Consider the following 56,325-nt stretch of genomic DNA (forward strand, 5'->3'; position numbering starts at 1 on the left):
TTTTGGGTGTTTGGGATACTTATGTATATATATGTAAATATTCTCCGGTTAGCCTTGGCTTCGCAGGCTGAGTCAGGAGCTAGATATGCTGTATTATTGGCCTTCTTTTCCTCTTTCGCTCTATCATATCTATAACCACTAGGTTTCTTAGCACACAAGGAATTCCGTTTCTTGAGCGTTGCGTTTTTTTTATTTTACGAATTTTGTTTTACCCATTTTTCAAGGCTCCTAATATATTTTATCCTTTGTTATGTATTATTATATATTTTATTTTAAAGGTCGTAGCACCTCGTCACCTCTGTTTTACATCTTAGGTGTAAAGCTCTGTGTGGTAGGGTATTACACGCGTCGCTGACAAATTTTCTTCTCACGCGTACGCGTGGGTGACGCTTGCGCGTGGCCTTGAGTTCAGCAAATTCTCATTTCTTCATGAATTCTCCACTTTGCATGCTTTTCTCTTCACCTCTTCCATCTAATCCTTGCCTTATAAGCCTGAAATCACTCAACAAACATATCAAGGCATCGAATGGAATTAAAGTGAATTAAAATTAGCAATTTTAAGGCCTAAAAAACATGTTTTTACTCTTAAACATAAATTTAGAAAAAATTACAAAATATGCTATTTCATTGAATAAATATGAGATAAGTTGATAAAATCTCCTAAATTCAACACAAAATTAGAGTTTATCAATTACAAACACCAATTTCAAAACCAAGACAAACGAATCAAACCGGTTCTACGTCAAGATAAACAAAGCTACAATTCTAAACTTCAAGCAAGCGCTAAGACCAAACAAAAACTATTGACAAAGACTCAAACTTAATCTTAAAACTGTTTTAGGTTTTTCTTCTTAATTTATCGCATTTCACTCATAAGCTTTTTTAAATAATCTCTCATCGAATCATAAGCTTTTTTATTTACTAGAAAGACTAAAAAAAATACTGAATATCTCAAATTGAAATAAAAATAAAAATAAATGACACTCATCGTGCAGCGTATGATTTTTTAATTTTCTCCTTACTTTCCTTGAAAGCTCATCTTCTTATATCAAATTTTAATTTATGATGCTCAACTATCCGTTGCTTGTTAATCCATTCTCATAATTGTCATGATGATTTTTTTATTGACAGCAACAATCTCTTTCATATTATTCTCATATCTTATTTTGATGGTTGATACTTTCTAAAGATAACCAAATGAGCATTAAAAGCATTAACGGTCTTGAAATTTTACAGCACATTTAATTAAATCACAAATTAAATTTAATGGCCACAATCAATTAATTAAATATTTGACATTACAATAAATAATAAAACAATTCCGCTAGAAAATCAACAGGAGTCTAATCAATAATACGCCAACAAGTATTTTTTAACTATAATTTATACTAATTAATTGTCATTAATTAATGATTATTTAAATTTCATTTTTTTAAAAATATAAAATTAATTATTATTAATTACCTCTTCTTATTCTAATTCACCTTTTACCATTTATTACGCAAATTCTAATTGTTCTTTCCAAAAAAAATTTCAAAACTCCAAAAATATACCAAAACATAAGATGAATCATTCAAATCTTAAGAAAAAAATATACAAAATATAGGAAAAAGAATCATCCAAAACTAATAAAAAGAATCATTCAAATCCTAAGAAAAAACATATAGAACATAGGAAAAAGAATCATTCAAAACTAATAAAAAGAATCATCCGAAATTAAAAAAAAAAGAAACATAAAAACTACTTAAAAGAATTATTCAAAACCAAATATATAGGAGGAGAAGAAAAAGAGTCGCAGGGTGGCCGGCGACGACGTCTTGGACAGCATTGCGTGGACGGTGGGACTCACAGTGGCGCGTTGCGAGGAGAAAGCCATAGAGGTCGAGCATCGCGAGTGGAAGAGTCGCCATAGATCGAAGTAGTTGATCGCTCATCGCGAATGGGGATCTGGCGGTGGCTGCGTCGGGATGGATAGAGCCGTAGGGTGCAAATTCTGCACTGTCTGGTGCAACGGATGGAAGCCGCGATGGTGTTTAGCGGTGCAGATGTGTCGGAATTATAATCCATAGCAATGGAGGCGGCTATGTCCAACGAAAAAGGACAATGGCGGGATGCGGAAAGACGCTGTGCAGCGTGACGAAAGACGCAGCGAGGTTGGTAGGGGACGCCGAAAACTGTGTGGAGACGATAACTTTGTGGAGGGAGAGATTTGACTGTTTCCAAGTGAATAGAAAGAAATTAGATTTTTTATGGATTGTTTTTATTATATACTATAAATGTGATTATCATTAATAAATGTAGATAGAATTTTTTAAAATTTTGAATTTTAATTTTTAAATTTTTATTTATTTATAAAATTTAAAGTATAATAGAGTTAATTTATGTTGACTTGTAGGGGAGATGTCCTATACTTTTTCATAATAAAATCTTTTTTTAAACTCAACAAGATTCAACCCAGATAAAAGGAAAAATTGAAGGAAAAAAGTTGATTCACGACTTATAAAATAGAACACCCTATCCATAGCACAGCATGTTATTAGGACCACCATATCCACGCCAATTAGTCAAATTAATATAATTCAAAGAGGGATTATATCTAATTCAGTTAACTATTTTGTGACACACAATTAGTTTTTGAAGTAACATACGACGACGACAAATAATGTTATCACATTTTGGATTATGATTTATTTTGTCATTTTGATTACACAAACAGTGGTTGTTTATTAAAAAAAAATAGTTAAAGAAAAACTATAGACATATATTAAAAGAAATGTTTTGACATTTTAGATTATGATTTTTTTTTTTTAGTTTTTCACAGTATCCCCCAATCAACAAGTCAAAAACTAATTCGTCGTAAATTTATGATTTATTCTATGCAAATTTATTTTTGTCTTTGATGAGCCAAAATTTGAATCTATTATTCACATTGTTCACTATCTCCATTGTTTACCTAACAAAATTGTTTTTTTTTTTTACATTTAAATTAACACCAATTAATTTTCTATTTTCTTTTCAATAAAAATGTTGTCCTCTAACATTTTCAGCATATTATTATTTGTACGAGGAGTGCTACATATACAAGTCATTTGGTTTACAAGTCATTTGGTTTACAAGTCATATAAGTTGGGAGAAATTTAACAAAAAGCACGCTTACCCAAATATGATTTCTATGACGTGCTTCGCGTTTCTCCTTCTCCTCCTCCTCTTCCTTCTTTTTCTCCTTCTTCTTCTCCTTCTTCTTCTCCTTCCTCCATGAAAACGAGTTTCTTACCAAATTTGATCTCCTTCGTGCGTTCTCTCTTTACCTTTTCATTCGTTGTTTTATCTGCATTTATCACTAGTATTCTTACTTCGTTTTTTTTTTCGATTTTCATGGTTTCTGAAATCAAGCTTTGAAATCGTTTTGAAGATAATGGAACTTCAGAAACACACCCAAACGATTACAGAAATGCACCCAAACAATTACAGAAATATACTCAAACGGTTACAGGAATTCACCCAAACGATTATAGAAATACACCCAAAGGATTACAGAAATACACCCAAAGGATTACGAAAATACACCCAAATGATTTAAGAAATACACCTAAAATTCGTTGAAATACACCTTATGCATAATTCAAAACTCTTTCTCTTTCTCCTCCTCATCTTCTACTACTTCTTCTTCTTCAAAAACGATTTCAGAGCTTGATGTCAAAAAAAATGGAAATCGAGAATAACAAAGAAAGAAAATAGAGAAAAAAGCACGTAAATAAAGAAGGAGAAAGAGAATGCAAGAAACGAAAGAAAAGAAGAAGAAGAAGAGGAAGAAGAACGTGCAGTAAGAAGAAGAAGAAGAAGAAGGTGTAGAAGATGAGGAGGAAGAAGATGAAAAATGTGCAGTCAAGAAGAACGAGGAGAAACACTTCAAAAACGAAGAGGAAGAAGAAGAAGATCAGAAGCACGAAAAAAAAAAGAAGAATGAGAAGAAAAAGAGAAGGCATGAAAAAAGAAAAAGAAGAAAAAATAAATGACTTGTATGACTTGTAGGTGGAGAATTTCTCAATTTGTATTTACTAAATCAACACATACATACTCTTTATTTCAAACTCACAAGTGCTCATTTACAAAACAAAATTAGTACATACACTTCAGTTTTTTTTTATCTCTCTTTCTTTTTCCCATTCAATCATAATCTTCAGGCACAGGCATGTCCTCCTCTTCTGGGGCATCCAGGACCCACTCACCATCGTCCCTTTTCACCATCCCTTTATTCTTCTCAACCCACCATAACCCAGGCACGCGGTACTCATCCTTCAAGAACTCACAAGACTTGTTCACAAGAGCCAAGCTTCTCTTCACTCTCAACTTAAACTCACCATGCTTCCCATTCCACCCCGCCACCACATGCAGCATTGCCTGCAGGTTATGCCAGTCGCTAGGGTTCTTCGAGTCCTTCAGATTCGGCGATTTTCGCGTATCGATCTCGAGCTCCACGCCAGTATATTCGTACCCTAGCAGCCTCCCTGGGTAATGAGGAATTACGTCAATCACGTTTCTCACGTGAAGAACCCTCAAGTTATTGAAACTCTTCACTCTCTCGTTGAATGCCTTGTTCCCAATTTGGGGTGAACCAAAGACGAAAGCGGCGACGGGGACGTCGGTGATGCCGTTTTCAACGAGGTCGAAAGCGCTCACGATGGATAAGGATGCACCTAGGCTGTGCCCTACCAGGACCACGCTAGGGTTCTCGTCTTTGTAGAGTTTCAACAAGGCTTTCACTTTGGTTAAGACTTGTGTCCTTGCGCTTAGTTTTGTGAATGGAGATTTTGGATCTTCGGAGGTGTAGATTGTTAGCCAACCCTTCATTACTTTGGGGACGTCGTCGTCTTCCTCGCTGTCGCTACTGCTACTGCCGTCTCCGTCTTTGGCTTTGTCCAAGTTTCTGCATTAATTAATTTGCCAGACTTTCTTCGGTTATTGATTAGATTGATCGAATTGATACACATGGGAATAAAATTAAATAAAATAAATTAAAGTTATGTTCAATTATTTATGTGCTTGCAAGTTGCAACTGGGATGTTTCATATATATTTTTCAATTTTGCTAGATAGACGGTGAAAAATGGGTTATGTCCTAAACTCAATAAACATAAACAAACCTTATTAATTTAAAATTAAAATTTTTTTAATTTATTATTTACGTTTTTCATAAAAAAAACGTTATTTTCCTATATTTTCTCATATATTTTTTTATCAGAAATAATAAGAAACAAATTTTATTTTATATTTTTAATTATTATTAAAATAGTTAAATAATATTAAATATAATAAATATATAATTATAAATATGATAAACATAAAATTATAAATATTAAATTAAATAATTAAAATAAATTTTAATTATTGTTTCATATTGATCAAATGAAACTGTGAATACAGTTTGGTATCTATCAGATCTTTAGTCTAAATTTGTCAATATCTAAATTCTTTTGTAGAATTTAATCTATTCAACAAATTTTTTTTATTTAGAATAGGACACCTAATTCAAAGGATATATATAATAAGCCAGTAATAGTATGATATGTGCGTTTGTTTTACAAAATTGTTATTTACATATTAAAATTGGTATCACATTTTTTACATTTAAAAACAAAAAAAATATATGATAAATAAAAAATGAGCGAGTTTGAAAATAATAAGGCTAATATAAAAATAATACTATTATTTTTAGTGTAAAATAACATTATTCTTTACATATTTTAAATATATATTTTATATTTTAATACGCATTTTATATAAATAATAAATAATAACTTAGTTGAGGACATACATTGTATTTATACCAAAACGATTAAGACACCAAAGAAAATGCCAAAACTATTACTACAAATATTTCCATGGAAGTATGGAACTAAAGCCGCCCTGCATATTCAATACCGAATTGCAGAACAGAATATTTTTGCTTACCTAAAAGAGTCTTTATCAGAAATTCCTTTCCTCTTATAACCCAAAAATAAAATAGAAAACCGAAAAGAAAAGAAAAATTATTTTATTAGAAATAAACTTCTTAGTGTGTATTTGCCTATTTAAATTTGCCTTTGTTAAAAGGGAGTTTGAATTAAATTAATTTTATAAAATTAATTTTGAATAAAAATAAATTTATATCAATATAATTTATATTTGATAATTCTATACTGAAATTAATTTTAAAAAATAAATATTATTTAGATAATATCAATTAAAATTATTTTTAGATAAATAATTATTAAAAAAGATATGATATTAAATTATAATATTATTTTTTTAAATATATTTAATTTTTTATAACTTTTTAGTATGTTTTTTATATAGTATTATTTTTAGTATTTTTTGTACTTTTCTTAATATGCTATAAATTATTATTATTATTATTATTATTATTATTATTTATGGTTAATTTTTTTAATTTATTTTATCTAATGGAGTTAATAAATTATATTATAAAAAATAATAATAATATAATATTCAAAAACTATAATTATAAAATTATACAATATTAAAATAAAAAAATAACAAAAAATAAAAATAATAAATAATAAAAAAGAGCTTATATAAGAAAATAATAAGAATTTTATCAATAAAATAATAATATATATAAAGAATAAAATTGATAGAAAAAAAATAAAAATTTAAAATAAAGATAAAAATTCAGTCAATTTTATATAAAATTGATAACAGATAACTATTAAATAAAAATTTAGTTAATCAATCAATTCATCTAAGGACAACTATTAAATAAAAATTTAGTTAAATCAATCAACTCATCTAAGAATTCTCAATTATCACTACTGCACTTGAGTTTTGAGTTTTCACCTAAAGTCAATGACTAAATGCTAGTTAATAATCGCATAAGCTTAAGAATTATTGTTTGAAGAGTGCTAGGCCAGTAATTTTTGTGATTTGTAGCCATCAAATAATTATTAATGATAATTTTAATGATATTTAAGATTTTATCCAACGATTTATTTTTTTTTACTAGTTACATACCGCCTAAAATTTAATAAAATTGCTAGTCTTAAGCTTATCCTAATTATTTTCTGTAAACGGCACGTTCACAGGGAAAAATAGCCATGAAGTTTTCAAACCCACCCTTATTCATGCAAGTTCTTTTCCATCAAATGACTTTTTGCATCATCATATTTAAAAAAAAAAAAATCAAAGTCAAACGATCCTTCCGTTTCTTTATTTAACTTTTTCTTTAAACAAAAAATACCCAATTATAAATTACTATTGCAATTTTAAGCATTTATGACCATTTCAAGCCCAATCCACATATATATGCAAAAATATAATAAATACCTTAAACTCTTAGCATTCAACAAGCCGGTTGCAGATTCAGGAGCAGCTCCAAACACATCAATCCACTCAAAGTCCCGGGTGGTGCCGCGCCACACAACATAGATCTCACGCCGGTTCAACTTCTTGCTGACCTCATCAGTCGTCACAGCTATGTACCCGATCCAGTTGGACTCGCGGTCCCACGCCTCACGTGAAAGGGAGTGCAGAAGAAGCGCTTCGGGGACGGACACGCGCGCGGTGCCGTACAGAAAGCACGCGACAGTGTAACTTTCGAGATCATCAAACATGACTTTCTTGAAGAAAGAGGGCTTCCCGTAACGGCTGGAGCCGCAGTAGGGGGAGTTTTTGTCGTTGTTGAAGGCGTCATAGGTGGCTTGGATGAAGTCGCCGCAGCGGAGGATGAGGTTGAGGAGGTGAGGGTGGAGGGGGTCAAGGAGATTCTCCCAGTTGTTGCTTCCCAAGAGTTGGTGCCATGTGGGGGTTGTTGTGGAATCTGCCATTGGTAGTGAGAGGAGGGAGGGTGAGAGTGAGAGTGTGCAGTAGTTTTTGTTTGGGTGGGGAGTGGGAGAATGTGTGGTGGGAAGAGAAAGGGACGAATGTCATGTTTATGTGGGGTAACACTTTGATTTCAGTCAGATATGGTGGCTTGTTAAATAATTTAAAGTGGTGCTTTCTTAAAGTAGCTTTTCTTTTTTTTTACTTTTAGATTTTCAAGAGTAATGAGGATAATAACACAAAGAGAAAGGATCGTTTGTAACATAAGTGGTTATGAATCTTCCGATTAAAAAATCAAAATAGTACTCGATAAGGATTAGATTTTACGTGTCAATTCATACCTATTTAGGAGTTACGGTTTCAAGTCGTATTTCTAATTTTATAAAAAATAAATTAGATTTAATGTTTTATCCTTTAACAAATTTTAACCATATTATATATATATATATTAAAATTAATTATTAATACAAAATATATATTAAAAATAAATTAAACTATATATATTTATCTACAAATATATAATAACTAATTTGAATAGTTAATTTTAATATACAAATAATATCTTTAAACAAATTTATATACATTTTAAAAATTTGTTTGTCTTAATAAAATTTATTTGAAGATGATCTCTCTATTATATTAAATATTTATTAGAAAAGTATTAAATTGGTTCTTTACATTTTGGCGTAATTTTGTTTTGATCTTTAAGGTTTAAAGTGTTTTATTTAAATATAAAAAAGTTTCATTTAGCTTTAATATAGTCCCATCGTGAAGTCAAAGTTAAATAATTAACAAAATATCTTACATGACAGCAGTACAAGAATAAAATCAATAATTTGGAGAATAAGTACAAGCTCCAAAGGTACATAATCAATCATAGATGCATTAATACATTTATTTATCATTCTTCTTAGTTCTATAGAAAATATTTCATTTAAATTGTAAAAAAAATGATAAATAAATATATTGATGCATTTACAGTTGATTTTGTGCCTATAGAGCTTGTACTTATCCCCAAATTATCGACCTTGTTCTTGTAATGATGTCATGTAGGATATTTCGTTAATTATTTAACTTTAACGGCACGGTGGGACTACATTGAAACTAAATGAAATTTTTTTATATTCAAATAGAACATTTTAAACCTTAAAGATTAAAACAGAATTACGCCCAAATATAAGAGATCAATTTAGTATTAATAAAAACTTAATTGATCTCTAATAAATTTTGGATGAATAATGTTTGGTCTTTAATAAAATTTTATTGTTTAAAAAGTATGTTAAAATTATTTTGTCAACAAATTGATTCCTTTATTATTATTTTTAATATTTTTTAATATATATTAACTAATACATCTCTAATAAATTTTATTATAACACAATTAAATCTAAAATTATAATTAAATGATAAATTAATCTCCTTTATAAATAAATCAATCTGTCTCAAAAGAAATTTTTTAAGTAAGAAAAATTTAATGGTGAAGATTTTCCTAACCTTCTCTATTGAATAAAAAACAAAACAAAAAATATTTTAAAATTATTAGTGCAGTAATTCAATAAATTAGGAGATTATTTTTTTATTTTGTGTTGTATCGACAGGATAGTAATAAAAATAAGAGAAGATGAAAATGCGGTTATATATCCTGATTTAGAGTCCGTTTGGGAAGTAGCAGAAGCTACTTTTTTTGACTTTTGGATTATGAAAAGTCATAATCTGCGTGTTTGGCACCATCTTAAAAAAAGCTTTTAACTTTTCGAAAAGTTAATTTACAGCTTTTTGAAGAAGTAGAAATATATGACTTCTTGGCTTTTTGATAAGTCATTCTACCACTTTTTTTTTAAATTAATTTCAAAACAAAAAAAAATCTACTCTGTGAAAAACATTGACTCTTCACCACTATTTTCATTCAAGGTCTGCTAGAAGTATTGGTCTTCCACCATCATTCCACCATCATTCTCATGCAATGTTCCAAACCTCACCATCATTTTCACGTAATGATTCATCTGATGAAAGTATTGATCCTCTACCACCATTTTCATTTTCAGACAATATTGAATCTGAAGAACAACCTACTGCATATATTCCTTCTAAGTATTTTTTTTATCATTTTATCACTCTATTTTTTATTATTAAATTTGTATTTAACTGTGGTATGAAATTTTAGTTTTAATTTTATTTTTTTCACATGTGATTTTATAGCTTGCTATTATTTTCATAGTTAATTATAGCAAGTTCTTGATCTCAATAAAGGAGAAGGGAGTTCTAATAGGAGTAAAATAAAAAACAACAACAAAATATACATTGACACATTTTATAGTTATTTTTTATTTTCACCTACCATATCATACACAATATTAGTGATTAGATTAGGTAAAATCAACATTCAATATTGAAAAATATTTGTATTATCGTTATTTTAATATTCATCCTCTTTTGTAAAAAAAAAAATTATTTTTTGAGTTATTTATCCAAACACTACAACTTCAAAATAAGTACTTTTATAACTAAAAATTCAAATACAAAATAACTTATTTATAAGCTACTATTAATAAAAGTCATTATGCTTTAAGCTCTTTTTCCAAAATAACTTATTTAAGTTATTTACCCAAACTGGACCTTAGTCTTTAAGTATAATAAATTACAACCCTAATTCATCTAAAATTTTAATTTAAAAAGTCCTAGCTAATAATTCATTTAGAATCTTAATTTTTACTATAATCAATCAAATTATAGACACCAACTCTAACAAATTACAACCCTAATTCATCTAGAATTCTAGAGCTTAAACCAAGTTCAGCTCACGTCAAGTCTAGCCAAATAAATTTTTAAATGCTAATCCAACTTAAAAAGAAGAAACTACATAAACTCCACCTTAGCTCATACTTCTAAATCACCACCAAGCTTCACTCAACTACGCCTAATTAAATCATTAAGTGCTAACCTATGAAATACAGACACTTTGCTGAATTATTGTATCCTCGTGTCAGACACATTTCGGATACGAGACTCATCGACACTCGTCTAACACACATGTCTACTGTGTCCAACCGTGTCTTAATAGAAAATAAAAAATTCTTCTCCGGACATGCTTGGACATACCTAAATATCATCGCTTGTCAGCGTGTCCAACCTTATACTTAACATGTATTTTTGGAATAAATTTAGAAATAGTATATATTATTTATTAAAATAAAAAATATTTTAAATACTTTATATAATTAATGTCTTATCAGACCGGTCATGCTTTATGGTAAAAGGTGTTGGACAGCTCAAAGAGAGCACGAATATAAATTAAGTGTGACAATAAGATGAAGATGTTGAGATGAATGAGTGGTCATACACGATTGGATAGAATAAGTAATGAAAATATAAGAGAGAGTTGGAGTAGCTCCTATTGTGAAAAAGATAGAATCGCGTCTCAAGTGATTTGGACATGTGAGAAGAAGACCGACAGAGCACCCAGTCAGAAAGGTGGATGAGATGAAAGATGGACAAGGGGTGAAAAGCAGAGGAAAACCTAGGAAGACCATCAATGAAGTGGTCAAACGAGATCTACATGTAAACGGTTTCTCTATAGATATGATACATGATAGAGCTCAATAACATCATTTGATCTATGTAGCCGACCCCACCGAATGCAACAAGATTTCGTTGTTGTTGTTGTATGTTTTAATATAAAAAATTATCAAAATATCATTATGATTTATCTAAAAAATACTTTATATTATATTATATTATATTATATATATATATATATATATATATATATATATATTCGTATCTTATAAGATTTTTTAAAAAATTTGTGTATTAGCATGTTCCATGTCATATCGTATCCTATATCCGTGTTAGTATCTGTACATCATAGGTGCTAACCCAATTTAAAAAAAAAAAAAAAGAAATTAATCCTTGTTCAAGCAATCGAAAACTTTATTACAAAAAAAAAATTATGTCGCTTTTTTTCTTTTTTCTTTTACTTTGATTCTTCCCATAATCAAATTTAGTCTTTACTTGTATACAAAGAAATAAAATAAAAAAGATAAAAAAAAAGATTATTTTAGTAAGTTCTTGTAGAAAAAAATGAAATATGAAAATTATGTTTTGTGCTCTTTTTTTTTTTTTTTTTTTTTGAGTTCATCCTTAGAAGATTATCAATTATATGGTTAATATATCTAAGAATGAATTTTTCTCAATCTGCTACTGCCGTATCTTTTCTCGACCGTTTACATAAGTTGTGAATTCTCCAAAATGATTGTCATTACTCCTTTCAAATGATTTGATTTCCTCCCTTGTTTGCCATGATTTTCTCCAAATGATTATTTTCCATTGTCATCATTTTGTACAGGATAGTGCCATGATATGTGCTGATACAAATCTCGAGTATGATGGTTGAGATTTGCTAAATTTATTGATCTTGAATTGCTTTTCATATTGGACAAGATATGATCTGCCATGCTTGATATGTATTAAGATGAGTTGATTCTATTTTGTTTTGTTTGGGTCTACAATACTAAACACACGTATCAAATTTTACTAAACAATTTGGGCTAATTAATTTATGGGTGCGGATCCTCTCCCATTATTAAAAAAATTGACAGTGTTAATTGTTTAATTTAGAGTTTTAGACCACTGAAAACAATTAAAATAAATCAACTATAAAAATTTTCTCAACAAAGTTTAATCCCATTTTCTCTCTCTTATTTCCTACCTTCTTTCCTTTAAATACCAAACTGAAAATTCTCTATAGCCAAGAAAAGAAGGTTAAATTTATGACATTTTTTAAATTTGTACACTTTAACTTTAATCTGAATTACTTGATGAGCGAAAATTAAAGCTCACGGATATCAACAAATGCACCGGATCGTTCAAATAATATCATATTGAGTGAATATCATTCTCACAAAGATTAATGGATTGAGGCAAACAATGTCTATTAATTAAATATTTAATTAGATCGATCAAACCTTAGATTTTGGATCTTGAAAAAAATAAAAAATAGAAGAAGAGAATCGAAAAAATGTTTGAAGTTGAAAGAAATTCAATAGATGAGAATGTTAAAGGTTTCAGAGATGTTTGATTCTTGAAAGAACAATGCTTATGCTTTTTTATTTAATTCATACAAAAATATTTTTACAGCAAATCATTTATAATCAAACCTCAATCCCTTGGTGATTTAATTTCTCTAAACCCAATTAATCGCCAATCCTTAATCAACTAATCGAGAAAAGAGGTGAAGAACGGTTTGGATTTTAAGTCACATAATCTTCAAGAACTATCACTGGACGGATTATATGTCACTTATTCGAACTAACTCTGGATAAGTGAAGATTGTGAGAAGAGGTTTAAATTAATTCCAAAATTAATTTTTTTAAATATAAAATCAGAATTTAAGATAGAATTAGAATATTTCTCAATAGTTCTAACCATTAGTGATGAAAAACAAAAGCTAATCTTGAAAAAGTAAAGAAGTATGAATTAAAATAAAGAAAACATTTATATTATTAATCTTAAAATCAAACACAGCTCCTAGCCTTCAACAGGGAGGTTTAGTGACTCATGATAGAAAAGAAACTAATCCTAATGATGAGAGAGATGTGTGATTCGATGGATGTTGCTCCCTCTTGTGAACAAAGTTCACTTATTTATACGCTAAGTTAATTTAGAATTCAAATTCAAAACTAACCCTAATCTTATCTTTCGGAAAGATAAGATAGCTAACTACCTACTTCAAATTCAAATAAAAAAATAATTCAAATCTAATCTAGAAGCAAATTCTAACAACCAAATCTTTATATATCTAGAAGAAATTAATGATAAATAATCACTTGAATCTTCAATCTTCGGATGCGATTAAGGCTTCTAATAATTTGTATAATTGACCTTGGACCTTAATAATTGTTGCACCCTGTAAGTTGAGCTTAATAACACCGAGATTGCATCTTCAAATTTGGGTGTTGGCCCATTTTGTCCTTGCAGGGCTTCATGGCCACTGGGCTTGGCTTGATGAACGTCGGACTTGTTCTTGAAAGGAGGGACGTCGGGCTTGCAAGGTGAGCTGTTGGGCGTGTGTTGATTTAGAGGAGGCCGTCGGGCGTGTATGTATGACTGTCGGGCTTGCATGCTAGGCTACTGGTAGGGCTAGTAATATATACCTTACTCGTAGGTACTCAACTCGGACCAACCCATTCGGATAGAGTTGTCTACCCGACCCGCTGCGGATAGGGTAGGGTGTGGTGCGAGTTTACCGGCAGATAGAGTAGGGTACAGGTTTAGGGTATACCCTACCTTTTATATATATATATATGTAGTGAAGAAAGTGAGTGTTGAACTCACAATCTTCCTCTTATAAAAATTTAAAATAACCACTAAACTAGTTGATAATTATATTATTTGTAATTTTATGTTGGATTTCTTTAAAATTTTATTGTTTTTAATTTTAATTTGAACCTAGATTTTTATTTTCTATTTTATTAATATGTATGAAATTTGGAATGGTTGAATTTTATATTTGTTTAAAATTTTTTTATTTTTCTGCAAGTAGGGTAGGGTTTAGAACTTTAGGGTGCGAGTAAGGTTAGGGTTGAGAGATTCTCAATCCGCGGGTAGGGTAGAGTTTAAAAAAAAAATTAACCCGTGGGTAAGGTTAGAGTAGAGTCCAAACCCTACCCTACCCTACCCATTGCCAGCCCTAGCTACTGGGCGTCCATACTGAAGGTTAGGCGTCCAATTTTTATGCTCTTTTGACCTGCTTGGACCGTTTTTGAATTAGTTTTGTCTTTTCTTGCTAAAAATGTCTTAATTCTTGATTATTTTGAGTAAAAAACTCCTAAAAACACAATAACGGTAACAAAACTCCAAATACTTGATTATTTATGAAATTCCATTAGAAAACACAAGAAATTTGGTTAAAATCTAATAAAGCAAATGAAAAAAAAAATCATACTAACTTTTTAAGATGATGTGTAATCATTAATCTTAGTGTTGCTGTTGAGTTTGCAATATTGATTAGACAGGAGACAATTTTATTTTGTTTCTTAACCATTAAATAAGAACAGAATAAATACGTTACTTTTGAGTATACTAAGATGCTGTGACTTTTGCTAGATTATTTATGCAGGAGATACAGAATAGAGAAGAGAAAATGACACAGTCATATATCTTGATTTAACCACCATGTACAATGTGGCCTACATCCTATTGTGGTGAAATTTTCACTATCTTTCACAAAGATTACAATTACCAATTTTCTAGATTTTTTATTTAAATAAATAAATTAATTATAATAATTATCGAAATAAATAATTTAAAAAATATTTACCGAAATAAATATCTCTCTCTTATCTCGTTTACACTGTAAACGAGATACATGCAAATCTCGTTTACAGTGTAAACGAGATAAGACAGGTGGACACAAATTGTGTATATCTCGTTTACAATATATATTTTTTAAAAAAAATTAAAAATAATAAAAAATATTAATATTATCAATGATCCAAATTTTTAGCATGCAATTAGTACACAAAAAGGTTGGTAGAAGATATTAAAATTAGGGATGGCAAAACTCTCCGAGACGCGGGGATCCCTACGGGGACTGCCCCGAATGGGGATCCGACTGTGGGGAATTTTCCCCGTGAAGATGGGGATGGGGGACAAAATTTTTCCAAGGCAAGCGCGGGGATCCCTGCTCCGTCCCCGTTATTTCCTGAAATTTGTAAATTTACTGAATTATCCTTAATAGTTTATTTCTCATATATGTTCTTTAGTCATTTTTCACACACACACATACATATATATATAGAAACCCAAAACTCCTAATCTTCATTTACATAACCCTTCTTCAATTCAGAAATCCCTAACGTTGTTCATACTCCATCCAACCACTCTGCAGCCACCCCTCGTCAGTCTCCCTTCTCATCGCATCGTCACACCTCACCGTGCCATCACCCTCACCGCGTCGTGCTTTCTATTTGCGGCGTTCCTTTTTATAACTCTGCCGTTGTGTCCATTCTCCTCTCTGTTGTCGTGTCTCCCACCTCGTTCACTGCTTTGTCCTTTGGCTTGTCCTTGTGTCCCCCCACTGCGTCATTTAAAAAAAAGTCACCATCGTGTCATTTAGACTTTTTGTATAAAATCTTGCTATTTTTGTATATGATGGATACTTGCAGCTCTAATCATATAAAAATTAATAATTAGGTAGAACTATCAGATAGATGGGGGAATGGGGTCCCGCGGGGAACAGGGCCCTATGGAAAATGGGGATGGGGAGCAATATTCCCCCACGGCGAAATGGGGACGGGGATGGGAGCAAATCTGAGGGCGGGGATGGGGAGTAGGGAGGACATCCCTAATTAAAATGGATATGTTTGATCAATTGGTACTCAAAAAAGTTGATGGGATAGTGGGATTAAAATGAAAACGGTTATCGCTCATGTTATCTCCCATTATCCACGTGAGAGATAACCGTTTCAATTCTCTCCATTATCCCATCAATGTCTCCTAATAATTGGAAAACGATTATTTTTATTTTTTAAATTTAAATCAATCCAATTGTATCATAATTTAATTTAAAATTTTTTAAAATGGATATGTTTGATCAATTAATGGTGATAATACTCAAAAAGAGTACATAAAAAATTTTAATTTAAATTATAATCCAATTGGATTGATTTGAATTTGAAAAATAAAAATAACTGTTTGCCAATTGTTAGGAGACATTAATAGGATAGTGGGAAGATAATTAAAACGGTTATCTCTCACTGAATGGTGGATAGTGGATAGTGGAAGATAACATAATCGTTCTCTTCCTACTATTCCTACCAATCTCTTGCAAACGGTTATTTTTATTTTTCAAATTTAAATCAATTTAATTAGATCATAATTTAAACTAAAATTTTGTATGTACTCTTTTTGAGTACTAATTGATCAAACATATCTATTTTAAAAAATTTTAAATTAAATTATGATCTAATTGGATTGATTTAAATTTGAAAAAAAATTAACCATTTGCCAATTAGGAGACATTGATGGGATAGTGGGAGAGAATTGAAACGGTTATCTCTTAGGTGGATAGTGGGAGATAACCTGAGAGATAACCATTTCCGTTCTCTTCCCACTATCCCATCAATCTTTTTTAGTACCAATTGATCAAACATCTATTTTTATCTCCTCTACCAACTTTTTATATACTAATTGCATACTAAAAATTTAGATTATTGATAATATTAATATTTTTTATTATTTTCAAATTTTTTAAAAAAATACATGTATCTCGTTTACAGTATAAACGAGATATACATGTTTCGCGTCTACCTGTTTTATCTCGTTTACACGGTAAACGAGACAAAGAGGGATATTTATTTCGGTAAATATTTTTAAAATTATTTATTTCCATAATTATTATAATTAATTTATTTATTTAAATAAAAAATTCCCAATTTTCTAAGATTCTACACAATCTTATCGGGGACAAACCAAACTTCTACCTAAACTTAATTTGGCTAGATTCACTCCCTAAACTTTCAACTACTAAGTGATTACCCAACTTAGCAAGAGAATCCCTGCATGATCATGAATATAAAATAGAAATACAAACAAAAGAGTTTGAAATAATTTTATGACTTTTCTCCAAGATAGTTCTCTTTGCCTTTTCTCTCGATGAATTTTTTTAATACCTCACATAATGTCTTTTTTCATTGATAAGAAACAAAAAAAGATAAAATTGAAGAACAAATATTCATTGAAAAGCTATGAAGGAGAAGAAGGGATAGCTTGAAAGCTATGAAGACCCAAATAATGTGCTCACTCTCCTTACTTCAATTTGTGATCATTTACCCTTTTTAAAGAACAGTAAAGTTTCCAAAACTTGAGTTTGATTGAACATCTTTGACTTGTTCTTCTTCTCCAAAATTCAGATGAGAGACTCAAAGAAGAGATGGAACAGTAGCAATGATTAGAGTTGACATGCATCCTTACGTTAGTACTTCTCTTGCATCCTTTTTTTTTTTGTTGGCTTTAAGGTTTGAGTTATTCATATATTCTTTGGCTCCAATTTTTGTTTTTTACCTATGATTTGTAACAATGATACACGACCTTCATTTTCTTCATCTTATCCGAACGGTGCATGTAGGAGCAGTGATGGACCCAGAAAATTTATGTTGTGAGGTAAAAATAATACACATTACTATCAAAAGATATATTAATCCAAATTTAAAAAAAATAATAGTTTATTTTTCTCTTCAAATTTTGAAGGTATTTCTCTTCTTATTTTGATATTTTGAAATGTTAAATAATTGTTTCATTATCAACTTGATTGAATGTCTCTCTCTATATATGTAACCAAACAATCATTACTATTTTAAAATATTTTTTCATTACTATTTTTAAAAATAAAAAATATATATTATAAATTAATAAATTGATCAATTGACTTTAAAAATTTATATGCAACATAATTACATATAATAAAATAGAACGAAAGATAAACAAATAAATAATAAGGATCACTAAAATGAGAATAAAATAAAATACATAAATTCATGAAAAGAATAAAAAATTATATTAATATCTAAACTATAATTGCTTGAATTAAAATTTGCAATTGAAATTATCAAAAAGAGAAACAATAAAATTGAAAGATACATAGAGTTATAAAGAGGTATATAAAAAAAATAGAAAATTTAAAATTTACCTTTTGATGAAGAGAAGATAACCACTAGATAAGGAATAGAAAAAGAAGAAGGTTGAAAATATGAAATTGAGAAGAGGATTTAAGAGAATAAATGAGTGGTGACGGTTGGAATTTGAGAATAGAAGACTAAATTTAATTAAGTTAACTAATAGTTAAAATAATAGAAAAATAAAATAAATTTGAAACTTTAAATAATTGAGCTTAATTTATATATAATGAAATCATTTAAAATTTAAAATAAAGGCATATTATATACGTATATATTTTTTTTAAAAAAAAATTGAAATGAGAGTGGGGGCAAATGCCCCCATTGCCCTATGTAGGTCCGTCTCTGTACAAAAGAAAGACAGTTTCAACAAGTTATAATAGAAGCATAAAGATAAAAATGTTGTTCTAATTTTTTTTATTCAACCTTTAATTTAATCTGATTTTTCTTCTTCTTTCCTTTTTACTGCTTAAACTTGGTAATTATCTTTTTTTTTTTTATTGAACCCTGAGCTGAGCAACTCTTTTTTGCTTGTAAGAGTTCTCTTTCTTCCTTAATCTAAGATTAGTCACATGGATTACAAACTAAAGAAAAATGAGTGTGTTTGATAGTTTGTTTACAGGTCAGAGAAAAGAGAATAGGAGTTGGCTTGCTGCAATTGGGCCATATGGGAGTAAAATATTTACAATTGTTCTTGGGCCTGAATGGCGCTTTTTAATTTCCATATGGGTCCATGAATGGTGCTTTGCGTGGATATGGGAGAGGGGGGTGCTAAACATTTTTGTGGTGTCAGTGGGAAAAGTAATCGGACCCTGCGTGTTGGGTGTGAGTAGCAACACGGACCGTGCGTGTTGGGAAACAATAGCCACTCGGACCCTGCGATATCTGAACTCCAAACGGACCGTCCGATTTGCACCTAGGCAAACGCACGGTCCGATTTCTTCACTTGAATGGACACGCAGCGCGCAGGGGTGGCTCGCAGAAGCGGTGCCCTGAAAAGCAAACGAAGCCAGCTTACCTACTCTCACCATCCGAATTAACCCACTATTTTCACTCTCAACCAATTTCACTCCCAACTCCTTCTTCTTCCTTTCACCTTTCACCATCTGAAAGCCACTCCTTCAAGAAAGAAGAACATGCCGAAGAAAAATAAATATAAAGATGTTGATCGAGGTGAGCTTCACATTATTCATTATCTTAGCCATTCTGATTATGTAAGTGTTATTTTTAAATTTTGTAAATTTTTTATATTTATAATTATTATTATTAAAAATATAATTACTATATTTATTATTAGAAATACAGCTTAGAAACGTAAATAAAATGATTATTAAGATATCTCCATAATTGTTATATTTTTTTAAAAATTTGGCTGAAATTTTTTTATGTAAATTTTTTATTATAAATATTATTATTAAGAAAATTTGTTATTACTATTATGCTTGCATATTATTATAGAAAAATGTAAAGAGAACGTTGGTGGTAGTTAATTTTTTTCAGAGAGAATGTAACAATTTTTGTAATTTTTGAATTAAATTTTATGACTATCTGATTTATATTTATGTAGGGTAGGGTATGTAAGTGTTAATTTTAGATTTTAGAAATTTTGTTATATTTATAGTTGTTATTGTTAAAAATATAATTATTTTGATTATTGTTATAAACGCAAGTTATAAATATAAATAGAATGATTATTAGGATATCTCCGTATTTATTAGATGTTTATAAATATTAGTCTGAATTTTTTTTTCTAATTTTTTATTATGAATATTATTATTAGGAAATTTGTTATTACTATTATGGTTGTTGGTTTGTTGTTATTAGAAAAATGTAAACAGAGGCGGTAATTAAATTTTAAGAGACAATGTAACATTTTTTTTAATTTTTTATTAAAATTTATTATTATCTGATTTATGCAGGGTATGTTAGTGTGACTTTTAGATTTTGAATTTTTTTATATTTATATTTATAATTATTATTGTTAGAAATATAATTATTATGATTATTGTTAGAAACGCATGTAAGAAATATAAATAGAATGATTATTAGAATATCTCCGTATTTGTTAGATATTTATAAATATTAGTCTGAAATTTTGGTATTTTTGATTAAATTATATGAGGATTATAATTGGAAAAAATCGTGTAAATTTATTAAGATTTTCTTAGAAAATTTAAGATTTTGTTACTGTAACTGTTATGGATGAATGATAGTTGAGGAAATAATGTTTGAATGATAGTAAATCAGTAATTACTATAAGATGTTATGATAGATGTTGTAACTTCAGAATTTTGATTAAAAATTTTTGCGTTGATAATTATTTTCATTAGTTGTGAGTTTTGAATAAAATTAAGGCTTAATAATTAATTTTAGTAGTAAGAATAATTAGTGTTAAAAGCATTTAGTAAAATGATTCATGATAGTCATATGCTAATTGTTAATGAGCTGACTATGAATTTGTTATCTTTTTTTGTAGAAATTAAGAATGTTGACTTGTAATCATCCACTTCCTCCGGACCGGTACAACGATAGGGCGGAGGACCTTTTACGACTTACCGGTTTCTACCATGCATCGCAAATTGGTGTAGTGCAGTGTCAAAAAGCATTAGTGAATGCTCTGATTGAACGTTGGCACCCGGAAACACATACGTTCCACCTTCCCATTGGTGAATGTGCCGTGACTCTTGAAGATGTGGCTCTAATTCTTGGTCTTCCCACCGATGGTCTTCCAATCACGGGGATGACCATGAGTAGTTTTGAAGCGTTGGAGACGGAGTGTTTGATTCAATTTGGAGTTGCACCTCTTAAGTCAGATTGTAGAGGTAGTTGCATAAAACTTACGTGGCTGCGAAATCTAAAGGAAAATTTAGAGTTGACTGATGATATCAGTATACAGAGATATGTGAGATGCCATATTATGTTGCTGATAGGGACTATCTTGTTTGGGGATAAGTCTGGGGCAGGTGTGCATTGGAAATTTCTACCCTTGCTGCGTGATTTTGTTAGTATTGGACAGTATAGTTGGGGAGCGGCATCCCTAGCACACCTCTACAGGGCATTATGTCGTGCATCTCGTTATAACTGCAAAGAAATAGATGGTCCACTAACACTTCTACTCTGTTGGGCTTGGATGAAGCTGCCATATTTATCGCCGCTACCTAGGGAACCCCGAAGTTTTCCACTAGCAAACAGGTAATAATTTGAGAATATGTGCCGTTATGTTGATTTTTAAGATTCAGTTAATGCTAGTTGAGCTAATTGAATATATCATATTAGGTGGCGGAACTGGGAGCGTGGTGACCGACGATATAGATATCTGAAGTTAGACCACTTTAGGAAGGCATTTGACGAACTTCAGGAAGGACAGGTGTGTTTTAATTAAAGAAGTATTAGTTTTCGGTTTAGGTTCTGAGACATAATTATAAAGCATTGTTATTGAAGTTGGCATTGTGGATTGTGTTCATTATGTTCCTTTATTTTTTCCAGTTTGTTTGGGTTGCTTATGCTGTGGATCGGGTGGACCCGAACATCATTCCGCCTGAAATCTACATACAGTCGGTTGTCTGGAGCGCTACAGTTCCGTTGGTTTCATTTGAATGTATCGAGTGACATGCTACCGATAGGTTTAGGCGACAGTTTGGTCTTGTTCAAGGACAACCTAATCAGGAACGGAATCTAGAGAAGGCGCATGCAGAAGTCCTGACTGGTCCCAAGAATCTCAATTGGGCCACTGCATCGAGTCATTCAGTTTGGGTGATGCATTGGTCAAACAGGTATAACTACGTTCTATCTGAGCTACCCATGCCTTCACAGCATTCGTTAGAATGTTACATGCGTTGGTACCGATCAAAATATGGGGACCACTTGAACTTGTCAAATCTTGTTGGTCAAGATAATGATGAAGGTGATCAGGAAGTTGATGAGGGCGATCAGGATATGGATGAGGATAATCAGGAAATCGATGAGGGTAGTCAGGATTTGGATGCTGACAATGAAAGACAGGAGCCACACTCGCCGCATATGTTACCTCCAAACCCGATTCCAGTGGAACAACCTCAGTCCTCAAGCCAGTATGTACCTCAGACACAGTTCCCCCCATCAGTTCCATTAAGTCAACAATATTGGGGAACCTCACAGTTTGATGCAGGAGAAGGAGGTTCTTTTAGCCAGTTGCTTGGGTTCATGTCTGGAGATCTTGGACTATCACAATATGGCCATCAGCCTGAGTTCATGGCAGGTAGGTATTCATTGGATGCGAGGTACCCGGGCCATACCTCATCGGTTGCTTCTGGGGGGTTTGTGTCGGTTGACTCTAGTAGGAGTGACGGTGGACGAGGAGCCTTTTTTACTCAGAACCCTAACCGGCCGGAACAACATGCGAACATGTGAACCGGACCGGCCGGTTCATATCAGAAAACTTGTGAACCGGACCGGCCGGTTCAGTTTTGTTTATTAATACATACCGGTAGTATATATTAAAATAACAGATATGAACTACCGAATAAGTTATAAAAACTCAGACATAACAACTATTTTAAACCAAAAACAAATTAAGAACGTTACACAATGTTACATAGTGGTTAGGTTTCGAGTGATATCCCACAATGTTTCATACATCACGTCAAGTTATCTCAAATGCACAACCCACGCCAAACTAGGTACGTGCTACACCTATCATACTGTGAACCTACTGAGCATCTCCGTCGGCATTTGTACCAGCTGACCGACGGCATCTGCTACGACTATGTCCCTCAGCTCCACATAGCGTACATCGCCTAGGACGACGTAACATTCGCGTGTCCATCTCATTCAAGAAGCACGTCATCCTGGGCCGACCTTTCGAGACGTGTCTCAGATATGGATTCGGTACGAAGCGAGGACCGTGGTACGCAGGCCATGTCGTCGGGTTACCTAGCGGCCTAAATCTTGCTCGATACACCCGCCGAATTTGCTCCATCTTATACACATCATGCATATACAGTTTCCAATCCAGTCGCTGATTGGCGCAACATGCGAACACATGTCTGCAGGGGATCCGGTCCACCTGGAACTCACCGCAGTCACATCGTAGGCCACGTAGATCGACTGCAAACTCTAGTCCGCTTGGCATCTCACGCACCTCAAAGACCTCATTCTGCCGGTCAAAGCAACTGACCTGAATATTTCCTGAAGAAATTTGGTTTGCATGCAACTTGGAGGTCACGACATCGGAGAACACATGGCCAGCATTAATCCGCGCTTCTGCCTCCGCTCTCTTTCTGGTGAACAGCTCGTTTAGCCTGTAGAATGTTGCCTTGACAAGAGCAGTAACAGGAAGATTGCGTGCACCCTTCAACACTGAATTGATGCATTCCACTAGATTCGTTGTCATGTGACCCCATCGGTATCCACCATCAAATGCCAATGCATACTGTTCGCGAGGAATTCGGTTTAACCAGTTTGTATACGCTTCCCCCCGTTCCCATAATCGCTGGTAACGCACTTCGTACTCTCGCACCGTCCTCGAATATCCTAGAGGATAGCAACAAAAAAAAACGAATAATTGTAGATGTCAAAACAAATATTGACGGTTATGTCTGTTAATAAGTTACTTAAATTTAGTAAATAGTTACCAATGTTGACGACCAATTTTTGGAGGTACGGTGCCTTGAATTTACGCAGAAAATTCGACTCTATATGCCTGATGCAGAACATATGAAAAGCTCTAGGAGGTGACCAAGCTCCGTTACTGCGTTCCACTGCTGCATTGATAGATTCGTGTCGGTCGGATATTAGACCCACACCATCCCGAGTGACAACATGTTGACGAAGGTTACTAAGGAAGAAGTGCCAAGCATCAGAAGTCTCTCCCTCCACAATAGCGAACGCAATTGGGACGATGTTGTTGTTGCCATCTTGTGAAACTGCCACCAGTAGACAACCCTTATACTTTCCATACAAGTGAGTCCCATCCACCTGGACAATTGGCTTACAATGTCTGAATGCCCTAATACAGGGGTAATAACTCCAAAATACTCGATGCAGTACTTGAATATCACGCACCACCTCATCGCCTTGATATGCAGGCATTGTCTCAAAATGGACAACAACTGATGGCTCCTTATGACACATGGCCTGGAACCATATAGGCAACGCTTCAAAAGATGCCTCCCAACCACCAAATATTTTTTCCACTGCCCTTTGCTTAGCCAACCATGCTTTCCGGTAACTGACGGTGTAGTTGAACTTCGATTGCACTTCTGCTATAACCGACTTTACCTTCAAGGAGGGGTCAGCCTCAACCAAAGGCTTTATCACCTCCGCAATTGTGATAGAATCCAGTTTCGAATGATCCTGTGAAATGGTGGCTCTGGTACAGGTGTGACTACCATTATACCTCCTTATAACCCAACAGTACTTCCTGCTGATCATGCTAACCCTGATAAGCCAATCACACCCGGACCCATACTGTGTACATTTCGCATAAAATGTCAATGGCTCAGACTCATACACCCGGTAGTCAACGCTTCGTCGTATGGTGTAATCCTTTATCGCCTTAATAACAGCTTCCCTGGAACTGAACTCCATACCAACGGCAAATTCATCATCTGCGACCATAGGAACCTCTGCAATTGAAAACCAGCATAGGAAAAATCAAATAAAGACACAGAGATTTCAAAACCAATAATATGAGCAAATCTACAGTCACCGCCTCTAGTATGATATAAATCCGAGTCTGACAACATGTTATTGTGTCACTCTAATTAAAACAAGAACAACAGCAGAGAATATTTATCACGGGCCGGACATGCCGGTTCGACAACCAAGCCAAATGAACCGGAACCTAACCGATCCGGTTCACTGGGTTTTAACCATTGACAGGATGTTTCAACTGCGAGTGGTAATTAGAGACTAACGTAATAGTTACTAATCATGTTCGATAGAATGTACTTATTACCTAATAAGTACTTATACTATACATATATAAGTGAAAAAAATTAATTCTTCTTATAAAACACAAACATTTCAACCTCATTATTTAACATTCCTGCTATTTTTTAATTTGTTATTTACATAGAACCAGCGGTTGAACCAGTGACTCAGTCACCTGAACTGCTCGACCGCCGGTTCTATGCTAAGAAATAAGACATCAATGAATGGTTATATAATGGCAACTAATTACTAATTTATTCATAACTATATCAATATTTGACTAAAAAAAAATTCAAACACGGCGTCTTACGTACCTGCAGTCATATATTCCAGAAACTCCGGAACATGCATGGCTTCCAAGTCCAAAACTCGCATGAATGATGGCTCCTCAAACGGCACTTCGTTTGCAAGTGCATTTGCCACCTCTGTCACATCTGGAGCCGTATTTCCATCACCTTGATCTTCATCTCCATCTGGACCAACAAACTCGTAGTTACTTTCGAACTCTTCTTCACTGTCACTATTATAATCTTCCCTTACAATATTCCGGTCAGCATCAGATTGTTCAAACTCAACATACAACTCGATGAACGCGATCTGAGCCCGGTTTTCAATATACATTGAAAACATCTCTTGCATGCTCGCCTCGTCCGTCACATATTTGGTTTGAAACTGGATGAATCCACCAAACATCTGTATGGGATATCTATAGAGAATACATGATATCTTTCTTGCCCTCTCAGAATCAATCTTTTCACAGATCACACCTTTGAGCTCTTCAAATGAGATGATAAAAGGAATAACAACATCTAACGGATTTTCACAAATAAATTTTATTCCTTCAGATGTTTGTAGTAAAATCTGACCAAAATAATATACCTTTAATAACACTCTATCACTCATTTTCGTGAATCCCCCAAAAAAAACATAGAAACAACTAGTGAAGATACGAGAAAGAAGAACAGAAGGGGCAGCCGCTCAAGCTCGGGACGAAGACACGAGTGAGTAATGAGTTCACTTTCTACTTTTATATAAACCACTTATCACAACTCGCACCCTTCGACTAGGTTAACATGTTTAAAATAATCTAAAAAATCCAATCGGACCATGCGACTTGTGCTCGCAGTTAACCAAAACAATTTCCATATGTAGAAAAAACGGAGGGTCCGATTTCTTCTCAAAATTTTAGCATAGAAATCGGACCATGGGCATTGCACTAAACGTAGGGTCCGATTACATGCATCCCATATTTTGATTCCCTAAGCCATGCAAATCAGACTGTGAGATTTCTGATGCAAAATTCAGAAACAAAGAAAACCCACGGTCCGATTTCTTCACCGTGACACTGCAAAAATTTTGTCCCACATTTACGTCTAGCACACCTACCTTCCATATCCAAAAAAAGCACACACTTAGTTTTCCTTTCGATAAAAATAAGCCCCTGAATGGTTACATTTTCATTAAACTTGTCCTGCACAATAACCAAACAAATTCTACACATAATTAGAATTTTAAGTTTTTAACCCAAAATTATAATATTTAGTCATCACCAAAATTATTATTTTTATTTTCTCAAACTCAACCCAAACAGTTCTAAATCTGTTGCAAGATATCTCACTTTTGTTTCCACTACCATCTTGCAAGAAGATCCCACCCTTATTTTTTATTTTTATTTTTTTTTTTGCTTTCAACCTCACCCTTATTTTCAAGCCTGGTCCGATCAATCACTTGCTCCATTTTGGGTTTCTTATTAATAATAACTTTTAATTTCAACTCTTTTAGGGTATCTTCCAAATCCACTGAGAGCGTGAAGAACAAAGATAATTTGCAGAGCATTTGAAAAACAAATAATTTATATATATGAAATTATTGTTTTTATTTGCGATCAGTCCAAATTCCATGCTTATTGAATATGACCAGAAAGTTTGATTCAACTAATTAAAGTTACTAAAAAACTAAAAACCTGAAATTTTTTCTTAAATTAAAATAATTGAGGAATGGAGAATGATATTTCTGTTAATGGACAATAATAATTATGGTTGGGGTGATTGAAGACACCATACATCCACATTAAAAAGGCTCAATTCCACAAAAAATTCAAAATGAATGTGCATCAATCATAACCTTTGACATTGTTGTGGCAATCGTTGCGGTCATCGTCATCAATGTCATTGTTCTAGCTATTGTAGTTGGTGTAGTGAACAAATAATTTGTGTTGGTGGTTTATCAAATAAGGAGATGGAGTCATTGAGAAGATGGTGATGAAAGATAATGAGTGGTATTAGCAGTAAGTGTGTCAAAGGAAGAAGAAAACAAGAAAGAGAAAGTTAAATTTTATTGTGTGAAATTATAAATTAATTTTTAGTCTTTACCGTTGATTTATTTTGACTTTTTTATAGTCTAAATTAAACAATGGACACTCAATTTTTTTTAATAATTGGAGAGGATTTTTTTCCATTAATTTATAACTCAATCGGTATTTGATATGATCAAATATTATTAATTTTACCTTTAAACTAACTAAGTTGAGTGTTTTAGTGATTTGTTTACTAGTTCATTTAGGTAAGCGTCGATAAAATTAATATTTAAAAATTTTTAAAATAATAAAAAAATTTAAAGATAAAATAAATTTGTGAGGAACTAATTTATTGTTTACTTAGATCATATTGATATTGGGTCACTCTAGTGTAAAGATTGTAGATATACAGATATGTATGGTTCACCGACACGTGTTGTGAATGTGTGGTGTCAGGGAGCAGGTTGATAGCAATGTTACATTTGCAAGGCTTGGTAGAAACTCAGCTTAGGCGGTTTTTCTTTCTGTGTAACATGATTTTTTTGGGTCGTCTCTATCCAGCTACTTGTTGGGCTCTTTAGGCTTACTTATAAGATTGTATGGCAAGGGTCAATTTATGTTGAGACTGAAGGAAGAGCTTGTTTGAAATAGCTGCTATAAGAACATTGGTTATACTTCATATTTCCATTTAGAATGAGAAAAAATGAACATTATTCATATGTGTTAATAATGATAACATGTACATAATAAAAAAGTTTTTTTCTTTTTCCCATTTTAACTATGTATCCTTTGGCTCTCATAATAAAAGTAATTATACACACTAATAAGTTATTTTTTCATTTCAACTAGGTATTTTTCAAATGTAATCTTTTTTCAACTTATTTTTAAGTAAATTAAAAAATAATTGCAACATAACATACATAATTTAATGTTTCATGCATTATCTTTTCGATATTTATATTTAAAAATTTTAAAAATCTTGTTTGTCTAAAACTAAATTCAACACTTAGAGTAACAACCCAAACAAATTTCAAATTATAAAAACAATATCATAATCAAATCTTAAATAAACGAAACTCTAAACTCAAACAAATTTTAAATTACAAACACAACATTAAAATTCACCTTAAATAAACCTAAATTCTAGATTCTAAACTTTAAACTATAAACTTTAAACGTTCAATTTAATAAACTCAAAATTCTAAACATTAAATACTAAACACTAAATATTAAATCCTAGTCATGTACCATAAACGCTAAATACTAAAATCTTAAACAAAAATAACTTACTATAGAGTGTGATACAATTTATTCTCTAAAATAAATTCAAATAACTTGTGAGAGTAGATGTACCATTTTTAATAAACCATTGAATTCATTAAATAAAAATTAGAAAAATGCTATAAAAAAAGAGTATTAATGGACCTCAATAAATATAAAACATATTAGTATACAAATAAATAAATATTTTTTAATATATAATATTTTACAAAAATAAGTGTAACTTTTTTTAAAATAAATAAAGATAAATCATATTACTACATAAAAATATAATTTTTTTATTGAGATCAATTATAATATAGTAAATTTTTATAATATTAAAAAATTTATAAGATATAATTTTTAGTTACACATATAAATGATAAATATAAAATAATTTAAATTTATTTTATAATACTTTTGACAAATAATTAGATTGTTTTGTTTTTATATTGAGAGATACAAAAGGCAAAGAGAATTAATCACACAAAAATCATTTTAATTTATTGTTTGAGTTGGTTATTATCTTGATGGTGATAATCGAAGTAGTGGGAGAAACATTTAGTTTGCTCTCCAAGTTGAGTCGTATAGGAATCTAAAAATTTACCTCTATGTTAGTTAAAAACTTACCTCTATGTTAGTTCGACTCACACGGATGAAACCATTGTTAGTAAAATCGGACCGGACCATCCGGTTCGAACAAAAAATTGGTGAACCCTAAGTTGGTCCGGTTCGATGATCTGACCGAATGAGGCAATGAACTGGTACAAATTGGTCAAATTCGATAAGACCGGTTCGACCGAACTACTTGAGCTTCAAATTTTTTTTAAAATGTTGAAGCTGGAGTTCGAATCCCCCTCATCAAGAAAAAACTTACTCACAACCACCAGGCTGTTAAACTTGTTATCAATATATATATGCAAATTAATATATATATATATATATATATATATATATATATAAATATCTTTCAGCAAATAATTTACTTCTATTTAATTTATTTTAATTTTAGTTATAAACTCATTCATTCTTAAATTAATTATATTTTTATTTAATAATAATTATAAACTCATTTATTTTTTTTATAATTATATAATATCTATTAATATTATTTTTCAATAAATACTTGTAGTATATAATAGTATAATAGATATAAACTAATTAATAAATTATTAAAATTTGAAAATAATAGTTATTTTAATATAAAAAAATAAAAATATTTATGATAGAGTAAAATTAACAAAATACTTATTGTTCCTGTTTCATATTGTTTTAGAATAGCTAGATATTTTTAAAATGTTAGTGAAAATATGTATTTTAAATTTTAATTTTAAATTTTTTATTATATTTTATTTTTTATTTACATAGGACCGGGTCAATCGTTCAACTAGTGACCCACCGGTTGAACCAATGACCCAGTGACCCAGTGACCTGACTGGTTCGATTACCGGTTCGATTCTGACAATTATAGATGAAAGTACAAGCTTTTAAGTATTTTATTTTTGACCCAATATTTTTAAAAAATTATTAATTAACTCTCATATATATTAATATTTACAAAAATAATCCAGAATACAAATTTATTCCCAAAATAATAATGTTATGTTGGTGACAAACACAGCTCTTAAAATTCAAAAATTTTTTTTTTGTAATCTGTCCGAAAATATATATGATTTTTAATTCGTTTTCGAGTTTTACAGTTATCGATTTTCATAGTTTTTTTTTTTCAATTAATCTCTTGACCATCAAACCTCATCAATTCCTATAAGTAATTCTCATTCACAACAACCTCAAAATCATCAAAACACTCCAATTAGACTATTCTTCATGGCCAAACCAACAATCACAAGCAACAACAATAATTTATACCTAAAATATCATATATATATATATCATGTTTAAAGTTTTAATATTGTAATCCGGGTATAATTAATACTTAAAATTTTAATAATTAAATAATTAAAATAAATTAATTAAATAACAATAATTAATATCTAAAATATTGAAATTTTTTTTTAATAAATGTGAAAAATAAAAATAAAAAATTGATAAATAATAATAAATATTATTATTATATCAAAAAAAATATTTTTATTTAAAAAAAAACTCATAAAAATTGATATATTAAATAAATAAATAGGTAGATAATTGCTAGAATCACAACTTGCACATAACGGGGCTCAAATCAAGTAGCTAAGTAGCTATAGTTCACGTCAGTAACATAAGCGGCTAACTGTTTGAACTTGTAAAGTTACCTAGCTATGAGCCAGTAACAATTTTTGGACCAGAAACTGGTGACCTACTTCTTTCTGTAGACAAACTTACACGTGTCAATATTGCATATAAGTTGAGGGAATATCTGTATATCTGTATGCTTATTGCTCTGTACACTATAATTCACCATTGATATTTGTTGATTGTTCTCGAATGAACTATTTACAAACTTAAGGACTTTAGATATTCTACGCATAGAGAGGGTTTTATGGTTTGTATGTTGGAGATCTATTTTAACATTTCAATAAGCTACATGATTAAGGAACACATAATGGGGCATCAGCCAAAAATACGAATGAGAGTTGCAGTGAGTCTAATTCCTCCCGGAGCTAATCGCAAATTGACAGTTGGTAAATGTGATAGGAAGTAATCATCTGCAAAGCAGTTCATGGTAATGTCACAAGTGATTTCTAACAAGAATAGCTTAATTTCTATTATAACTCTTCTTAATAGTTCATGGTGACAGCCTTATATGCCCATTGACATGCTGCTTTTATACTTTCAGATGCGTATCTTCTGGGAAGCAAAATCAAAATGTTACATGCATACATCAGCTAAGTATGACTTAGGTGCTATTTTTTTTTTTACAAAAAATAAGAGACTCGAACCCGCAACTTCTTAGATAAATATGAAAAAATTATGTCATTTGAACTATAATTCATTGGCATAACTTAGATGCTATTATTCATATATAGTGTATACAAAACATCAGTTATTAAATTAATTATTTATATAAAATATATGTTAAGATATAAAATTTATATTAAAATTATGTAAAACAACACAGGTAAAATATATATAAATACACCGTGGGTGAATTTTTGTATCCACATCAAATTTTTTTATTATTTTATCATAATTTGACAAAAAAAAAATGATAAATGCTTGTGTTTGAGTAGGTCTAAGTTTAAGGTATCATCCTTGGCTATATTTAGTGCGAACTTTTAAATAGTGGATATATTTATAAATAATTTCCAAAATTATGTTAAACTTGTACCTATTCATTCATCGAAGAGTCGATAATGTGCTAAATCATCTGACAGAAATGATGTAGTAGTGTTCATTCATTCATCCAAGAGCCATTTTCTTCGTAAAAAAGAATAAAGTATTAATATCAAAGCAAAGGTTAAATTGATTGTTGGCATATGCAAAATTTTGGATTAATAGTTAAATTCATCGCTGAAACCGATAATTAAAAAACCGACAAAAACCCTTTGAACCGGATGAGAGCCGGCCGATCGGACCGAACCGGAACCCGGCCGGTTTACAGAAAGAAAGGGAAGCTCATTCGTTTCTTTCTCCCTTTCTCCGTTTCTGTTTTCTTTCAGTCAGAGAAATCACCCAAACCCAAGCACAAACCCTAGCACTCTAAGCCTACACCACCGCCACAAGGAGTGGCATACTGCCGCCGTCCGTCGCACTCAAAGTTCGCCATCCGTCATCTAGCTTCCCTGGTGCTCCAAATCTTCAACCCCTGTTCGCTGTCACCGATCGCGGTTGCTTCCTCGAGCTCGGCGTCCGTCGTCTTTGTCTGCTCAGCAGCGCTTCCGTCGCCGTTTGTTTGCCGTTCACGTTCGCGTCTTCGTTCGCGTTCTTCGCCGTTCGCGTTCGCTCGGCGTTCACCGTTCGCGTTCGTCTGGAAGCCACGTTGCTCTGCTTCAAACTCTGCGACCAACCCGGGCTCTCCACTCAGCCGTCAAACTGCTCTCTTTTGTCCACGCCGTGAGTTCCCTAAATCCGCCACCAGACAATACACTCACACAACACCAATACTCTTCTTCAAACTCTGCAACCTCTGATTTCTATTACAATAAGTAATTATTTGATTTGGTAGTGGATTGGATTTTTTCGTAGACTAAATTAAAGTTACAATAGTTATGTTCTCTTCTCTATCACATTGAAATTAAGCTTTGAATTCTCTTATTTTGTTTTAATTTTACCGCACTCAACATGTTTGATGAAATGCTTTAACCATATTTCTGGTTGGTTTTATAATTTCTAGCTTTTAGAAACTTAGTAAGTTGATTGCATGTGAAATTAGAATAATTGGATTATAGTAAGGAAAAGTCTAGGGGCCAGCAACTTTGTTAAATTCTGGCAAGCATGTAACCAGCAAAGAAAAATGAGCCATTGGATGAAATCTCACACCCATCTCACACCATTAAAACCATCATTGATGGCTATTTGATGGCTACAAATCACAAAGTTGCTAGCCCCCTATCATTCCTCTTATAGTAATTAGGAAATTTTAGCTGTACAAATAGCATCTTTGCAGAAAACATGTTAGCATGATGATTCCACTTGCATTAGTGTTCTTCTGGTAAATTTTTTAGTTGTTATTGTGAACTTGTTAATTTGCTAATTGTTCTTGTGTTCTTCTGTTACTTTTTTTTAATTTTTTTGTTGTGATTTTCTGTTCTTGAATTTGTTAAGTTGATTTGCTAAATTGTTGGGCTGCTGTTGTTTTAATTTGTCAAATTGTTAGGTTGCTGCGACTTAATTTGTTGGATTTTCTATTTAGGTCTTGTTCTTGTTTATTTGCTAAATTGTTGTTGTGTATCTATTGTTTATTTGCTAGATATTGGTGATCATTGTCTTTGAGATTATTTACTAAGCAGGTTTAGTGTCATCACTGTTTTGGAATGTTTTATGATGTACTAATGTTTGTTGCTGTTTTGTAATTGCTGGTTGCTGGTTAATGTTTTGGTTTAGTGTTCTCTCTTTTCCAGATTTTCCTTCTCCCTGTATTTCTGCATGTTGCTGAATTGGTAATCAATAAATTTGCCTTTTTGCTGTAAATCGGGACTTTACTAGGATTTGTTAAATTTGTTGCTGTAACTTGCGTTTGTTGCTGAATTTGTTGCTTCTCAGTCACAGAATCAGAACAGAATGCTCAGTCAGTGCTTGATTGATTGGCTTTGCTCACTGATTGTATTTGATGATAAATTTTAAATTGATAACTTTTAAATTTTAAATTTGCACTGCCCATGTTACTGATTCACTGTTCTTTCAGTTCTTTTTGTTGTTGTTAATCATTATGATGAGTTTTGTTAAAATTTGCACTGCCTATATTACTGAGTGTTCCTTCAGTGCTTTTTGTTGTTGTTAATCATTGTGGTGAACTTTGTTAAAATTTGCACTGCCTATGTTACTGATTCACGGATTCATCCCTCTCGTCATTATCAATGGCATGAACTCCGAACCAAAGCCCCAACTCTCTGGATAAAATTGTAATGAAAGCTTATTGGGACTTTTTCTTCTACTTAAGGTATGAATCAGAATGATGAGGCCAAGTTGTGAATACACAAGTGTCAACGGACTATAATATATATTGAATTTGTGACATTAGAAGGGTGTAATAATAACAATAATGGAGTTATGTTACTTGAATATTGAGGTTTAACATTTAAACTCTCAGCTTCTCAGCCCTGTTTGATTCTTCATCAGAGGCAATTGAATCGAATCAACCAGGCCTTCCTTTTCTTTTTCTTTTAGTTGATTCTTAATTTTTCTAATATATGTAGCTTTCTGAATCAAGTGGATCAGATTATGTAGTTTTCTTGATTTGGGATATTATCAGAGACGCATTAGAAGAGCTATTTTATTATTATGTTTGCTATAATAATATTCACGTGTTCTGTATGCTTGTGATTGTTTCGGTGTTTACATTTTCTTTCCAAGTCACTTGCTGTGGTTGTTCTCTGAGTTAAGGCTTTGTATGTGTGTGTGAGAATATGTGATAATGTTGAATGCTGTTGCATTTAATAGGAGTTCTTGGAGTACCCTCATCTTTGGTCCTTTATAATTTATTTATTCTAAAACGGTTTTTTCGGTTGAACCACCGGTTGGACTAATGAACCAGTGAACCCGTGACTAAAGCGGTTTGATGACCGGTCCGGTTTTCAGAACCTTGCATTCTAGTCTCTACGGCACCCATAGATACAGAGGCAAAGCTGGGAGCTCACCTCGGTTCACCGCCACCACATGCTCGCCACCTTCGCCGCACCTCTCCGGATCCTCCTCGTCGTGTGCTCGCGTCTGGCCTCTCTCCTCTGTCTGAATTCGGCTGCTCGCGCCTCTCTCGCCTCCGCGTCTGCTCGAGCGGTGCTTCCTGCTCGTGTCGTCGCCGCGCCTCTCCCCCTCCTCACGTCTCTGCTCGATCTTTGTCATCCCTCGCGTGCTTGTCGCCGGCGGTCTTGCTCCCTATCCCTCATATGCTGCTGGTTCTCCGCGTTGTAAACATAAGGAGAAGGACTGCCGCAGTGCCGCCAGCTGATCCGCGTCACACTTTTGCTCCTTCTTCTTCATACTCTGCTTGTTGGAAGATCACCGAAGGTTACTTAATTTTCCTTGCTTACTTTTTCGTTTTTAATCTGTTCATAAAAAGTGCGAGTTGGTTAATTTAGTTTTTAATGTGTTCAAGATGATTTAGTTAAAAACAATTAGTTAATTTTGTGTGTGTTTGTGAGCTCCGATCTCTTATGATGCTGTGTATGAAATGTAACTGACTAATTGCTTGGTTTTGAATTTATGATGAGACTTGAATTTGTTAATTTGTTGAATGGGAGACTTGAATTTGTTGAATGAAAAGCTTTCTAATTACTAATTTAGTTATCGATTGCTGATTTTGTGTTGGTTTGCTAATTTCGAATTTGGAAAGAAAATCTTGTGGAGAATGGTATTTAGTTATTTAGTTTTACTTTGTGGTTATGATATTATGATTCTGCTAATAAAAATAATAGGAATGCACCTTATTTTCAATTTTAATTTTGAGGGCCCTGAAATTACTATTGTTAGAAATGATTGTTAATTGCCTAATTGATTGTTAATTGTTAATAGGCTCTGCTGCTACAATGTGATTGTTAATTGCCTAATTTGAATTGATTGCTAATTGTCTAATTGATAGTCATTGTAATAGTGTGATTATAATTAGATAATAGTCTCTGTTATAATTGATTGTTAATTGCCTAATTATTAATAGGCTCCATTGCTGCAGTGTGATTGTTAATTGCTTAATTGGAATTGATTGCTAATTGCCTAATTGATTGTTAATTGTTAATAGGCTCTGCTACCACAATGTGATTGTTAATTGCCTAATTTGAATTGATTGCTAATTGTCTAATTGATAGTCATTGTAATAGTGTGATTATAATTAGATATTATTGTAATATTGAGTAATAATCTGTCTATTTTCGTATTAGTGATTTTAGAAATTGAGACTTGATTGTTGTTAAAGTGTTGGTGAAGATATATATTTCAAAATTTAATTTTATGATTTTGACTATTTTATATTTTTATTAAGTAAGACCGGGTTAGTCGGTTCAACCCGTAACTCACCGGTTAAACCAGTGACTTAGTAGTTTGACTGGTTCGGTTCTGACAACTATGCTTTTTTGTTTTCCATCTCCAGGTACCTCGTCCCTTCCCTGTATCCTACTTTTGGATCATATTTGTTTGTGTATTGTTATACCCCTATTGTTTCTACCCTGATAATGGTGAACAAATTGCTTGTTGAAATTGATTCGAAATTGGTATCACAAACTTAATCTGAGGTGCTTCTGTTTTATTATCAAATGTGCTATGCAGAGCATGCCGTAGTAGCTCCTGGATTGCTGAAACATTGTGATTTGATCTTCGAATTCAGTTTCCTTTTAGTACCATGTAGAAAATTGGTTAATTTGTTGCATGGTTTTGATTATTTGTTTACTTTTGTTATTCCTGGTTAGTGCAAAAGTACACTGATGGTGGTTTTCTTTTAGATAACGTGACTTACTAAAACGGACATTGCAGTGTCAAAATCTTATTAACATACTTTTGAAATGAGATCTCCTTTGAAAAAACATGGCTAGATTATCGAAACTCAAAAATACTAAAAACTTGTTATAGTTGAGTGATGAGGAAGGAGAAGGAGCAATTGGGTTGCAATGGTCCAGGAAACTGTTTGTAGGGTCTGCACTTTCCATAGAAACTCAGCTCCTCCTTTTATGTACCCATTATGGATCTTCTCTCTTCTTTTTCATCGAATCTTGTCTCCTCTTTTTCTTCAATTTTTCACTTTAGTTGTTTGTCAGAGTTTGCCCAGAGTTGTCTAAAATTGTGATTATTTTATTAGATTTTTTGGCCAAAAAATAATCTGATGTAATTTGAAAATTTTCCTCTTTGATGAAACAGAGAATCATGAAATTGCCTGTGTCGAGGTGTTAACTAGAGGATCTTGGCTTTCTTAATTTACAAATAGCAAATGGGTACATCTGCTGCGAACAAGGAAAACTTCAAAGGCAGTAGAATTGAGCCCTGGAAGCAGAAAGAACTGTATTTTTTGGTGACTTATGCTTTTGTTTTCTATGTCATCATCATTCGCCGTTCCCTTCAACTCTCTCATGGTGAAACTCTTATTTCACATCCCCCCCCCCAAACACAAAAACAATTATTGTTTGTTCGATTGTATTTTCACTTCCTGTACTTAATTGGTAAGCATTGGTATTGATTTTCACAGATTATGGCAAGCAATTATTTGGTTTACGCCCAGGATGGCTCATACCTAGGCAACTCAATGTATGTGCTCTTTTCTTATTATTATGAATTTATGATCATTCTATAAAAAGAAAATTGAATTTATGATCTTCTTTCTAAGAATTTCAGTAGTTGGCTAGGTTGCTCATGCGTTTCTTTTCTGTTGCTGTTATTCTTGGCTTGATCTCTTTCTTCATGCTAATCAAATATATGCCTGTTCTGTTATGTATAAAGGATGTCACAGATGCTCAATGGAGGAATTTGCGAGGAAATATACCTGTTCTTACTGTTGTCTTTGGCATTTTCACTCTGCTTGCCAACTTGATGAGGCCTTTTTTCAATTTAAAAGTGGGGGGAATGTCCATTATCTGGCTTTTATTTTCTTTGACCTATCTATCATATCTACATGGAGCATGGTACAGTTTTTCTTTATGTTCTACATTTAATGTTCTTTCTTTCTTTCACTATTGGCACTCTTTACCTTGTTCACTCCAACTCCGTGTCTGTTTCACTTTGCAGCATCATATTTGTCCTATCAATAGCAACTGTTAATTTTCTTCTTGTGAAGGTGCGTGTAGTGAATCCATAAATAATATTTCAATATTTCATCCGTGGAATGAGTAACATTGACTTCCATTGTTAATTTATCATGTCATAACAGCTCTAGTTTTCATTAAAGGTTATTTCCCTCTGACTGCTTAATATTGATGTCTATATTAAATTTATTAAGGCTCCTTGTATTTCATTTTTCCAATTTCAAATATTGTGATGACTGAAGGTAGCTTCAAAGAACAGTCTTTAAGAGTTTTGTGGTTAAATGTTGGAGTAATGTGTATCTCAATGACGAGCATAGAAGGGTCTCCTTTTGTAGGTTGGTTTTGGGCTTACAATGTGAACAGATTTTAGTCTGAAAGAATAAGAATGATCAAAATATAAAATGGCTTTTAAACTTCTGGACACCACTATAAATATACTTACGAGTTATGTTGCTTTTGCTTCTTCTTTTTCTTTTCCTTTTTCTTTTGTTTTTCCTTTTTTTATTTTAAATAGATCTGTAATGTTCTTATGTTCAGTTCCCCATTTATCATGTTATCGTTATTTCCACAGTTGTCATGTAAAATTCTGTTTCTGCAGATATTTGCACAGAAGAAGTACTTTCCACTTGTAATTTGGAGTTACAACTCTTTTTTTCTTGTCTGTAATCGCATTTATGAAGGATATTCATTCTCAATTTTTGGGTAAGATGAGTCATATTGGTTACATCGATATTATACGGTAGGAGTAATTCTATTCTCGCTTAAGGGTTATGTATTATATTGCAGGCAACAGTGGGCATTTTTGGACAATTTCCGAGGGACTTTTAGGTGGCACATATGCTTCAACTTTGGTATCTATTTTTATTTTATGTTTTTGTTCCCATAATACCTATAATAAGACTTTGTGTTGCTAACCATATATCTCTGGCCACTTTCTTTTACCCATTCTGTTGGTGGAACTATTCTCATGCATATCCAGCTGATGCATAAAATTTGACTCAGACTCAGCCATTTATTGTCGACTTCAATAGTAGTTTCAGTTTACAGTGACATATTTAGAATACTTATTGTCAAGAATATTAAAGTTCGGTAATATGAACATTTAAATTAAAAGGGACTTATTGTGATTTTTCTAATATATATATATATATATATGTGCCTGTCTTTATATTTTGGTTTTTGCATAATCAGTGTGCAATGTGATAAGAAACATTACTCAATGTATTTGTTTGTGGCAGTTGTTTTACGCATGATTAGCTTTGGCTTTGATTATCATTGGAGAAATCAAGATTCTCATTTTGATATGGAGGTATTTTTCTTTTAGTGCACCACTTTTCTGTTCTGAATATAAGTTTATACTCAACGGTCTCTCTGAATGGTGATGACAGTTTGAGGATCTGGGAATAAATAATGCAGCTTTATTACCTTGTAACTTTTGACATAACCTTTAGAAGCTTGATTTTTTCAGTATCACGCATAGTGTAGGCTGAATTAAACTTTCATATAAATCTTGAATACCTCTTACAAAGGCCGTGTTTTGTAATGTAACCCTTGCTTGATTAGGTTCTAGTTTTCTATTATGGTTTATGAACAACCTGGTTACGTTCATGTTTTTAAGAGAAGACTATTATGAGGTTGTACTCATGTTCCTTAAGCCATCAAATTTGTCGTTTGCTATCATGATTTAGTATATCTAGTACACATGACCTCTCCTAGCTCAAGACCTGTTGCCAAATTCTGTGACTTTATGCTTTTGTGTATTTTACATGATTCATAAATATTTGGCAATATTTTAGTCTTTTATTATTGCAGAAGCATTGCAAACGTTGTCTTATTTGTAAATCAGGAAAATCTTGCTATCAAGCTTTACAGGTTAGGATATCTGCCAGTTAATCAAGAATCTTCTGTTATTTTTATGCTTTTTAAATGTTTACTTCTATTCTTCTTTAAGTTCGGCATGTGGATGCACAGTTTTCTGGTTCATAATTTTAATTCCATTATCAGGAGAGCAGACTACAGAATGACAAGTTTTCATATACCACATACCTTTGTTACTTGCTGTATGCCCCTCTTTACATTGCTGGTCCAATATTGAGCTTCAAAGCTTTTGCCTCACAGGTCTGACTGTAACTTATATTTCTCTTATAAGCTCCATGTTTGATTTTCAGTTACATTTTTTATAGTTCTAGGCTTTCTGAAATTTCAATTGATGAAGTGAACCCTGACCTGTCATTTTCCAACATAAAATTATATGTAAGATATGATTTGTTTGAAGATTAAGAGAAACCAAATTTGTTATTGTTTGGAGATTCAATTTCTTAATTGACAATTGTTAAATGTATTACAATAACAACAATGACAACTAGGTAGATGTTATACTTTCTCTTCCTTAACTTTTCTCGTGTCAGTAATTGCTGGCAAATGTTTTTAAATGGCAAAGTTTCTTGTTCGTTGATGATATTTTTCTATTTTTTCTGCAGCTAGAAGTTCCTCAAAATACTCATTCAGTTAAAAATGTGGCACTCTATGGTTTCCGTTGGCTATTTAGTCTTCTCCTCATGGAATTGATGACACATTTGTTCTATTATAATTCATTTGCTAATAGGTTAGAGTACTATCAAGAAAGTCCATGTGTTATAATTAATGTTTTATCCAATTTTTATTCTGTTAGCTGAAATAGTTTCTTCATTACTTAGTGGTTTGTGGAAGCACATGTCTCCCATGGATATCTTCATCATTGGATATGGGGTAAGAGGATACATGTTCATCATCTTTAAATGGTATTATTGAGACTAATGGCAACTCCTGATTCACTCAACAACCTAACCCAGTGGGATAAAGTTCAGTATAGGTGGTTGCTGTTGCTGTATAAAAAATATTGAAAAAATAAAATTTCCAAATTCACTCACCATAGTGTTTCTCATTCTTTGTTACATATTTGTTTCAGGTCTTAAATTTCATGTGGCTAAAATTTTTATTGATCTGGCGCTTTTTCCGTTTCTGGTCATTGGTATGCTACTTGGTCTTTAACCCTCTAGAATAAATGTTAAAAGTAGATGTTTGAGTTTAGGTCATTAATTTGGAATGATAAGTTGTAGATAAATGGAATTGAGGCTCCAGAGAATATGCCAAAATGTATTAATAATTGCCACAGCTTGGAAGACTTCTGGAAAAATTGGCATGCTTCCTTTAACAAGTGGCTTGTGAGGTGGAACCGAGTCTTTTGGACTGATTTTGCATTTTATTTTTTTTAGATGATAGCAAATTATTGACTGAGTAGAAATTCAGGTATGTATACATTCCTCTTGGTGGATCTCAGAAAAAGCTACTGAATGTATGGGTTGTGTTCACATTTGTTGCCATCTGGCATGATTTAGAGTGGTATGCACCCTTCATTAGTAACTTAAATCCATTCTACTTGTAATATTGGCATATTCTTTGACCTGATATCTTATTCTTGATTATCCTCTTGGACCTTAGGAAGCTTCTTTCATGGGCATGGTTAACATGTTTATTCTTTATCCCTGAGTTGGCTTTAAAATCAGCAGCAAATGCATTTCAGGTAAAGCATATCCTTGCATTTCTTCTTCAGTCTTCCATTGTTCCAAAGTCATTAATCTTCTTGTTTGACATCAAGTTAAATGTGGTTCATCAGGCTGAGAGTTCTTTTGGGGAATTCATATTTCGTGAAATCAGTGCTGTTGCTGGTGCAATCACAATTACTTCCCTCATGGTTTGTCCTTGGATTTACTTTGGAAAGCTATAGCACATATGAGTGTTTTAATTCTTAGTTATTCTACATCTCTACTTGCGGCTTACTTGATCACAATTTAATTATGTGGAAATCAACGATAGTCAATTTCTAATTTTAGTGCAATGACTTTTCTTGACAGGTGGCAAATCTGGTTGGTTTTGTTATTGGACCCAAAGGCATTAATTGGCTTCTTGATTCTTTCCTTAGCAAGGAAGGTTTGTCAATATTTTTAGTCTTCTAAACTTTGTTGCAGTTAAATACAGTTTAAAATTAATCTGGTAATTCCATCACTCAGGGCTGCCTGTTCTCGGTGCAATGTTTATCACATTTTACGTGGGAACAAAGGTGTGACATTTTCGTCATTTGCATTGTGAAACATTCCAAATAGTTTTTATTCTCTTTGCTTCCTTTTTTAGTTTAGTAATCTTATGTCTAATTTCTTGTAGCTTATGTTCCACATAGAGGAGGCCAGAAAAAGGTCATGTTGAAATGAGACAATTACCCTGATCATAATACTTGATGCCAATGACCGAATTCATGTTTATTGCCACAAGTTTCAATCCTGAAACCAGACAGCATGGTGAGTGGTGGTTCTTGACCAAACAAATTCCTCAATGCATTGTGCATCGAATTCGGATCCAGTGCCTTCGAATTTTGTACACTAAATGGAAAAATCACATTTGACTCGGGACACGGGAATTAGAACTTGATCACATCTCACTTCTGCTTTGATCCTTTGTTTGGTTTGTTTTAGCTCCTTGGACTATGTTTTTTGCAAGTTGTCATTAGTAATTACCGTGAGCAGGTGCAATATTTTTGCGAAACATTTCGAACCCCATTTTTTAGCTTTTATTTGTCCATAGTCCATAGGCAGTTATGACTTAGGATAGATGCGCATCACGGTTTACATACACGTTTATCTACATTATTAAGCTTCGAATGAAACATATCATAACAAAATAACATGGGAAAAATTTCAAGTGTACTGGAAACGTCGATGTTCCAGTTGTTTTAACCGTTGATCTGAATTATAAAAAAAATATATAATATATATTAATTAAAATCAACGGTTAAAATAACTGGAACACTGGTGTTCCCAATACACTTGAAATTCTTCCAATAGCATAAATATCTGTAAATGTATCACATTGTGTCCAGGGATTAAAACCTCTCCGCCAAAACTTGGTGCTTGGAAGTTAAATTGTGATGGGAGTGTGAACTTGGGGGATGATTGTGCCGGTTTTGGGTGGGTAATTCGCGATAGCTTCAGTCAATGGGTAATGGGATGCTCAGGAAATTCCTTTGGATCTAGTGTCATCAAGATGGAGTTGTGGAGTATATCGAAAGGTTTGGCTTGGGCTTGGGAGGCGGGTCTTAAGTAGGGGTGCACAAGACCCGGTCCGGCCCGAAGACCCGGATCGGACCCGATGACTTCGGAGTTAATTTGGCCCGACTTCGTTATGGCCCGGTCAGACCCGAAATTTCAATCGATGGTCCCGGTTATTTATTAAATCGGGTTCGGGCCAAGTCTCGGGTCACCCGGCCCCGGTTTGTTGGACCCGTGTAGTTGTTTGCTACTTAATATTTTGTTGTTATTGGTTGGTATGACACTATAAATTATTATTATTATGTTAATCTTGTGTTGGTTGTCAACTTTGTTTTAATTGTCTTTTGAACTTTGAATGTTTAATGTGTAATTGATATAATTATTATTATGAAATTTTAAATTATTATTATTAGATTCTAAATTATTATTATGCGAATGTTGCATTGTTATGAAATAATTATTTTTCAAAATTTAGAGGTTCAAAAGATATAGAATATAATTTTGGTGATGTCGTGATAAAGTTGATCAAGACCCGGGCTTCACCCGGTTTAGACCAGGCTTAAGTGTGGCCCGAAAGTAATACGATTTTAGCGGGTCTAAGGTCGGGTAAGGGTCTCATAGATAGACCCGGTCATTATTTAGGGTCGGGTTCGGATCACGGCGAACCCGGTTTTACCCGGCCCCATGTGCACCCCTAGTCTTAAGCTTGTCGTCTGTGAGACATTGCGCAGCAGCTTTTGAACTAGTGACTGGTTAGTAAATTCCACTCTGACATCTTGAAAAAGAAGTGATACAACAGATCTTTGAGTTGAAGTTAAGGGATTGGAATATTCGTTTTGAGCTTATCCTGAGAGAAGCTAATGTCGTGGTAGATCGGTTGGCAAAGATAGGATCTGGAGGTAGCGGAGCTGATGAGGTTCACCTTTGGCACCAGCCGCTAGAGGTGGTTTGTCCTCTCTTGCTGTTAAGAACATGATTTCTTTTCTTTTTCTTTTCTGCTCTTTTGTTTTTTCCCTTTGTTGTTCACCAAAAACGAAGACTTGTGAGGCCGAACATATGAGCAAGCCCATTACCTTATATCAATACAATATAATTGAGAAATTTGTTATCTAGGTACCAACCAATGATGTACCGATACAGGACACGATGCGATTTGGGATATATATGTACATACAAATTTAAAATTCTTATAAAACATAGGAACACAATATATATATATATATATATATATATATATATATATATATATATATATATATTAAAATATAAATTAATTTTTTAATTATTTTTAATATCTTTTTTAATTATATAAAATATTTAAAATATTTTTTTATTTTAATAGTTAAGAAGATATATTGTTTTTAAATTCATTTTAATAATTCATGTTAAGAATAAGGTTGGACAGACTGACACGTGATGATATTTAAGTGTGTTCAAGCGTGTTTTGGGAAGAATTTTTTATTTTTTATTGAGACACGGTTGGACATAGATGACACGTGTGTCGGGCGAGTGTCGATGTGTGTTGTGTCCGATATGCGAACATGAAAAATCAGATAAGTGTATGTGCTTCATAGAATATTCATGTCTCAAGCTTTTTCAAGTTATGAAGTGATAAGGTGAAACGAAAACCACAACGATGTGGTATTTGTTGCATGGAAGGGCACAATAAAATATCTTGTCCATTAACAAAGGACATTAAGCAAATCAATGCCAATTGTGCAACTTTTCATGGTATTATGAGAACCTTTTTTAGGAAGACTTGTGTAGTATCATGATTTTTCGTAACTAAATGACGTTTTGGTTTTCAGTGATTAATTTTATTTTGTCGTTTTCTGAGCCTTGTAAATAAAATAAATGATAATATAATTTTATTATTATGTTATTTATTTATTTTATATGCCATAGTTATAATAAGGTTTAGATAATAATATTTTTTTTATTATCCTTATCGAGTTCGATATCTGCCGATATAAGTAAATGGTACTCTTTGATGGATTTAGAGTTGCTAATGTTCTATCATATACCTTTTATCATTAAGTTACTAATGTCATTTATATTAGTTACTCATATATATTTAACCCTATATATATTATTACTTGTGTTTTGATATACCCAGTTTTCATAATTATCCATTTAAGACATTTATAACTTAAATCGCTGACTCAGCAGTTTAAGGAAGTGACATCCAACCCCGAAGCGATGGCAACAAGAGACAATGTTCGTAAGGATGTAATCGGATGCGGGTCGAAAACCGACGGATGAGCTCATTACCTGCACTAGGGTTAGACATGCATTATAGTTGTTTGCGCATATCTCTTGTGTGTTTTGAATTCGTTCTTGTATTGTATGTTATGTTGCTATTTGTTTTTTTTTTTTTTTGTTGTTTGCTCTATGCTCTTTTGTTGGGGTCTGATTGATATGGGACACGTGGCCGTTATATAAAAAGCAAATTAACTTATTTCACCCCGACCCTACTAAGAACTCCTCAGTTCTTACACTTTATCTTCCTGCCCCCTTCAGATGAAGACGGGTGTTATCTTTTATGAGCTCGATCAGCCTTATGTGTACGAGGATTCTGTCCTTCATAACTTCTACGTGGTGGCCATGGAGCCTTGAGTCCGTACATACGAAGTTAGAGATCATCCTTTTTAGCACCCGCTAGCTTTACATCTCTTTGATCTTAATTCACTGTATGCTTTTCCGCTATCTTGGTTACATCCCGATTCTGTCCATCATCCTTTTGATCACATGCATAGAGGTCCTGTTCCAGCACAGCAAGTTGGTCAGGCGGTGCCTGAGCCTAGCCCTGTCGTCGATGACTACATCCCTGAGTATCCTCCAGTAGGTTTGGATATGTCGATAGAGTCTCTTTCTACTTGTTCTTCTGACCCTTTCACCATAGAGCCTATTAGGACTTCCGCCACAGCTTCTGGTCAGCCCTCAGCAGTTGAGCAGATTTCTCTTAGTGGTACACTTTTCACAGGCGATAGTAATGATGGTAGTCTCTAGAATACATTTGACGATGAGGACATCGAGAAGATAGAGATTGTGGATCTGACTTTTGAGGACGATGAGGATCCTGAAATAGATATAGAGATCATGGACTTGACTTCTGACAGCAATTAGGTAGCGACATCAGCATCTTCTTTTGACAACTCTCTAGTTTAGTGTTTCTTTTGTCTTAAATTCTCACTTTATTTTTCGAGAGATCAAGTTAGAAGACTAGGCAAGTCTGGGCGTCAAATTAGGGGATTCCTATATGGGCAGACCTCGGAGATATTTTGAGTTGTATATATGTACATAACTATGGGTAGTAACTAACTTTTCATCTTTTGGGTGCTATGTAATATATATATATATATATATAGTTTATTATCCTGTTTATGTATGTATCTATTTATCGTTTTGGTTGCGATTTTATTTTCTTTAAGAAAGTTTTTCATAAAAATCAAGTTCCGTTAACCCGGCTTGATATTATTAATAACAGTGTCGGTGTTGTTTCAAGTTGGTAACACTCGATGTTTCGGTATGAGCATGCCATATTGGAAATTAAATCGTTACAACCCGAACTAACCTAGCAAAGCTATATAACTCTTAATCTCTCGGTGGATCTATCTAAAAGTGAGAGACTACAACAAAATCTATGCTAAGTTGAGACGCTCCTAAAACCTGCTAGCTTGAGCCATCAGTCGTCACTATCTGAAAATGAAATCTCTATGACATGAGGGTACTCCTCAGGATCCGCCTCATCATCAGAAATCTCTATAACCTCTAGAACTTCTTTGATGCTGCTATCACTGCCAAGATCCATATGCATAGGCTCATATGGAACATAGGTCTGCCCGCAGATGTTGTATCCAAAGTCGCCACAGAAAGTCTAGACTGCTCTCCGGTCAGTGCGCCAGACAAGGGTGGTGAAATTGGCTCTAGAGGAATATCCCAATTAGGTACAGGCTACTCAACTAGGTCCAACGGAAGAACAACCTGATCCTCGGACTGTACAGGATGGGAGTGTCCAGGTCCATCAGGGAACGGATGATGTAGAGCGTCCAGATGAAACCAAGATAAAGGAAACTCATAAGGGGCATCAGGATCAAAGAAAGGAGTGTCGATCGGATGCTGGAAAGGATGGTCTCGTAACACATATAGTCGTACTCGAGGCTCGGCGGCTACAATGTAGAAACTATGATGCACCGGGTCCTCGTAGATATAGGGGTGGTCTAACTCATATGCTTCTAGGCAACCCTCTTGGCAACAACCTCCTCCATATTCTTATAGCTACTATCCACCCCTTGATGCACATCAATACAAATCAAACCCTCAACATTTTAATCAACCTCACTCACAAGCCACATCACACTACCACCAAACACTCCCATGTAATCCAATTCCATATCCACTGTATCACCAACCATGAACACCTCAAGAACCACTATATGAGCTAGGGGTGTGCAAAAAAACTGGTTTAACTGAACTGAATTGAAACTGAACTGAAACCATAGTTTTTATGAAAACCAGTTTATTAAAAACCAATTTTTATGGTTCAGTTTAGTTTTAAACCAAATTAAAACTAGTTTTATTTAAACTCTAAAGTTAGTTTTTACATACTCTTTCTCTCTCCCTCCCTTCACTCTCTCTCTCCCCTTCCTCTCTCTCCTCTTTCTCCCCTCATCTCTCCCTTCTCTCTCTTTCCCCTTTCTTCCTTCTCTCCCTTCTCTCTCTCTCTCTCTCTCTCTCTCTCCTTTTCCTCTCTCCCACTTCTCTCTCCCTCTCTCCCTTTCTCTTGCCATCTCTCTCTCCTCCTCTTTCTCCCTCTCCTCTCTCTCCCTCCTTTCTCTCTCTCTCCTCTCCCTCCTCTCTCTCTGATCCCCCTCCCATCTCTCTCTCTCCTTTCCCTCCTCTTCCTATCTCTCCCCCTTCCTTCCTCTCTCTCTCCTCCCTTCTCTCTCCCTCTCCTTTCTCTCTCTCTCTCTCCCCTTTCTTTCTTCCTCTCTCTCTCTCTCTCCTTATCCTCTTTCTTCCCATCCTCTCTCTCTCTCCCCCTCTCTCTCCCTCTCTTTCCTTTTTCTCCCCTCTCCCTCGCTCCCCTTCCCTTCTCCCTTCTCTCTCTCCTCTCCCTCCTCTCTCTCTCCCCCTCTTTCTTCCTCTCTCTCTCCTTCTCCTCTTTCTTCCCCTCCTCTCTCTCTCCATTTTCTCTCCCTCTCTCCCTCTCTTTCCTTTTTCTCCCCTCTCCCTCGCTCCCCTTCCCTTCTCCCTTCTCCCTTCTCTCTCTCTCTCTCTCTCTCTCTCTCTCTCTCTCTCTCCCTTCTCTCTTCCTCTTTCTCTCTCTCTCTTTTTCCTTTTTTCTCTTTTTCTCTCCTATTTTTCTCTCTCTCCTCTTCTCTCTCTTTCCTCTCCCTCCTCTCTCTCTTTTTCCTCTTTCTTCCCTTTCTTTTTCTCTTTTCTCTTTTTCTCTCAATCTTTTCTCACTCTATATCCCTTTTTTCTCTCTCTCTCTCTTCCTCTTTTTTCCAAAACAAGAAAGGGAAGGAGGGAGAGAGAAAAGAGGAAAAAAGAGGGAAGAAGGAGAGATAGAAAAAAGAGAGAGATGAGGAGGAGAGAAGGGAGGGGAAAAAAGAGCACAAAAGAAAGAGAGAGGGAGAGAAAGTGAGAGAGACAGAGAGAGGAGGGGAAGAGGGAAGGAGAGAGAAGGAGAGAGAGATGGAGAGGAAGATGGATAGGGGAGAGAGTGAGAGAAAGGGATAGAGGGAGAAAAGGGAGAGAGAAAGAAAGGGGAGGTGGAGAAAGAGGGGTATGGGAGAGAGATAGGAGGGGAAGAAAGAGGAAGATAAGAAGAAAGAGGGAGAGAAAGAGAAAAGGAAAAGGGAGAAAGAGAGAGGAAGGCAAAGAGAGGGGAAGGGGAGAAAGAGAGGGAGAGAGAGAGAGAGAAAAGAGGAAGAGTGAGAGGGGAAAGAGAGAGAAAGGAGAGAAGATGAGAAAGAGAGGAAGAGGGAAGAAAAGAGAAAAAGGGAGAGAGAGAGAGAGAGAGAGAGAGAAAAGGGAGAGAAGGGGAGAGAGAGAGAGAGGGGGTAAGAAAGAGAATATAAAATTTAATTTTATATATGTTAAGAGAGAGAGAGAGAGAGAGAGAGAGAGGGAGGGAGGGAAAGAGAGAGGATGGGGAGAGAAAAGGAGAAGAGGGAGAGAGAGGAAGAGGGATAGGGGAGAGAGAGAGAATGAGAGAAAGGGATAGAGAGGGAGAAAATGAGAGAGAGAGAGAGAGGAGGGGGAGAGAGAAAGACAAAGAGAGAGGAGGAGAGAAAGAGGGGAAGGGGAAGAGAGAGAGAGAGAGAGAGAGAGAGAGAAGGAAAAGATATAGAGGAGGAAGAGAGGGAGAGAAGAAGAGAGAGGAAGAGGGGAGGAGAGAGAGAGAGGGAGAGAAGGGAGATAGAGAGAGGAGGGGGAGAGAGAGGAAGAGAAGGAGAGAGAGTGTGGGAGAGAGAGAAAGGAGGGGGAGAGAGGGAGAGAAGAAGAGAGAGAGAGGGAGAAGGGAAGGAGAGAGAGATGGAGAGAGAAAGAGGGAGAGGGGGAGAGAGAGAGGGGAGAGAGGGGGAGAGAAAGAGAGGGAGAGAATGAGAGAGAGAGAGAGGAAGAGAGAGAAAATGTAAAAACTAATTTTATATATGTTAAAAGTTAAAACTAGTTTTTAGCCTATAAACCAGTTTAAACTGGTTTTTTCTATTAAAACTGGTTTTATTTTTATGAACTGGTTTAAACTGGTGCACTATATTATAAATTGGTTTAAAACCAGTTTTTTATTTGACAAAGTAGTTTGGTTCAGTTTTTAAACCATTTAAAATGGTTTAGTGCAGTTTCAGTTCAGTTTATGAAAAAATTGAACCATGAACACCCCTAATATGAGCCATGCCACCCATAATTAGAACCACTACCTCAATACACCCACCAACATGACCTACCTTTAGGGATGGCAAAATTTCCTGAGACGCGGGGATCCCTGCGGGGACTGTCCCGAATGGGGATCCGATTGTGGGGAATTTTTCCTGCGGGGATGGGGATGGGGGACAAAATTCTCCCCGAAGTAGGCGCGGGAACCCGAGCGGGGATCCCCGCCCCGTCCCCGCTATTCCCCGAAATTTATGAATTCCTTAAATTATCCTTAATAGTTTATTTCTCATATGTGTTTTTTAGTCATTTTTCACACACACATATATAGAAACCCAAAACTCCTAATCTTTATTTGCATAACCCTTCTTCAATTCAAAGATCCCTGAGGCTGTCCATTCTCCATCTAACCTCTCTGCAGCCACCCCCTCGTCACCCTTCTCACCGAATCGTCACACCTCACCGTGCCATCACCCTTACCGCGTCGTAATTTCTATTTGCGGCGTTCTTTTTCATAACTCTGCCATCGTGTCCATTCTCCTCTCTGTTGCCACGTCTCTTACCTTGTCCACTGCTTTGTCCTTTGACTCGTCGTTGCATCCCCCTATTGCGTTCTTTCGAGAGAAGTCACCATCGTATCATTTAGACTTTTTGTATAAAATCTTGCAGTTTTTGTATAAGATAGATACTTGCAGCTCTATTCATATGGAAATTAATAATTAGTTAGAACTATTATGTAGATGGGGAATGGGGTCCCCACGGAGAATGGGGCCCCGTGGGGAATGGGGATGGGGAGTAATATTCCCCCACGGCGGGGAATGGGGCGGGGATGGGGAGCAAATCTGAGGGCGGGGATGGGGAGCAGGGAGGCATCCCCCGCCCCCGCCCTGCCCCATTGACATTCCTACCTACCTTCTGACTATGAAACCTTTCTTCCAACCAACGCATCTTCTTCTTCATCGCAATGTGAAACTCTCCAATCCTTGTCCTAAGAACAAAAAGAGCTTAAAGCTTTTTTTCCAAGAGCAAGAAGAATTCCGGAATAGGCAAGGGCGATCTATGGCTATCATAGCCAAAGCGGTGAACCGCTTAGTCCAACTACGCTCAAGCAATCAAAGTGTTTTTCTTGAGGAATGTGGGAGATCAAGTAAGGAGTGTAATGAAGAGGAGAATGTGGAACCTCAAGGAAAAGAAGGAGAGTTAGAGCATGAATTGCAATGAGAAGAGGAAAGTGAAATGCTTGAACCGGAGAAGGTAAGGGCAGAATTGAGGAAAATTGATCAAGAAGTGGATTCCATCATTAATGATTTTTTTTTCCACCTTGGTCAATCCTCTCAATGATCTTGATGAATCCTTCCCCATTGAGTTTGAGAGAGATATGAAGGTAGACTTCACACAACTTCCTTGTTATGACTTGAGTGATGGAGAAGAGGAAGTTGGTGAGGAGGTAGTTATTAACCAAGGAGTGGAGGTCCTCATGCAAGAATCTAGGAAAGCAATTCCCTTCCAAGAGTACATTGAGTGGGTACCAATCTCTTCCGTAAACTTCGTCGGCCCACGTCAATACGCTATTATGGAAACGGATCACCAACTTAAGGCCTTGCTTAGAGTGTTGAATGGTGGCACATTGGATTTTGGTTGGCAAAAGGGTCTAAGACTCTTCAAAGAAGCCAAATCAATTCTTGGGAGCTTCATGTGCTTAACTTAGGACCCCGAAGGACAAATGAAGACTAAGCATGTGTGGAGATTCAACGAGGAATAGAAGCACAAGCCTCCTTGATGTGAGCTCCTCAAAAAGTCCAACTTAAGGACTTTAAACCAAAGTCTAGGTGGGAGACACCCCACCATGGTAACATCCTTCTAACCCTTCTCTTCTTTTAGTTTTTCCTTATTGAATTTTGTTTCTTTTGGTTAGTTTAATTTAATTTGATTCTAGGCTTATTTTAGTTGTATTTTAGTTTTGCTCATGTGCTTTTGAAGAATAATATATTTTGGGGTTGAAAATTTTTAGTTAATATATTTTTAGTTGAAAATTTTGACTTGATTCTTATCAAGCTTGTCACTTTTTGCAACAAGCACCTTATCTACATGATTATTTCATCAATTTTCAAGGATGAATAAATATTTTTCTTTTCATAATTGAATTGGTTATTGTTTGTTGTGCTAATTTATATTAATCTTGCGCTTTCACTTGCACAATTTCAATATCTAATATTTCCTAAATTCAATTCACTCTTGCTATAATTGCCTAAGCTTGCTTATGTTTGATTAATGCTTATTCATTGCCTGCAACTTAGGCCAATTAATTGAGAAAATCATGCTTACTTCTTTTTGATTGTGTGGTTGTCGTTTTAACCGGCCAATGTGTGTGTTCTAACCGTGCGCACATTTAGAATACACACATTGTCTTTTATCATACCACACGCATATGAACTCTTCCTCAAATTCTGTTTAATTGTTTTATACAGCAGTCCGAGCCCCAATGCCCACCAGCTGAAGGTGGAGTCTCATAATTTTTCACCCCCGGATTGTGTGCATGCACGGAGGACCATGTAAAGATTAAGTGGGGGGGGGGGGGACTCGCAATTTTGGGGCGTAAAACTCTCTTTACGAACACTTTGCACTATTTCTTGTTTTTAGTTATTATGTTTTTTCTGAATATTTGTTGATAGTTTTTACTTTTGCACCGTACCTTGTTTATTTTGCTTATATATATGTGTGTCCTAGTTTGCTTAGGTAGTGTTTGGTTGATGTCCATGTCTCAATAAGACATGGACACGATGACACATGTCTGCTGTTTGGTTTGGTGAGACACAGAATTTTGATGGACACGGGATGACACGGAGACACTAAATTTGTGTATCTCCAATTTGATGAGACACTGAGACACAACTTGTGAGACACTAATTTTTTACTCTTTTACCCTTATTCAATTTTTAAATTTTCAAAATTTGTTCTCTTATCTCTTCAAATATTTCTTTTTTACTTCCTCTTTTAGATTTTACAACCAAATTTGTTCTCCCGTTTTTTTCAAAAAAAAATTATACATTTAATTTTTTATTTATTTAAATTTTAATTAATCTTTGATAAATTTTAGGCTTTGGTTTTCATTTTTTTTTCAAAAAAAAACTGTATATTTACTATTTGAATGATAATTTGAGATGATATTAGAAGAAAAAAATATGAAAAGAAATAAAAATTTAATGGTAATGACATGTAGCATTTGAGGTGATAGGTGTGCAGTGGTGTTGATAAAATTGTGGTTAAATGAAGGGTAATTCAGTATTTTTCAAATATTTGTGTCTTGTTTATTATTTTTACCAAACACAATACATAGACACAAATATTTTATGTCTATGTCTTTAATATTTGTGTCTTTGTGTCTATGTTTCATCCTATACATCAACCAAACGGAGCCTTATAGATTTATTATAGTAAATATTTGCATGTTACCTAGTATAGGAAATAAGTTAGTAAAAACAACAAAAGAATTTTCAAGAAATCTCTTTTATGGCGTTCTATTGATTAGATTTGAAAATTTATTTTTCAACTTGATTGAAGTATTTTGTGGAACATAGAAAAGAGGAAGAATAAGACACCAAGTAAGATTTGAGCTTTAATTGTGTGGTTGCATATTTTCAACCGCAAATTTTGTTCTTATGTGCTATACTCCTTTTATGATTGTGATCTTAGATTTGCTTGAGTCTTTATGTCCTATATTTGATATTTTGAATGCATTTAGTATGATTGAGGTCATTTTTTGAAATAAAAACTCATTAACCTATATAGTCATACCCTTATATCTACCTTTATAACCCACTTTTGAGCCTTTTAATCCTCCTTTTGTTCTAATTTTAAGCACATCATTTTTTCTAAGCGAAAAATTATTAATGTCCATGAATTGTATCTTTGATTAGCCTGGGTTGAGGAGTGTGTATTACTTGAGTGTAGGGAAAATTTGTGGAGAAACATTGGTAGTAAGTTTACTTTGGGTATTCGTTGAAAAATTTTTAAAAAATGGATAAACACTCATGCATTCATTACTTAAAATATATGCATCTCTTTTTCATGATAAAAGAAAAAAAATTGGTGTATATACTTTTGCATGATAAAAAAAATGTATATGTGTGAGAATTAGAAAGAAGATGCATGAGTGAGTGTGAAAAAAGAGATGAATGGAAAGTTAGGTTGTTTTCTCTTGAGTAAATAGGGTGATATAGGATTAGGTGGGATACTTGAACTAATCAAAGATCCAATCTACTAATCCACTTAACCATATTAATCATACCCTTACCCTAACTCCATTACAACCCTCCAAAGACCTCATGATATTTGCATTTATGCATCAAGTATTTGTTGATTGTTAGATAACTAGCAAATCCTAGAAAACATGACTTAAAGAGAATTGAGTGATTAAGCCCTAAACACTGAGCGATTAGAGCGTATACACATCCGGTGAGGGGTTCGATTGCTCAATTCTATGATTCCTATTCTTATCTTGTGTTTTCTTGCAAGTGCCGAATTAATTTATGAAAACTTTGAATCAAATCTTTGGATATTGATCATATTGCATTAATTCCTTGCCTTAGCCCTAATGATTTACTTTGGATTGATTTGAATTCTATTGTTTGTTTTTGCCAAATTCAGTAAAAATCTCAGTATAGATATAAGTAGGTAATATTTAGCATAGTTGCATGCGTGTAGACAGTGCATTAAATAAGTTGCTTGTCCTTTTACCCTCCTCCTTTGATTGTTTTTAGCATGAGGGCATGCTATTGTTTAAGTGTGGGGGAATTGATGAGTCCATATTTGATGATAATTTTTTACTTGAATTGGACGGATTTCATCACATAAACTCACACTTATTCATTTAAATAGCCTACTTTTGTGTTTTCTCTCTAAATTATGTCTAATTGTGAAAACATGCTATTTTGTGCTTAATTTAATCAATTTTATTCCACCTTCATTCCATTCGATGTCTTGATATTTTTTATGAGTGATTTCAGGTGTAATAGGTAGGAATGACTTAATAAGAATGGAAGAGAAGCATGCAATTGGGAGAAAACATGAAGAAACAAAGGAGAAGAGCTTTCCAGAGTGTGCGTACGCACAACTGGTGCGAAAATTACAACCACAAACTAACCGGCAAGTGTACCGGGTCGTACCAAGTGATTTACTTAGTTAGACAAACAGAAAATGGTGTTTTGAAGGTTCAAACGCATTAACAGTAAACTCAGAATATCAGAAAGCAAGCAGTAAACAAGTTGTGAATAATATATGGAGAAACAGTTAAAGCTTCAGAGTTATCTATTTTCCAGATTGACTTTTCTTACTAACTATTTTAATCATGCAAGATTTAATTCATGGCAAACTATATGTGACTAAACCCTAATTCCTTAGACCTTTTTAGTCTCCTCTAAAATTCATCAACTGTCAATTCCTTGGTCACTTAATTCCAATTAGAGGGTGAAGTTCAATTATAGTTTATATGCCACAGAAATCCTAATTACCCAAATATAAGAGGATTATATGTCACATATCCCGTTAAGTCTAGATAATTAGAAATTTAGGAGAATATATTTTCAAACTGTTGTTCAAGTAAAGAGCTTTTCCAAGTTATACAAGAACTCAATTAGAAAAAGGGTAATACTTCCGTTCCATCTAAATTCATAAGATAAAGAACGAAAACAATTCTTGAATTATAAATCAGTACATGAATTAAAATAGAAAAATAATAGTATCAATCCATACAATAGACAGAGCTCCTAACCTTAACAGTAGAGGTTTAGTTGCTCATGGTTCAGAGAAAAAATAAGGATTCAGGTAAACTGTAAATTGCGGAATGAGGTCGAAGAGAAGAGAATAAGCCGAAGGGCTGATTCTTTTCCCTTTTATATCTAATCCTAATTAATGTAAAATATATTTTCTAAATAAAATAATATCTTTTTCTAATTATAAATATAATAAAAGTTTAATAAAAAACTAAAGGAATGATTTGCGCGAGCCTTTTAGACGAGGTTGGGGACCACTGGTTGCATTAAGGTCCACGCTGAACTTGGAAATTCCCAAGATCAGCGTGGA

General features: G+C 33.7%; 3 protein-coding genes across 7 annotated transcripts; 1 reads left to right on the top strand and 2 right to left on the bottom strand.

Moving 5' to 3' along the window:
• Nucleotides 1-4,026: 4,026 nt before the first annotated feature.
• Nucleotides 4,027-7,968, bottom strand: LOC107630032 (alpha/beta-Hydrolases superfamily protein). Its single transcript, XM_016333038.3, has 2 exons — nucleotides 7,323-7,968; nucleotides 4,027-4,927 (listed from the first exon to the last, which is right to left on the bottom strand). The coding sequence occupies exons 1-2, from the start codon at nucleotides 7,820-7,822 to the stop codon at nucleotides 4,168-4,170; spliced, it is 1,260 nt and encodes a 419-aa protein (XP_016188524.1). The 5' UTR covers nucleotides 7,823-7,968; the 3' UTR covers nucleotides 4,027-4,167.
• Nucleotides 7,969-23,177: 15,209 nt separating this feature from the next.
• LOC107632746 (uncharacterized) lies at nucleotides 23,178-26,305 on the bottom strand. The gene is made up of 3 exons (XM_088510179.1): nucleotides 25,717-26,305; nucleotides 24,103-25,095; nucleotides 23,178-24,001 (listed from the first exon to the last, which is right to left on the bottom strand). Exons 1-3 carry the CDS (start codon nucleotides 26,303-26,305, stop codon nucleotides 23,178-23,180), a joined length of 2,406 nt encoding a protein of 801 aa, XP_088366305.1.
• Nucleotides 26,306-32,536: 6,231 nt separating this feature from the next.
• LOC107630033 (MBOAT (membrane bound O-acyl transferase) family protein) lies at nucleotides 32,537-43,332 on the top strand. Of its 5 annotated transcripts, XR_015907290.1 has the most exons (22): nucleotides 32,537-32,954; nucleotides 35,095-35,567; nucleotides 37,404-37,615; nucleotides 37,729-37,787; nucleotides 37,980-38,161; nucleotides 38,265-38,313; nucleotides 38,880-38,983; nucleotides 39,068-39,132; nucleotides 39,520-39,590; nucleotides 40,094-40,153; nucleotides 40,286-40,399; nucleotides 40,762-40,886; nucleotides 40,978-41,029; nucleotides 41,229-41,291; nucleotides 41,380-41,489; nucleotides 41,570-41,662; nucleotides 41,762-41,843; nucleotides 41,937-42,014; nucleotides 42,175-42,250; nucleotides 42,331-42,380; nucleotides 42,482-42,615; nucleotides 43,194-43,332. XR_015907290.1 is itself a non-coding variant. In XM_021118488.2 (21 exons), exons 3-21 carry the CDS (start codon nucleotides 37,474-37,476, stop codon nucleotides 42,521-42,523), a joined length of 1,617 nt encoding a protein of 538 aa, XP_020974147.1. In that variant the 5' UTR covers nucleotides 32,537-32,954; nucleotides 35,095-35,567; nucleotides 37,404-37,473; the 3' UTR covers nucleotides 42,524-42,945. The 5 variants fall into 5 exon arrangements, 4 of the variants coding, with proteins under 4 accessions (XP_020974147.1, XP_020974148.1, XP_016188526.1 ...); XM_021118488.2 differs by lacking the exon at nucleotides 43,194-43,332 and having other exon boundaries at nucleotides 42,482-42,945; XM_021118489.2 differs by lacking the exons at nucleotides 40,094-40,153; nucleotides 43,194-43,332 and having other exon boundaries at nucleotides 42,482-42,945.
• Nucleotides 43,333-56,325: the final 12,993 nt, after the last annotated feature.

This window comes from Arachis ipaensis, chromosome B3, assembly GCF_059453495.1.
Source record: "Arachis ipaensis isolate K30076 ecotype BB chromosome B3, ASM5945349v1, whole genome shotgun sequence".
Classification (NCBI taxonomy): domain Eukaryota; kingdom Viridiplantae; phylum Streptophyta; class Magnoliopsida; order Fabales; family Fabaceae; genus Arachis; species Arachis ipaensis.

Coding starts and splice junctions, on each gene's coding strand:
- LOC107632746 (XM_088510179.1), bottom strand. CDS start 26,305: ATGAGTGATAGAGTGTTATTAAAGGTATATTATTTTGGTCAGATTTTA. Junction 25,096..25,716: donor TCTGGAATATATGACTGCAG/GTACGTAAGACG, acceptor TTTCAATTGCAG/AGGTTCCTATGGTCGCAGAT. Junction 24,002..24,102: donor AAAATTGGTCGTCAACATTG/GTAACTATTTAC, acceptor GCTATCCTCTAG/GATATTCGAGGACGGTGCGA.
- LOC107630033 (XM_021118488.2), top strand. CDS start 37,474: ATGGGTACATCTGCTGCGAACAAGGAAAACTTCAAAGGCAGTAGAATT. Junction 40,154..40,285: donor CTTGCTATCAAGCTTTACAG/GTTAGGATATCT, acceptor TTCCATTATCAG/GAGAGCAGACTACAGAATGA. Junction 40,887..40,977: donor TATAATTCATTTGCTAATAG/GTTAGAGTACTA, acceptor TTCATTACTTAG/TGGTTTGTGGAAGCACATGT.
- LOC107630032 (XM_016333038.3), bottom strand. CDS start 7,822: ATGGCAGATTCCACAACAACCCCCACATGGCACCAACTCTTGGGAAGC. Junction 4,928..7,322: donor TTGAATGCTAAGAGTTTAAG/GTATTTATTATA, acceptor TAATTAATGCAG/AAACTTGGACAAAGCCAAAG.